This window comes from Drepanopeziza brunnea (assembly GCF_022702325.1).
Source record: "Drepanopeziza brunnea f. sp. 'multigermtubi' strain 214-2 chromosome Unknown ctg8, whole genome shotgun sequence".
NCBI lineage: Eukaryota > Fungi > Ascomycota > Leotiomycetes > Helotiales > Drepanopezizaceae > Drepanopeziza > Drepanopeziza brunnea.
The window spans coordinates 631,688-702,745 of NW_027094071.1; the positions used below are offsets into that span (position 1 = coordinate 631,688).

At 40.5% G+C, this 71,058-nt stretch overlaps 10 protein-coding genes across 10 annotated transcripts; 3 read left to right on the forward strand and 7 right to left on the reverse strand.

The window, feature by feature from the left end:
* Positions 1-12,952: 12,952 nt before the first annotated feature.
* Positions 12,953-14,764, forward strand: L3040_005155 (uncharacterized protein; the record flags this gene model as incomplete). The annotated part of the gene is made up of 4 exons (XM_007294726.1): positions 12,953-13,289; positions 13,346-13,504; positions 13,552-13,986; positions 14,037-14,764. 4 exons carry the CDS (start codon positions 12,953-12,955, stop codon positions 14,762-14,764), a joined length of 1,659 nt encoding a protein of 552 aa, XP_007294788.1.
* Positions 14,765-15,460: 696 nt separating this feature from the next.
* On the reverse strand, positions 15,461-16,942 carry L3040_005156 (uncharacterized protein; the record flags this gene model as incomplete). Its single annotated transcript, XM_007294725.1, has 6 exons — positions 15,461-15,947; positions 16,059-16,229; positions 16,281-16,457; positions 16,511-16,615; positions 16,661-16,702; positions 16,785-16,942. 6 exons carry the CDS (start codon positions 16,940-16,942, stop codon positions 15,461-15,463), a joined length of 1,140 nt encoding a protein of 379 aa, XP_007294787.1.
* A 6,701-nt stretch (positions 16,943-23,643) lies between these two features.
* On the reverse strand, positions 23,644-26,228 carry L3040_005157 (uncharacterized protein; the record flags this gene model as incomplete). Its single annotated transcript, XM_007296960.2, has 4 exons — positions 23,644-23,695; positions 23,747-25,785; positions 25,835-25,946; positions 26,026-26,228. 4 exons carry the CDS (start codon positions 26,226-26,228, stop codon positions 23,644-23,646), a joined length of 2,406 nt encoding a protein of 801 aa, XP_007297022.2.
* Positions 26,229-26,526: 298 nt separating this feature from the next.
* On the reverse strand, positions 26,527-27,338 carry L3040_005158 (uncharacterized protein; the record flags this gene model as incomplete). The annotated part of the gene is made up of 3 exons (XM_066157251.1): positions 26,527-27,014; positions 27,070-27,157; positions 27,213-27,338. 3 exons carry the CDS (start codon positions 27,336-27,338, stop codon positions 26,527-26,529), a joined length of 702 nt encoding a protein of 233 aa, XP_066011566.1.
* Positions 27,339-36,960: 9,622 nt separating this feature from the next.
* Positions 36,961-38,866, forward strand: L3040_005159 (uncharacterized protein; the record flags this gene model as incomplete). Its single annotated transcript, XM_066157252.1, has 2 exons — positions 36,961-37,077; positions 37,127-38,866. 2 exons carry the CDS (start codon positions 36,961-36,963, stop codon positions 38,864-38,866), a joined length of 1,857 nt encoding a protein of 618 aa, XP_066011567.1.
* Positions 38,867-39,114: 248 nt separating this feature from the next.
* L3040_005160 (uncharacterized protein) lies at positions 39,115-39,920 on the reverse strand (the record flags this gene model as incomplete). Its single annotated transcript, XM_007296962.1, has 3 exons — positions 39,115-39,359; positions 39,554-39,654; positions 39,754-39,920. 3 exons carry the CDS (start codon positions 39,918-39,920, stop codon positions 39,115-39,117), a joined length of 513 nt encoding a protein of 170 aa, XP_007297024.1.
* A 1,675-nt stretch (positions 39,921-41,595) lies between these two features.
* On the forward strand, positions 41,596-44,171 carry L3040_005161 (uncharacterized protein; the record flags this gene model as incomplete). The annotated part of the gene is made up of 4 exons (XM_007296964.2): positions 41,596-42,021; positions 42,147-42,610; positions 42,671-42,749; positions 42,807-44,171. 4 exons carry the CDS (start codon positions 41,596-41,598, stop codon positions 44,169-44,171), a joined length of 2,334 nt encoding a protein of 777 aa, XP_007297026.2.
* Positions 44,172-44,601: 430 nt separating this feature from the next.
* On the reverse strand, positions 44,602-46,300 carry L3040_005162 (uncharacterized protein; the record flags this gene model as incomplete). Its single annotated transcript, XM_007296965.2, has 5 exons — positions 44,602-44,841; positions 44,903-45,249; positions 45,333-45,674; positions 45,822-46,085; positions 46,264-46,300. The coding sequence occupies 5 exons, from the start codon at positions 46,298-46,300 to the stop codon at positions 44,602-44,604; spliced, it is 1,230 nt and encodes a 409-aa protein (XP_007297027.1).
* Positions 46,301-54,065: 7,765 nt separating this feature from the next.
* L3040_005163 (uncharacterized protein) lies at positions 54,066-56,198 on the reverse strand (the record flags this gene model as incomplete). The annotated part of the gene is made up of 6 exons (XM_066157253.1): positions 54,066-54,485; positions 54,685-55,391; positions 55,443-55,561; positions 55,661-55,895; positions 55,947-56,035; positions 56,092-56,198. 6 exons carry the CDS (start codon positions 56,196-56,198, stop codon positions 54,066-54,068), a joined length of 1,677 nt encoding a protein of 558 aa, XP_066011568.1.
* Positions 56,199-57,912: 1,714 nt separating this feature from the next.
* Positions 57,913-58,320, reverse strand: L3040_005164 (uncharacterized protein; the record flags this gene model as incomplete). Its single annotated transcript, XM_066157254.1, has 1 exon — positions 57,913-58,320. The coding sequence occupies one exon, from the start codon at positions 58,318-58,320 to the stop codon at positions 57,913-57,915; it is 408 nt and encodes a 135-aa protein (XP_066011569.1).
* Positions 58,321-71,058: the final 12,738 nt, after the last annotated feature.

Below are 71,058 nucleotides of genomic sequence, written 5' to 3' on the forward strand. Positions count from 1 at the left end.
ATGTAAAGCTTTCAAAGACATAATCAATAAAAGATATATTTATATTAGTAATTACAAACGCTTTTGCTTAAAACTTAAGAAGATCGGTGCTTTTATTATTTAAAAGAAGCAAAGAAAGACTTGGTTTAGATTTATCGTGCTAAACGTTCGTAAAACGAAATACAATAACATCTTAAAGAATCGATTTATTAGCGGACTTAAGACTTATAGACACTTGCTCTTTTATTAACAACTAATCTAACAGCTAGCTTAATATTAGCCCGATCAAAATGCTTAACAACTAATTAACTAGCTAAAAGAGCTTACTATTATTTTTAAAAGACTAATCGATATTAAAAATATTAATGTTATAAAATAGATTAACACGCTTAACTACTTATTTAGCATAAAAGTCGCTTCGATCGAAATTAACGCCGTCGTAAAATACAAAGTTAAAAAGCTTTTTTCGCTTTCGAAAAGATCTAAGCTTATTAAGATTAAAAAGAATGTCCGATAACAAAAAGAAAAGAACTACGGCACTTTTAAAGCCCGTGCTTTTTAAGAATCGAATACTATTATAAAGATAGACTTAAAAGATAAGTTGTTCGATAGTATAATTAAAAAAAAGTCTTTTAGACTTTTTAGACTAGCTAAAGCCGACGAAGCTATAAAATATATAAAAAGAAAGGTTAAGATCATTTAGCGAGTATTAAAAAAAAAGAAGAAAAAGACTTATAAACGAAAGAAGTTCATTAACTTTTACGTTATTATTAAAGCTTAAGAAAAAGCAATAGCGGCGATTATGAAATCGAGAATCGAGGTCTAAATTAAAGACTTGTTCGGATTCAGCTTTCGCTTCGACAAGCTATTAAACTATTATATTTTAATAGTTCTCGATACTAAAGAAAACGTAAAGGTCTTTTAAAGTAAGCTTATTTTTATAAACGCTTTAACTATTAAACGTTTAAGTCGGAATAAAGAAAGCAAGCTAGACCTTTTAGCGACGCAAATTCGTAAACAACTTATCGCTCGTAATTGCTTCGAGATAGCGATAAAGACTTTAAAAGTTTTCATTAATATCGACGGTATAATTAAGAGCAGATCCTTTTTCGATAATAGATCTAAGGTCAACGTAATAAATAAAAAGGTAGTTAAGATAGTTAAATTATTTATTATAACGGATCGAGCTTTAATTTACATTATCGTATCTAAAGATCTTTATAACTTCGATAAGTAAATAAACGACGTCGAAGTTATTATCGGCGGAATTATTAATTACGCTGATTTTTTTATTATTAATAATAGCAGTTACGAAGTCATCTTAAGCATACTTTTCTTTTTAAAATCTTAATTCTTTTTTTCTTACTTCGATAATAATATAATAAAAGCTTTTTTTTAAAATTACGATCGATTTACTTAAAGTTAGATTACTATTGCAAAAGATAAGTCGGATTTAGTCGAAGACTTAAGAAACTAATAGCTAGCATGTAAGCTAAGATAGATGCTAAGCTAAAAAGAAGCTTAAAAGGAAATTCCGCTCGTGAATTATAATTCACGAGTAGATTAGCATAAAAATAATAAAATTATAAAAAAACAATTCAACTTAATATTAAGTAAAGCTTATTAAAATCAAAAATATTAAAAATATTTGCAATCAAATTCGATAAATCGGAAAATTTTATATTTATTATCGATAACGATAAAAACCTTTTAAAAAAGAACGTAATAAAAATTAATACGATATATAAAAAGAAAGCGGAGAAAGTTAGATCGGTAGATTTAAGAGTGTCGAATAAAAAAATATTCAAAAGGATCGATAATTAATTTAAGCAAAATAAGAAAGCGAGATCTTTTAAGTTTAAAAGACTTTTTTCGAAATATTTTATTAACAAGTTTTTAAATTTAAAAGTTAGATTAAGATTAACGAAAGAACGATTCGAAGCATTTACGATTAGCTTTTAAATCATTTCGGAAAAGAAAAAGCTGCTTTACTAATGCTTTTTAAATCGAAAAAAAGCGATAGCTTAAGACTTTATTTATTTTAACTAAGTCCGAAAAGAAGTTATGCTACTTTAAAAGATTAAGACGATGCTTTACGAAGCTTAATAAAAGAAAACGTTTATAGTACCGAAAGCTTTGCAAAAAATAGTTATCTTTATATTAAAAGAACGATTAAAACAAAAGGTCTTCGAATTATACTAAAGCTTTTATTAGAATAAGTAGTTTATTATAATAAAGAAAGAAAAAAGAAAATACAAGCTGATCATTGCCGTAATTAAGATGAACCGTATAACGGTTAAAAACGCTAATGTTGCTTCGAACGTAAACTAATTTTCGAACGAATTTGCCGGTTTTACGATAGTTATACTTTTAAACTTTTTTTTTAAATACGATCAATTCTTTTTCGACGTTAAATCTAAAAATATAATAGTTATTTAAACGCTTATCGAATTGCTTCGGATGACTCGGATACTTATAAAAGCTATTAATTCGATCGCTTAATTCGTTAAGGTCATTTACAAGATCTTTATAGATTGCATTTTTAACGTCTACTTGCTTTATATAAATAACGTAAAAGTTAAAAGATCGCGATCTTTTTACAATTATAAAGAAGTTTTGCTCGGAATATAAAGATTCGTTTTAAAACACATTTAAAATATCGATAAAGTGTTAATAAGGTTTAAAAAAGCTAAGACGACCGTCAGAACGAAGTCTTAATACTGCATGCTCGGCTTTAACATCGTTAGATTCGTTACGGATAGCGAAAGACGCTACTTTTAAACCGTTAAAATTAAAAAGATATTAAAATAAATTAAATGCAAAGATATATCGGAAGCTCGAGCTTTTATTAAGATCGTAGTTTATTATAGAATTTAAATTAAAAACGTCTTTACGATTGCTGTTTTAATTTACGCGACTATAAGAAAAAAGGTCGAATTCGAATAGTTAAAGTTTTAGCAAAAAGCGATAAAGCTGTTTAAAAAAGCCTTGCTCTTTGCTTTTGCTTTTATTAAGATCGATTATAATAAAGACGGAAAGAAAATTTACTTGACGATAAACGCTAGTCTTAAAAGATAAAAAGTAGTATTGTAGTAAAAGGATTCCGATAAGAAGCGATATCTTGCTAAGTTCGAGAGTAGCTTTTAAAACTTTGCGGAAAGCAAGTACGACGCAATTAAGCGAGAATGCCGCAGTGCTTTAAAAGTTATAAAAAAAATAAAAAACGAATTATACGAAGTTTACTTTATCTTAAAAACCGACGCTAAAGTATTAGTTAATTAGCTTAACAGATCAGCGAGCGATTTGCTTAAAGCTTTCGTTACGAATTAGATTACGTAAATAAGATTAATAAACTTTAAAGTTAAGTATATTTTTAAGATTAAAAACACGGTAGCGGACGGTCTTTTTAAAAGAAAAAAAAAGTATTCTTTAAACATTAAGGAAAAAGAGGAAAAAGATATTAACGATTAAGTTATTAACGAGCTAAGCATTGTTTCGGTATTTTCGGTTAAACGACTCGTAAACTATAGTTTACGAGTTAAAAAAAGAGTTTTAAAACACGATTATTCGCTCGACTTCGAGCTTATTACTTAATTTTTTACTACTTTTAAACGCTCTCTTTCGATTAAGACTTACGACTTTTAAAAGTTTAAGAATAAAGCATTTAATTACTTAATTAAAGATAGTTACTTTTATAAGCGAGCAGACAATTCTTACTCGATCAAATTAATTATCGACGGAACTTAAAAACGCTATACTATTATTTTTAACGCTTATCGAGAATCCGGATATAAAAGAACCGAATTAACTTATTATTATATATTAAAACTCTTCTTTTAAAATAAATGCTACGAAGATTGCAAAGCTTTCGTTCAAAGCTATAAGCTTTATTAGAAACGCAAAGCTAAACGAATAAAAAACCTTTTATACTCGACTTAACTTATTTAAATATAATCAAAAGTTAGTTTAAACGTATTACGAGTACTTACTACCGATAAAAAGATGACTTGCTTCGTATTAGCTAAAAAAAATCTATTTAAATAGCTAAAAAAGCGATTACTTCGATTAGCTAACGTCGAATCTATTGTTAAGTTTTTTTAAAAGGATATCGTTTGCCGTTATAAATTATTCAAAAGACTAACTATCGATAAAAGACTCGAAAACAAAGCAGTTGCTAAAGCCTTCGTTATTAAGTATAAGATCAAAAAGGTCTAAATCTTAAGCTACAATTTAAAAGCAAATGAAATAATTAAAAAAAGATATAAAGACATTTTAAATAGCTTATCGAAAGTTATAAACAAAAGATTTAAAGATTAAGTTCGTAAATTTAATAAGATGCTCTTTACAGTTCGAACTTCGATACACGCATTTACTAAAGTTACCTTTTTCTTTTTGAATTACGAACGAAAAGCTAAGCTACTTTTAAAATCACGATAGCTAGTTTAAAAGTTATTGTTATAATAAGAAGTTCGATCTCGCGCTGACTTGTTTACTATAAAGTTTAAACAATTAAAACTTTAAGACGAAGATATCGACGAGATCATCTTAAAGAAGAAACGCTATCGACTTGCCGTTAAAGCTACTTAAGAACGAGTTAAAGTCTTAAAGTCGGAACTTATTAAAAAGAAAGACTTAGTATTGCTTTACGACGTTAAACGCAGCATCGACATGTTCGCGGATATTAAGCTAGATTACAAATAGCTAAGACTTTATATCGTCTTTAAAGCTTACGATAAAAGATACTACAAGCTTTAAAAAACCGATAAGACTAAGCTTAAAAGCACTTTTGCAGCTAACCGCTTTAAGCGATTTTACCGCCGCGATTAAACTTTCTTTCTTTTTAATAAGGACGACGAAGAAAAAGAAAAAGAAGATTCGAGCTCTTTAAACAACTTAAACCTTAGCGAATACGAGCTTTCCGACGACGGCAAAAGCGAACAACTTAATTTAAAGATGATCTTTAAACTTAAGTTTACCAACTTTTAAATCATTCTTTTAACACTTTCGAAAGAACAAAAATTAACTTATAAAACTGTTTCTTAATTTGTTTTTTTCTTTATTTTTATTTTTTCTTACTTTCTTATCTTTTTTTTATTTTACACTTATTTTATAAAAAGACGTGCTTTTAATAATCACTCTTTTTGTTTTAATAAAAAAGAGTATTTCTTACGTTTGTCTTCTCACTTTTAGACTTGCTTTTTATTATATTCTCTATTCTTTCTTTGTTCTTTTCACTTTATTAGCTATTCACTTGTCTTATATAGATTATTTTTATTATTTGATTGTTTTTTTACTTGTTTTAAGCTTACACGGCTATTTCTTATTTTTTATTTAAAACTGTTCTTTTGTTTTAAGCGTGCTTAATTACGTGTATTCGAAAGTAAATTGTTATTAGAAAGAATAGGTCTTCTTTATAAATGTACTTATATAAGAAAGCTCTTCCTTTTTTCTTTTCAACATTTTCTTTTTTTATACAACAACAATTATAATAATACTACTACTACTTTTTTTTTACAATTATATAATACTACGTTAATACTAACGACTTTAATTATTATTTAGTTAATCATTATTACTATTAACTTTTATTCCGTTATCTTATGTTTAACTTATAAACCGTGGTTTACGAGTTAAATATGCTTTTTAAGTTAGCCGCCGCTAAAAGAAAAGCTTTTATTCGAGATGCACTTTCTAGCTTATTAATAAGCGAAGAGCAAGCCGCTTTAGCTCGACAATCGAGTTTCGAGCTAAAGTTTAAAAGACGAGTTATTAAGACTTTCGATGAGTTCTTTTAAACTTATCGTTAAATAAGCAATTTTAATTAACTAGCTATGCTTAAAATAACAACTTCCGATCTTAACAACAAATTAAGTAAAAAAAACGACTTAATCTTATAATACGATTAGTTCTTGCGAGCCGAATGCGTAAAAAAGAATATAGACGCCGAAGACTTCTTTTCAGCTTACGATTAATTTATTATCAAAATCACCGTTATTTATTTTTTACGTAATAAAAACGCCGAAAGACATAAACGAATTAAAAGAGCTTTCGACGGCGCTCGAGGCTAATTGTTATATAACGACCACTTTAAAGCTATATGCACTTTAATCCGCAGCGCTCGTTAATTAAGCGTTATTCTAAAGAACTGCACTTTTAACGCTTACGCTATTTAAGTTATTAACTATTATATTATTGCTTACGTCGCTTTTTAAAAGATTATAGCTAATATAGCTCGAAGACGCAAGTTCATTAAGCTTAATATTATAATAATCAACTTTACTTGTTAGACCGTAAAAGACAAGAATAATATTAAGTAGAAAGATAAAATCGCTATTCTTAATAAAAGACTCTTAAAAAAGCTCGGACTAAAAGTCTTATTATATAGCTTATTGATTTTAGCTTTCGATAATATTAAAAGCGAATACGACGAGCTTAAAAAACGTATAAAGTTTGCCGACGAGAATTAGACTTAAAATTTCGTCTTATAAAAAGAGCTCGGATCCGAAACTTTACTCGTAAATTATAATTTACGAGTAATAAATGACTTAGCAATCGAAGCGAGATTAAGTCAACCTTTTGCTTTTAAGACCTTTTTGCTTAAATTACTTATTACGCGCTCTTCGCTATTATTAGCTTTGTTTTAAAAATCAACGTCATCTTTTGTTAATAAGCTTTCGAACGCTAAACTAATTGCTTCGATTATATCTACTTTACGCAAGTCTATCGACGCGAGCTTTCTTTTAGCTTTTGCACTCGAAGTGCAACGCGACTTTCTCGAGAACTAGCTGCTATTAGCATTACTCGTTAAAGAAAAAGACAGCTTCGAGTACGAACTAGCTAAGGTTATATCGAACCGCTGCTTTAAACTCGTCGAGATTAAAGACTTTATAAGTATAAACATAGTCTTTATTAACTTTTGCTAAGACTTTTATTAATTAGCTTTCGACCGCTTGAACTTAAACGAGAATATCGATAATGCTTTTTAAATTGCCGCGGAATCGATTAAAAAAGCTATCAGTTAAATCCGCAAGCTTTTAAAAAACGAATTTTTTAATAACGCGATCTTACGACTCTTCGATCGTCGTAATTAAGTAAAAGTAAATAAAGAAAGAAGCAAAGTAATAAATTACTTTTTATTATCCGAGATCTTTAATTTAAGCTTTAACGACGACGATTGCGATTATATAAAAGTCTTTTAAAAAGTAAAGAACGTGTTAGAATTTAAAAATAAGTTTAAAGAACTCTTTGATTTAAACGTTTAAACGAAGCTTCGCTTTAATCGCAAAGTCTTACCGTCCGCTATCGAACTATTAGATAAAGTCTTTTGCGAAGTTTATACTTTCGAATACGTTAAATACTTTAAATTAGCTACGAAAGGTTTTATAATAATAATAATCCGTTTTAACTTATATCGATTTATCGAAGCTTTTTAAATTAACGCTTTTAACAACTTTATGCTTTATTCGAGCAATTAATCGATGTTCGCTATTAAAATTAAAAGCAATACTTTAATTAAAAGAATATTTAGCTTAAGCTTTTTTAAGTTTAAAGCTAAGCCGATGTTTTTTAACAAGCTGAATTAAAACACTAGCTCGATAAGCACCGCTTAAAAGAACAGCTTTTTTAACACTTTAAATGCGAATAGCTATACGAAAGTTTAGCTTATATTAAAAGCTTCTTTCTTAAACGACAAGCACGGTAACTAGACCTTTTTTACTATTATAAATAAAAAGATCTAGATATACTTTTATTACTTTCGGACTAGTGACTTAAAAAGAGCTTCGACTAATGCATTTTTTAATATAATATACTCTTTGACTTAGCAAGTCTTTCGAAGCTATTATAAGCTATACTTTGCTGCTTTGCTTAATCGCCGAAACGAGAACTATAAGCTTATCGCTTACCCGGAACCTTCTTAGCTTTTTAAATGCAATAATAATACTCGAGTGATTACGACTAAACACGACGCTAATACTAAACGATTTATAAACCGTAGTTTACGAGTAGAAAATAAAGTTTTAGACTATTACTTAATGCTTTACGACGTAAAGAATCAGATCGAAAGCTTAGTTATTTAGCTTAAGAGCTATACTTACGATACTACTTTTAAAAAGACCGTTAAATAAAAAGCTTTTAGACTTAAGTCGAAGACCTTAAATGCTTTTAAGAATATTGCGTTACGTTAACCTTTCGTTATAATTAGTAATCTCGCTACTCTTATGTCCGTTATTACGAAACAAAGTGTTTTTTTAAATATAAACGCTTTTTAAAATTCTTTTTACGGATAAGCAATCTTCTTTAACAATTATATCGCTTTGCTAAACGATAGTACTTTAAAAAATAAAGTCAGCTTTGCAAAGCACGCTTGCACGATCGTCTTAAGACGTATGCCGCTAACTTTTCGATAAAGAGTTATTAATAAATCAAGCTAGCTTTTCGCCGTTATAATTTAGCTAGACTACGTTAGTTTCGTATTAAAAGCTTTAATTAAAAGAATAGATTAAAACGAACTTTAAGTAATAAAAGAATTAACCGTTATCTTTGCTATGTCTCGAACTTAGTTTTAAAAACACTTTATTAAGTATAAAAAAAAGTTGTTTTCGATATTTAAAAAAGGATTTGCTATTATCTTAAATACTAAAGCTAAGACTTACGGAGCTAAGTCTTTTTCTAAAAGCAAAAGCCGCCGAACTAACGACCTTATAAACGCCGACAAATTAAAGGATTTTAAAAAGAGCTTGCGACCGATTAAGTTGTTTTTTAACGACTCCGATTTAAGTATAAAGATCAATTTAGAAAGTGCGAAATCTATTCGTAAACTACGGTTCACGAGCTAAATCGACGATCCGAAAGCATTATCTTTTTAACCGGAATCTTTAAACTGCGCATTCGATAAGGTTATAAAAGCCTTAAGTGACTTGCTCGAAGACGAAGACGACTTAACTAATAGCTCCGGACTTTATTTTAGCTTCGCTAACTTTCCGTCGGCTAAGTTCACACTTATTAACGATACTATTAATAAGCGCAAGAACGATACGCGCTTTTTTACTTTTAAAAATGCTGCTGCTAATACGTTATCGTTCAATGCTAGCCTTGCTAAAAGAAAAAGACTCTTTCAGCTTAAAGAGAACGAAAGAGTTAAGGACGTAAGCACGGAAAAAGACTATAAAGAAGCTGCCGAAGCGTAATTTAGCAGTTTAAATGTTTAAAGTTTAAAGACAAGATACTTTTCCTTTTTTTTATATACTAGATTTTTTTCTTTCTTTTACACTTTTTTTTTTCTTCTTGCTTGATAGTAAGCGAAAGCGCTTACTTATTTTATAAAAGGACGGATGTAAACACTTTGCTTAATAAGGTACTTGCTATAGCCGCTAAGGCTACACTAAACGGACTTATCTTTTATAAAAGGGCATACATCTTTTAGCTAGAACAATCAACGAGCTTTCCACTCACCTTTTCTGACACTTCTTTTTAAAGACCATAAAGTCTAGCCTCAGAGCCAGGCTTTTATATAGCACATCTTTTTGAGTGCTTCTACAATAAGAAAACTGTTAAAGCTATTAAAAGTGAGAAAAGGTGTTTTGTTTGCAAGAAGCTAAAGTGCTAAAGCATTAACCATACTCTCGACGAGCGTAAAGCATCCGTCGCTAAGTTCTAAAGCTTTGAAAGGGTAAAAAAGGTGACGAAGAACAAATTCTTTTAATACGTAGCATCGATAGAAAGCTTGCTACTTGTATTTATAAAAGAATTCGATTAGTTCATCGTAAGCTTTGTTGGATTGCTTCCAAGCGATTGGGAATATATTCGTAACTTCGTAAGGTCGTCAAAGTACAGAGGCCTAGCAGCCTCAGGCCATCACAAAAGTCAACTACAACCATCAGAACTGCTTCCTCCTGTGATCTAGTATTATCAACAGATAAGTACTGGCAATAATTACTCTTATATCAAACCATACTTGTGATATATTAATCAAAACTTCTGGGGCCTTCTTGTATATAACTCCTAATCTTAGCACGTCGCCGTACCCCATGGGGGGTCCCAGGGCGGCAGGCTTCGCCTGCTACCCGTCCGACGTAGTAAATAAATACAACAACTACTAACAAAAACTGTAATAACACGCCAGGTGTCCTAAGCGATATTCCTACGAGCGCCAAGCTCCTGGACTAAGGCTTTCTTTTCCTTCTCATATTCTCTCACTTCTCCTTTTCCTTCTTAAAGCTTTCTCAAGTCCGCTATCCACTGAGGTTGATTACAATCAACCTTTTGATTACAATCAACCTTGTATACGGAGGTACAGCGGTTGAGTATCGTAACTTTCCCACGGCTACTATTTCTAATCCACTTAAGCAGTAACGTGATCGCTAGTCACGGAATTTTAAACAACCTTATTTTAACAGAACCCAATTAGATTTAGAAAAGTGGCTGTGGATCGACGAGTATTACTCTCCCCCCCCATGAATAAATGTCGAAAGTATAATTCGCAAGGGGATCTTACCAAGGCTTAAACCAATCAACTTACTACGTATAAGGATTCAGCTTTGGAAAGTATCTCTGAGCCAGTATTTAGTCTATACAGTTGAGTTGACAGGGCTTTGAGCCATTAAGAAACCACCGCTCTATGATTTATGGGCCTAAACTGGGTCCGACATTTACTCATAGGGGGGGAGAGTACGATACTTAACCGCTGTACCACTGTATAGCTCACAGTTCCCTTCAGCCTCTACTCTCGATAGTTGTTAATTCTAAGTCATTATCTTGAGATCTTCTCAAAATCTATGCGATCCCCCGCTCTCCCGTAAGTTCATCAAGTAATCGCTCAAGCTCGTTACAAAAACGTGCTCTATTAAGTACGGAGTATATTCGGAGCATAACAGACTATATGCTGATAGCTTTTTCTTTATCAAAATTAAAACTTCAGTTCCTTTTAAAACCTTTATAACTTTGATAGCTAATAGAGCTGAGCGAAAGTAGTGTTCAAGTTAATAAAGTTCATTAAGTCAATCAATTCAGTCAAGTCGGGAAAGGCTTTCACGGAAAGTTAATCTCACGCTATAGAAGTTTAGCAGCACATACTGTAGTAGGACCCGATAATAAAAAAGTATCAATGCGATTGTTAATCAAGAGAAAAAATTTAAAAGAAAAGAAAGAGCATATTGATAGCTTCCGCAGACAGCGTTGATTGAATACCTTGAGCTCCAAGCTCTCGCTAATTTTATATGCTCAAACACGTCTTCGGAGCCTGAGTAGTTCGCGAATCTCGAGTACATCGCGTATTTCGGAATATAACTTTTTGAGTTCAAACCCCTATCTCGTTTAAGCATACTAGTATTATCCCCCCCGTAAATAATATCGGACCCAGTCTAGCTTTATAAATCGTAGAGCGGTGATTTCTATTTACACTAAACTAAATAACTTGAAGCCCTGCCAACTAACTCCATTACACAAAAGGGCTACGATTCTTTACTTGTACGAGGTGCTTTTGACGAACCTTCAGCTCTTTCTTTTTTTTTTCTTTTACAATAAAAAGAAAGATAAAGAATTTAAACAGCCGAAATTGAATTATCGATATGCGACGTCTTTTCGAAGAGATTTCCTTTTACCGGCGATTCCGAACCTCTTTCCTTTTTCTTTTCGAATACTACGCCGATTACGATTTATATTTAACGAGCATACCGATTGAAAATACTAAAAGGATTTGCGATAAAAAAAGAACGTATATAAAAAATAAAATAAAAAAGGCTTAATTCGATTAATCGAAAACACGGTATTGCGATTTCGAAAGAGCGTTTTGCAAATATACCGGCTTTATTTAAAGGCTACGAACGCGAACCTTTTTAGCTTTACGACGAAAGAGAACGATGTTTGTATTATACGGATCGAGGCCGCTTATAAAGCTATACGTATTCGATAATTATCGAAAGAAAACTCGACGTATAGCATTATAAATTGCTTTTAAAAAGGTTATAAGTATTTAGCTATTTAACGAAAGGTTTTCTTTAACGTGGTTTTTACTTTCGATTAAATAATACTTTGTATATAATTCCTTTACTTAGCACGTCGCCGTACTTTATAAAAGGTCCTCAAGGTTTAAGCATTGCGTTTTAAATACCCGCCCGACGTTAATAAATATAATAACAACAATAACAACAACTCCATTACACAGATTAAATACCAGCTCAAAGTTACTACGTAGTAGTACTTTTCAAGGCTGAATGAATCTTTATACTAAGTTGATCGGTTTAAGACCTGGTAAGATCCCTTGCAAAATTATACTTTCGATATGTATTCATAAGGGGAGTACTAGCTTCATTCTTGGATTTCTGCAAACAGGCCCATAATTAAGATTAATTGACACGCTTGCCCTCGCTGCAGTAGTTTGTACAGTTAGGCCCCCTTTTCCAATGAGTATTGCTGAGCTGAGCTAGCTGTATGGTTAATATAATTGAACCTAAACAAAGCCTCATTCGGAAAGATACAAAATATAATTATACTTGGCTGAAGATTTCTGATTGCTACGTAGTAGTTATACGGCTCCGAATTTTGGATAAAAGTTAATAGCAGATTGAAAGGATAAAATGAAACTTATGAAAACCGATAGGAAAAGCAGCCCAGATAAGAGTATTATACTTATAGAGCTGCAGGATTGAAGTATTTCGCCGATTAGTATTGCCTTATCGATCGCCGCCATGACGCTAACGGAAAAGTACCCCAGCATACGTACTAGTATTTGTCCGCAAGCTTTTTATATTCCTCCAATCAGAACCGAAGCTACAGTAGATCTTTTTAATAATTGGAGACCATAGTTTTTTCAGAGCTTGTCTTTCCTGCTTGATTGATATTTGCCAAGTTAATTGCGGACTTGATCAAAAGATTTCTCGAGAATTAGATACCGAAGTTGTGTAAGGGTTTTGCCTATTAAATAGCTCCTGAACCCCCCTTATTGGACCGGTACCTCCGACTGTCTCTGCAAGCTATGGCTCTTTACTCACTACTAACTGCGGCTCTTCTCGCCCTCTCCCAGCTTTCGTGCACGGCTATGGGGGCCGTCGTGAATGCGAGTGCCCCACTTGTAACCGTCACGAATGGAACATATGCTGGTAGATATGTGCCAGAATGGCAGCAGGATCACTTTCTAGGGATTCCGTACGCAACGCCTCCAGTAGGGGCACTTCGATTCGCGCGTCCGAAATCGCTGAATACTTCCTTCACTGGTATTCGAAACGCAACAGCATACGGACCCTCCTGTTACCAATATCCCAATCCAGCATTCACGTACTTTGAGCTTTCGGAAGACTGCCTTACATTAAATGGTGCGTGCCAATTCCGAGGTGACATTTTGCGATTCGCTGACTGAGTTTTAACGCAGTTGTTCGACCTGCCAAGACATCGCAGGAGGAGAAGCTGCTGCCAGTCCTCGTTTGGGTGTATGGCGGAGGTTTATACAGTGGTAGTACTGCTGATCCACAGTACAATCTTTCTGGGATAACGCACGTTGGACAGGAGCTCGGCAAACCTATGATCACGGGTAGGTTAGAGCTATTCTCAGCCCCAAATTTTGCTGATTTGTAAAAGTTTCCATGAACTACCGCTTAGGAGTCTGGGGCTTCCTCCAAACGCCTCAGCTCCTGGCGGAAGGAAACTCTAACGCAGGACTCTTGGATCAAAGAATGGCGTTCCGCTGGATCAAAGAGAACATTGCTGCTTTTGGCGGGGACCCGAACAGAATTACGCTCTGGGGAGAGTCTGCTGGAGCTCAGAGTATAGCATATCATCTGCTTTCTTATGATGGACGTAATGATGATCTTTTCCACTCAGTCATTCTGGAGTCCGGAGGACCGACCGGAGCTCAGATTCAGCCACTAGCATATTATGCGGCACATGTAGAGAACTTGACGAGGAGTACAAACTGCTGGACGTCACTTGATCGGCTAGCATGTCTGCGAGACCTATCGGCCGATGAGCTCTGGAGGAATCGAGTCACCACTATATGGAATCCCTTGATTGACGGTGAGTGATCGTTTACTTGCTCCTCCCGAGATCATGCTAATGGTCACCAGGCGACTTCCTCACAGCATACCCAAGCACATTAATGGCGGAGGGGAAGTTCATTCGCCTGCCAATGTTGAACGGTGCCAACAGCGATGAAGGTCTCAGCTTCGTCAACTCAGGCCTAGACACTGAGACAGCCATCTTCAACAATCTCCTCGCCTATCGCAACTACCAGATCGTCCCTAACACAGCCCGCAAGCTCCTGGAGCTATACCCTAACGACCCAGCCAACGAGCCACCCTACGCCCTCAAGGACAACACCACGTTTCCCGGCCTGGGACTGCAGTTCCGGAGACATGCCGCGATCACAGGCGACATTGTCATGATCTCGGGCCGTCGCAAGTTCTGCGAGGTTTACGCTGCCGCGGGACAGGATGTCTACAGCTACCGGTTTGACACACCATTATGGAACGCATTGCCCTATCACGGAGCGAGGCATTTCGACAACGTGGTATTCAGCTTCCAGAACATCTCGGGTAGACTCGGTCCTCTGCCCCAGTATCAGAAATACACAGATCTGAGTCGCAATATTGGCAAAGCATATGTCTCTTTCGTCAATGACTATGATCCGAACACTAGTAGAGGGGATAGTACGCTGCCGCCTTGGCCAAAATACGACCTGGACAAGCCGACGAATATGGTGTTGAACTCCGACCTCTCGTTTGGGGAGGATGATACTTGGAGGAAGGAAGGGATAGACTTTATAAACTCTGTTGCTAGAGAGATCCTTGCATAATGATTTTCCCCCTCCAAAAAAAAATATTTATCTCCATCTCTTGACATTCTGAAAAGGTGACCATATTTAAAATGCCGAGACAAGAAATTCTAAGACGAGCACTAAAACTTACATATTGCAGGGCTGGCAGGAAACTGCAAGCTTTGAATACCTGATACTGAAGATCACCAAGAACGAAAGGCCAAGTCAAGTACGAAGTGAAGTTACAGTACTAGGTAACTACTGCTAATGCGTAAAATCACTTTTCGCACCAAAACTGAGGGTCAACACTTCGAAATAAAAAGTAACATTAGCCGGTGTTTATTAATTCTATCTTCGAGAAAGTGGTTGAAAACCAGCAAGCTAGAATCTGCGTGTTTAAGAGACCTAGATACAGAAGATAAAGTTGAAGTCGCTCCATTCTTTAAGACGTCTGCTGAAGTTGAGACGAAGCCGACTGTCCATATTTCTGCTTTAATAGACTTTATTAAATAATAAATATGAATTAAAATCATCTCAAAGTTATAAGCTATATCTTGTTTCAAAGAGTTTTATAATTATTGTTCAGCTTTCAAAGCTTATAGTTGTAGAAAGTTAAAGCTATCGAATGTAAAGAGTTTATGGCGCGAAACAAAAGTTTATGTATTAGCAGTTAGAGGTGACTCCAACACAGCGAGGCTCGAAACCCCCCTTTCCCCCCTTGGCCGTCGCGCCCTGTCAGATTTTCCCAATCCCAGCAGCGTTCGCGATCTTTTTCGACGCCTTCTTCGCCGAAGCAATAGTATGGCCATTGAAGTTCCCAAAAAAGGACGTATCAGAGCCAGCAATCGTCCCACTGCTGTCAATCGAATTGAGCTGGCAAGCACGCCCCAGATATGGCATGCAGGCAGTGTTGGCACTGGGTGAAGGACTCGAGAACACCTTGCCTTTATTCGAGAGGAGGGGCGTTTTGACATTCTGAAAGACATTGCCTTCGGCAGTGACCTGCCCTCCGGCCATAACGTCGTATGCGTGCCCGGATACTGCGTCCCAGTAGTTGTTGACCGCGTGGAGGAGGGTGTTGCCGCCAATTTTGGGGGCGCGGCCGCTGGTGTGGTGGATGTAGTTTCCTATCATAGTGACGAAGTCGGAGGATCCAATAAGATAGATGACCCAGTAGTGATGGTTGTCGCAAGTTGCGCTCCATGAGGTGTTACCGTCAAATCTGTACGAGGTCATTAAGTTAGCACTTGGGTTTTGGTGGGATCTTGCTCTGGAACGACGTCTTTTTGAAAGCCGGATAGGGTTTTGGGATGGAATAGGAACATATTCATACTCATTGTTTGAGATCGTGACTCTTCCCGAGGCTAGTTCACCAGCTACGAACATTTGACGGCCAATGAGCGAGACTTTACAATGATCGACCCATACCAAGTCAGCACCCGCGAGAGTGAGAGCATCTCCACCCCAGATGTATTGAGGATTAAGTTCAGTGATATGAATGTTCCTTTGATCATCAGCATAGCACTTCTCAATCTTCAGCTTGGGAATAACTTACTGGATAATGACATTCTTGGAGCCATTAGCAACCCGAAGTCCCTTTCCCCGGATAACACCTGCGGTACCAATCCCGATGAGAGACTTGTTTGAACCGATGTCAATTGCAGAGACTCCTGCTTTATCGTATGTCACGGAAATGGGGGTGACATTGGGTCCAGCATTGCCGTTAGTGCACCTATCGGGTTGTCAGCAATCGCTTTATATATAGAGACATCGGTAAAAGGTCACCATTCGACATGATTGATCGCGTCCTGCCCTGCACTTCCACAAGTGTTGGAAGTCGGACGGCATCCTGTTTCTGTAACACGGCCCTCGCTCCCAATAAAATTATACCTATAAATTCAGCACGATTCCTATGCCGGGTCTCGCGAGACTTACTCCTTATTAAGAACAATGACACGGGGTGTAGAATCAGTAAGCCTGAAAGGACACGAGGGAGTCAGTGATCACTTGTCCAGGAAAGTTTCGGGAGAAGAACGAGTTTTTGTCTCCCGATGCCTACCATTTCTTGAGCTCTGCAATGTCTGCTGGATACTGAGGGGTGGCCGACCCTCCTCCAGTAGTGCCGGCCGCAAACCCAGGCGCCTTTCCTACAACTCCGACGGCATTACTTCTAATAAAGAAGCTGAAGCAAGCGAGGATGATGGACGTATATCTCATAATGAGGACAAGTCAGAGAATGAAGATGCTGATAGAGAGATGAAGAAACCAGGTCACCTACGAGCAGACGTGTACTATATGTTCTTAATCTGAATAAGATGCTAACGGTACTTTCACGCTAGCTAATAAGCTAATTTCAATAGGAAACGAGAACGAAACGGAAGATCTTAAGAATAACAGAACCACTTAGCGAATGGAAACCAGGTTTAGCTGCTGACGCGGAGTTGATCATCCATCAATCCATCTGTCACGACTCACGAAAGCCAGACCAAGGTCTTGGAGATGAGTTTAAATTGTGTACAAGGGAAGAAGAGACTCTAAGGTACAGGAAGAGATAACTTAATGATAGGGGTTCGTGCGCACTCTCGCCTTAGCATTCTTTGGCCAAATCGATCATTCTATTCCCTTCCATACGATCCTTTTCATTCTTTTTCTCTTCCGAATGATAATAAACAATTACGCATTCTTTTTAGCATCGGTGGTCTCTACTGTAGTAGATTTTGGCTTATTAAGGAAGCGTTTTTCGGACTCTAAAGTAAAGGACCATACGTTGCTCATCGATGAAAGTGGTTCTGAAGACTTATCTTCGAGGTCGTATCTTCTTTAAAAAATGAAGTATTGAAAGCCATTTGCTTTGATTTTTTTATAATTAAAAGTATTTTTTACGGCTTATAGCTTCTCGCCATTTGCGTCTATTGCGACGAAAAAAAAGCGAGGGATCTTATTAGCTAAAATGGGGATCGGTAAGTGCTAAGCTAAAGAAGTCATTATAGAAACTATCATTAAGTTTATCGTGCTCAAAAGATAAGTCTAAGTGATAAGTATAAGAGCTTTATATTTTTTTGAATTTTGTATCGATTAAATGACTTATAATCGAATTATTTAATTAATATATCGGTTTAATATTATAAGAATTCGAAGTGAAAGAGAATTAGCGCTAGAGTAAAGTCTATTTTGAAGTATCGAAAGTTCGTTAGAGAGCGGGGGTCTAGTTTTATTCAAACTTTTTTTTTGAGATAAAATGAACGAAAATTTTAAGAATCCGAGGAATTATTTTAATAGATCGTTTATAAAGACTAGAAAAGCTGAAGTAATCTTGCACGTCGTTAAAATTGATTAAATCTTCATAAAAAGAAATATATTCTACTTTAGCTGAGTCTATTTTAATACTTCTAGTAAAAATAAGCAAGTCGAAATATATGATTTTTGAACTCCGTCTCCGAAGTCGCACTTTTTAATATTTAGCTGTAAGTCAGATTTTTAGATTGCTCAAAGTACAGCTTTAACGAAATGACGGTGCTCTTTGAAGGTATCGGAATAAATAAAAATATTATTAATATAAGCCGTATAAAATATATCGAAAAAAGGCCGTAAAATAATCTGAGCAGAAGAAGAAATTCTTTATAGTATTACCCAAGGGCAAATCACTCGACTCATAATAAATCAGCTGATAATAAAAACTATAGTTTAATAATAGACTTATTAATTATATTACTTTAAACTTATTTATCTTAATTAAAAATAATCGATATAGTCATTATAATTTATAATGAAAAATCAATGATTTAAAATATTTTATTTAATGTGATATATATTATCGGATATATTATATATTATTATTATTATCATTATTATTATTATTATTATTATTATTATTATTATTATTATTATTATTATTATTATTATTATTATTATTATTATTATTATTATTATTATTATTATTATTATTATTATTATTATTATTATTATTATTATTATTATTATTATTATTATTATTATTATTATTATTATTATTATTATTATTATTATTATTATTATTATTATTATTATTATTATTATTATTATTATATTAAGATTATTTAAAACATGGGGGGGGATTCTTTCAAACCCTCTTTTTTACTGGGGAGAACTCTTATTATAATTATTTTTTAAAAGAAAATCTTATCGATTACAGCTAAAATAAAAAGCATTTCAATTTTTCGTAAAGAAATAGTTTTACTTTTTTTTTGCTTTTTAAGCTGCTATCACTAAGCTATTAGGATATTTTATATTTCAGAATTTATTGCTGTCGGACTTATTTCGGCTTATATAGCAAACTTGATTTTTTTTAATCCAATTGAATATTTTTCTTATACTTCATCTATACCAGTAGGCCTTTGAAGTTGGATGCAGCCAGCTGACTCTCTAGCATGCAACTCCTCGCAATAGCCACCTTGAGTCCGACTTGGCCTGCCGGCTTTCTAATATTCAATTCCTTATAGTAGCCTGTTTCAATCTGAGGTAGCCGGCTGACTCTTCAACTCTCAATTCCTCGCAGTGGTCCTCTTTGTTCCGATGTAGCCGGCTGACTCTTTAACTTTCAATTCCTCGCAGTGGCCCTCTTTATTCCGATGTAGCCGGCTGACTCTTTATCATTCAATTCCTTGTAGTAGCTCCCTTGAGTCTGATGCAGCCAGCTGACTCTCTAGCATGCAATTCCTCGTAGTAGCCACCTTTAATCCGACTTGGCCTGCCGGCTTTCTAATATTCAATTCCTTATAGTAGCCTGTTTCAATCTGAGGTAGCCGGCTGACTCTTCAACTCTCAATTCCTCGCAGTGGTCCTCTTTGTTCCGATGTAGCCGGCTGACTCTTTAACTTTCAATTCCTCGCAGTGGCCCTCTTTATTCCGATGTAGCCGGCTGACTCTTTATCATTCAATTCCTTGTAGTAGCTCCCTTGAGTCTGATGCAGCCAGCTGACTCTCTAGCATGCAATTCCTCGTAGTAGCCACCTTTAATCCGACTTGGCCTGCCGGCTTACTAATACTCAATTCCTCACAGTAGCCTGTTTCAATCCGATGTGTCCAGCTGACTCTTTAACTTTCAATTACTCGTAGTGGCCCCCTTTAATCCGATGTAGCCAGATACTTCTACACTCCTATCATTCTATCTTTGCCTGTCTTCAAAGCTACCTTCTGACAAAATACGATTATATAGCTAGTGCACGTAATTCTCTCTAATCGTTTAGAAGAAGTCCACTCATCTGAACCTTACGGAGCAGATATGCCAGATAGAATTCAGATACTATTTTAGCGCCAGTTTTGCAATTGCAAGAAACCACGTGCGCTGCATGTTAGTAATGAACGCTCTCTATCGGCGATCCAATAATAATATAAAGCTCTTTTTAAAGCTTAATAAAAAGCCTTAGATTTTAAAAAGATCGTATTAAATTTGCAAGCTAAAATCTTGACTAGCGCGAAGCCAAAAAAGAAAATAGCTATCGCCTTTTTTTAAAAAAAAGGTTTTGCTAAAGACGGTTTTGCTAAAGACGGTTTTGCTAAAGACGGTTTTGCTAAAGACGGTTTTGCTTATTACGAAAGGTAGCTTCGAGCTTTTTATTAGTTTTCGAACTTCGCACCGTCTAAAGTCTCTTTCGAATCGACGCTAATATTTAATTCTCGATAAGCGTGCTAAAGCAAAAAATTAAACTGATATTCGGCCCTTTTAGCTATTTCTTTGACCTTTAAAATAACTAATCTACGATTCTACGGCACTTACTCGATAACGATAAGCCTTTTTCATTTTCGTATACTTATTAACAATTCTTAGCCCTTTTTAAATTAATCTTTATATACATTCATGAAATTTAATACTTATAAAGCCGTCTTTTTAGCTTTTTTAAAATGCGAATAGCTTAAGAAAGGCGGCTTGATAAGTACTGGCTCGAATAAATCTTTTATTTAAGGCTTTTCTTAAAATAATCGGCGAACAGTCTAAAATTTATCTAGTGATATATTATATAAAAAAAGTCTATAAAAAGGAATAGCGCTTTATTTCAGTCTGATAGGGTGATCGCAATCTTTCTAAAAGGCTAATTTATCTGCTTCGTTTCAACTAAAAGCATTCAAGTGATCGTAGTATTAAAAAAGAATAATAATAGAAAGAACGATATAAATTTTAGAAGCTAGAGCTTTTCGAATATCTTTAAGAGATACGCTGCAACAGTACATATCGGCTGCTTTTTAGCGTTATTAGATTTCGAATGCAGGACTAAACCGTAGTTTAATGCCAAAAAAAAATTTGCTTGTAATCTATAATCAACTTGCAAGTCTAGAAGTAAAATAAATAGCTCGCCTTTTATTTGTTAGACGCTTAAGCGGGCCGAATCGTATCGAACGAGGCGAGTTAAATAAGATATAATATTAAAAGCGGCAAGGTTTACTTTAAACTTCTATTGAAACTATTTATTAATCTTATATAAAAAAGGCAGAAAAAATCTTAGTTTTAATATAAAAGGCCGTAGTATAAACAGAAGCGGCGCTCAATCTTCGAAGGAAAGGTCTTTTGATAAAGGTCTTCGGGGTGCTAAAAAAAGGCATTAAATCGGGCATAAGTAATTGACGATAAATAGATAATAAGTAATAGTTTTTGCAGGCTCCGCCATCGAATATGAAGGAGTCGAAGTTCTCATTAATTAAAGGGCTACAGAGAGCGAGCTAAGGCATGCGCAAGATAATATTGTATTTATCGAAGTTAGATTAAGAAGAACTCTTTTGTACTACGTCCCAGGCGTAAGTATCACCCCTTGAGGGTAGGGCAACCAAGAAGTTTATAGTGGCAACTAAACTTTTGAGGCACCCTCGAGGGGTAATACTTAGGCCTGTACCGTGGTATGTGAAACAGTGATTTAGCTTCGAATTTTCAGTAATTGGTTTTGCGATATACCACGGTACAGGCCTAAGTATTACCCCTCGAGGGTGCCTTAAAAGTTTAGTTTCCACTTTAAACCCCCTGTTTTCCATACCCTCGAGGGGTAATACTTACGCCTGCGACGTAGTACCACGGTACAAGCGTAAGTATTACCCCTCGAAGGTACCTCAAAAGTTTAGTTGCCATTATAAACCTCCTGGTTGCCCTACCCTTAAGGGGTGATACTTACGCCTGGGACGTAGTGACTATTGGTAAAGAGGTCCGAGAGCTTGGACTCAATGCCTTCAAAGTACCACGGTACAGGCTTAATTGTTACGCCTTGAGGGTGCCTCAAAAGTTGAGTTTCTACTGTAAGCCCCCTGGTTACCCGACCCTCAGGGGGTAATACTTACGCCTGGGACGTAGTCAGTACTGGAGTTTTCGGCGTGGCCTTAAAAGTGTACGATTTCGTTAGCAACCTTTTAGATGTGTGATCAAACGGTTACGATAACGCCTGAAACTTCGAAGCGAGTTAAGAAAGACAACGAAACTGATGATCGCGAGGCTCAGAAGAAGATTATCATATACGAAAGGGTTAGAATTGAATATATTAGCGTTAGCAGCAGCGACGGATCTCGTTTGAGGTCGTTAAGGCTACAATTAAAGTAAAAGCTTTTGCTTTAGCTCAAGACTAATCGTCTAAGAACGGGTATGCGCCACCATAGGAGCATGCAGGATGTACCGTACTATACGATGTAGGGATGTTCCGAGGTCCTCGGGATCGTGAAATTTAAACGTGTTCGATAACGGTGCCACGTTCTACTGCGTACTAGTACTGTAGTATGAGGATTGGAAAAGGTTATCATGCAGTAGCGAGAGCGAGTATCTTGGAGATAAGGTTAAATTGTATACAAGAAGATAAGAGATGCCAAGGTTCAGGAGGCGATACCGGTATCTACCTAACTCTATCGTAGAGAGGGGTCCGTCCGCATTCCTAGCCTTGACAGTCCTTGGCCGATTTGGTGATCCTATCCCCTTACTCCGTATATCCGTATATCCGTATATCCGTATATCCGTATATCCGTATATCCGTATATCCGTATACCATCCTCTGAAAATTTCCAACTTCTTAATCTATCGATCGTTGCACAATTGCTCGATCGCGCTCCGGCGGAGTAGCGAAGAAGCGAGTCATCGTCGTTGGTAGCAATATTTTCTTTTGTGCCGCATCACTTGGTGAGATCCGATCTTATGGGACACTAGGATATATGGGCTATCATCAAATCCAGAGGGGCACGGTAATCCAATCCAAGGATTTCTAACGTGGAGTACCTATTAGGAGGCGACAACTCGAATATCGTTGTTTTCTAGCCTTGATCGGTATCCTGATAACAAACATCAAGCAACCAAGATCATCGCCCTCGTGGCCCAAGGCGACATTTTGGCAGTAGCAACATTTGACTGGCGTTTTCGATTAAGGCGTTCGGTGTGTAGGAAACTGAATCAGACAGACACAGGCCAGTTCCGAACGGGCGACAATCGCGGGGAAAGGGTTAAGCAGTCTGATGTCAAGCTTGCAAGAAGGGAGGCTCAAACTCCACCTCCACCTCCTCGCGCCGACCCTTTCACAATCAATTCGAGGAAATGAGAAAAAAACACAAGAAAAAGCGGAGTTTCCAGATGCCGATACCACGAATCAGCTCTAGCTGTCTGCCGGCAATATGGAGAAACTCACCAACTCGGCTGTCCATCCGACACGGAGACCATGTCCCTTGAAGAAGATCATGCACAGCTATACGAGTAACGCCCGACGCGAAAGCAAAAACAGAAAGCATCCCATCCCTTATACTTTGAGTTGAGATCCTTCTCTTGTATTATACATTCATAAATATGCTACACAAGACTCCTATTGTCCTCCCTACCTCCTGTCCTATGCAATACCCAAGTGTATAGCCTATGCGTTCGCAGCATTTGTAGCAAAAACATTGCAACATAGAAAATATCAATACAAAAACAAAGGCGACGGCCTAGTTTACTTATGCCTGTCCGCTTGTGCCTTCTCGTGCGCAGCCACCAATTCTTTTCTGCGATTCTGTTAGTGTGGGCGCTTTTGAAAGAGCTGAAAGGCGCCTTACTGTAATTGTCCAGGAGCCGGAGCGTAATGGCTAAATTCCATACCAAACTCTCCCTTACCCTGAGTAGCAGCTCTCAGCTGAGAACTGAAGCCGAACATGGCGTTCAGACTGCAATCCGCCGTCAAAGTGAAGTCCTCCGGCCCAATCTCGGTGTCACTGATAATAGCATTTCGCTTGTTCAACAGGCCCACAACGTTTCCCTGGAACTCGTTGGGTGCTGTGATAGTAGTCTTCATGAGAGGTTCTAGAACCTGGGGTCTGGCCTCCTTGAATGCCTTGCGGAATGCTTGCTGCGTGGAATTTTTGAACGCCATTTCGGACGAATCAGTCATGTGGGTAGCTCCATCATTGATGACCATGGAAGTTCCAAGGACAGGGTGTCCGATAAGGGGGCCCTTCTCGCAAGATGCGAGGAAACCTTTTTCGCAAGCGTACAAGAACTTCTCGGAAATCGAACCACCAGTGACCTCTTGTCTGAACGTGGATGGGCTGTAGCCGTTCTCGCCCGGGGCAATGGGCTGCATGTATCCAACGACACGAGCGAAATCTCCTGCGCCACCAGTCTGCTTCTTCAGGGTGTGGTCGAATTTGACTTCTTCAGTGATGGTCTCTCGGTAAGCGACCTGTGGCTTTCCGGTTTCGACCTCGACCTTGTATTCTCGTCGCATACGCTCAACGTAGATATCAAGATGCAATTCTCCCATTCCTGAGATGATGGTCTCCTGACTCTCCGCATCGACGTGCACTCTGAAGGTGGGGTCTTCGCGCTGGAAGCGGTTCATGGCTTTGCTGAAGTTACTCGTATCTTTGGTGGTTTTTGGCTTGATGGAGAGCGAAATGACAGGATCCGGAACAAACATTGATGACATGGAGTACGGCAACGAACCATCGGTGAAGGTGTCACCAGAAGCACAGTCGACGCCGAACACAGCGCAGATTTCTCCAGCACTGATCTCGGGAACTTCCTCCATGTCATTGGAGTGCATTCGCACGATGCGAGGGATCTTCACTCGCTTGTCCGTTCTCGCGTTGAAGATGTTCATTCCCTTCTTCATGATTCCTTGGTAGACTCGAATATAAGTCAGTTGCCCATAGTTGCTCTCCTCGAGCTTAAAGGCCAAGCCGACAAAAGGTAAAGAGTTGTAAGAGACAAGCTTCACGGGTGCCTCGTCTCTTCGCCTGTCCAACGCCAAGTTTTCAACTTCGGAGGGGTTTGGTAGGTAATCGCAAACTGCATCCAACATCGGCTGGACTGATTTATCCGCCAATGCACTTCCCATCAGCACTGGAGTGAACTTCAAAGCGATGGTCGCTCTTCGAATGGCAGCCTTCATTTGTTCTGGCGTCGGGGTCTTCTCGTCCAGGAAGATCTCGGCAATCTCATCATCCACGTCGGCCAAAGTCTCTATTAGTACCAGTCGTTTCTCTTCCGCCAGAGCCTTGACACTTTCCGGAATCTCATCGGTTTCTCTGATGATTTCTCCTTTTGATCCTTCGTTGTAAATGGCCTTCATTCTGATTAAGTCCACGACCCCCTGGAAGGTATCCTCCCCTCCAATAGGGACCTGTAATGCCGCAGCTGGTATCCGAAGTTTTTGGTTGATCTGCTCCACCGCCTTGAACGGGTTTGCGCCCATCCTATCCATCTTGTTGATAAAACTGACTCGAGGAACGTTGTATCGTCGCATTTGCCTGTCGACCGTGATCGTTTGACTCTGGACTCCGCTCACCGCACAGAGAATCATGACTGCTCCATCCAGAACTCGCAATGCTCTCTCGACTTCGATTGTGAAATCTATATGTCCAGGGGTATCGATCAAGTTGATGTGATATGTCTCCTCCTTTCCGTTCTCTACCTTTCGCCAGTCGCAGAAAGTCGCAGCAGATTGGATGGTGATTCCCTTTTCTCTCTCCAACTCCATGGAATCCATCTTTGCCCCGACAGCATCTTTGCCTCGAACTTCGTGGATAGAGTTGATCCGACCAGTGTAAAAGAGAACTCTTTCTGTAGCTGTGGTTTTGCCACTGTCGATATGCGCCTACAGACATCAGTCGGACGTCTTCGTTCTTTTATTTTGAAGAACCTACCGCAATTCCAATATTCCTAAGCTTGGATAGCCGTCCTCTTTCCACGCCGTCCAAGTTGTCTATGATTTTCTTTTGCGTGAGGGCGGACGGGTCTGCAGCGGCCTGTTCTAATCTGTCTCGATATTAGCACATCCCTATAATCTCCAAGACCACACTGTTCCAAGAGCCCAACTCCAGATTCCCAGACTCACACTGCCTCTGCCACCCCGGCCCGAACATATCTTGTCTGAGAGAAAGCTCTCGCACCCAATCCCTTCCCCACGGTCGTCCGGATGCTCAAGCCGCGACTCGATGCATTTAAGCAGAGAAATCTCGGCCTCGACGGACAATATCTCAGGGAAGAAATTGAAGATTCTGCTACAGCTGCAGCCCGGACAGCTCTATGCGCCCTCATATTGCTGGATTGATTGAAGTTCTTGAACAACCTGGTCATCGTTCATCAACTCCCGATTGACTCCCCTAAATTTTTTTGAGTCCCGGAATATCGTTTTCCCGCATAGCATTCAATTGGCGGGGGCTAAATATCGTTCTAGGAATCTTCCTCCTCATCCTTCCTCTCATTTACTCTCTGTTGACCTGTGATTTTATGCGAGATTAAAAGGAAATATTGGCACGCAGTTGTTCCCAAAGCTGCGATGGAAGAAGCAGCCGAGTCGGCGAAATAGGTAGAATGGCAGCAGATCATATGAGTTCTAATATACAACTGATGAGCCACTCCCTTCTGATTGTAGGTCGTCGTCGGCTTGTCTAGGTCTTTCTGGAAGAATGGAGGTCGGCCATCCAGGATCTCCTGCAATGGTCCAAGCCTCAAAATCAATAACTTTGTTCGAAAAAGCGTACAGCTCAGCTTCTGTTCTAAAGCATTGGGCCCATAAGTCCAATTTATCCTCATCTACCACTTTCTTTGGAATAGCCATTTGCAGCTGCCACTTTATACCCAAAACCCAGGAAAGTCGTAGCGCGTTCGCCGGGTGTGACATCCCTAGCTTGTTCCGAATGTATTCCACGATGACTTCTTCGTCTGCACCCCATAATTGGGTTTGCTCAATACCATTGACGGTAGTTCCCATAAAAGTTTTAGGGACGAAAGCTTTGCCGATCATTTTCATCTTCCAATTTCTCGCTTTAATAGCACAATACCAACTCCCTTCATCACCCTTCCAGCTACCAACTCTGTTTACTATTTAGATTGTTAGCTCCGCGTAATAGATAACGATCTCTATAAATGATCCCACCCATGTACAAGCCAGGTCCTAATTGGGTACGGTATTCGGATTCTTGTACAACTGGCTTGTTATGTTCATTGATGCGCAGAGCTTGGGACTTTAGTTCGCGTAATTAGTATAAGCTTATGCTATATAAATCAGGTGAAACTTACTTCGGGAACTGTTGTATAGCCGATGACTATATGTTGGAGCCACTCTTCCCACCAAAATGCTTGGGCTCTACCCAAGAGGGAGCTTAAGGCTAGCAAGATCGCGAACATAGACTTCAATCGTAGCATCGTGTCTGTAGCTGACCAAAGGAAACAAGCTTATGAAGGGAGAGGATGATGAATGAAAACTGCAGCAGGTGTAGGAAGAAATATATATCTCTTTCTTGAACGTCCGTACTCGAAATTTCTACGTCGACTATAAATGTTCGTGCGGTTAATAATAGGCAGCGCACTCGAAGATCATCCTACTTCGTAGATATGAACTATTTAAAATATTGCAATCTTCCTTTCCAATTTGTAATGACCAACTTACGTAGTAATTACTTTTCTTCGAGTGGGTATGGCTCGCGATTGCACGTCCGTGCAACTAGGCAGTTGAGTTGGTTAATCCTGAAGAGGATCAACTCAATTTGATAATAAAAGTTGCACGTTCCAAGGCCTATATACTAGCTCGCAACTAGCAAATTACCACGGTACAGGCCTAAGTATTACTCCTCGAGGGTGCCTTAAAAGTTTAGTTTCCACTTTAAACCCCCTGTTTTCCCTACCCTCGAGGGGTAATACTTACGCCTGCGACGTAGTAAATTGGAATTTGCATCTTAAGACTTACGTAAGATATGGATTCAACTTATTATTACAGCTGCTAATTATTTTTCCATAATAAACTCAAGCTCAATAACGCTACCTTACCATATCGGTCCTTCTAAACTCGAGGTTTCTCAGCACGGAGGCTCTACTTGCGAGCCTCCTTCCTAAGTCCAAGCCTAAAAAAAACATTATCAAGGAACCTACGGTATTGCACGGAAGAAGAGAGCGCGCGCTATTGATGGTACCCTTATCCCTTCGGCTTTTACGACCCCCTCAGCTTTTAACGTCGAAGACAGGAAAAAGAAAAAGTGTATGTAGAGTAATAAAAATATCGACATAATCGTCGGTTTCCTTAAATTTTAATTCGAAAGAATTGGCCGACTTGCTATAGCAAGTCGGCACCACCAAGGCGGGACACCCACCAAGGTGGGACAGTAAAACTCGCTCCTTTATAATAAATAAAAAATTAACCAACAATTATATCGTAATTATTTCTGTATAAAAAAATGAACCGTATTAATTTTAAAACTAATCAATTGACAAAATTCTAATAACAAGTTGTTACTCCTTTATTGTGTTGAGTTAAAGTAGTAAAAATAGTACTTTTGGTGTATACTTTTCGATTTTAATTGCGTAAGGTATATATTAGAATTGCCGCGTATATACTAGAATAAGCGAGGAACACGAAATCGGACTTTTATTCAAACCTATCAAAAGAATACGTGCATCACTACCAACTTTTATTTAATAGTTGATACCTTTAGTAGTATAATAGATTGAATCCTCCGTTTTCGATCTATGTGACGTTTTTTTTTAATTAAAGTAGTAGTTGTTAAGATATTCGCAATAAACAAGTAAATTCGAATTATTCGGGACAGTTTTTAGCTATATTTTCATTACATTTTAATGTATTATATCATCAAAAATAAATGCATTCTGATATTTCTAATATATATTTATAAAGCAAAGTTTTTTAAGCATACAGATATTTTTTTTATATTTTTTATATTAATAGTTGTGGTTCAATAAATGGTATACCGTTACTGTCCCGCCTTGGTGGTGCCGACCTGGCGGGATTTTGTACAAATTAAATTCAAGGTAACCGACGATTATTGCAAAAAAAAAAGTAGCGTTGTAAAAGAATAAAAAGGTGGTTAAGATAAGCGGAAGGTAAAGGTGAGGAGAAAAAGCTTGCAACTCTAGCTTGCAACGTAGAAGTTAGAGATTTTCATTGCAACCTCGATTTGTAACGTGCAACTACAAGTTGCAAGGTCAGAGGCACACTTTACAAGATTTACGTGCATGAGTCATACAGATTGCTCAATTCTTGCATCTTGACGCGCAACTTGAAGAAGCAAGAATATTTTGGTGGTGCAAGTTGGCTTGCATCTGCGAGCCATATAGGGTCTTACGTAAGTAGAAGATGATATAAGTCTATTCTTATTTAGGACTTTGGTACAGGTGGAACTTCAGTGGTGGGGGGGGGGCCGTGTTGTGTGGAGAGGATGATATTTCTAAGTTCTCTTTGGTGGGAGAAGTCTATGTACTTCCTTTAGCGTGCACGTGCTCTTAACAGGCCTGACAGCTTTAGGCTATCACATGACCTTATCTTACGAGGTTCTCGACTCGAGGACCTTCTTTCTTAATTAAGTGCTTAATGCTCATTACTCTTTTTAAAGAAATTCCAAACTCCTTTAAAGTATCGTTGCTTAACTCTTATAGTTCCTTTCTTTACTCGCTTCTTAGTTTCCTTTGCGTTAATGTCGATATTCCTTGATAACTCTTATTAAAATCTTTAAACTCAATCTTTTTTTCATCTCTTTACCTTTTTTAATATCTTGCTATCGTTTTAATCAACTTTTCCTTTTCCTTCCTTTTCCTTTTAAGCTCCGATAGCAGCGAGTGTTCCGAAGTGCTCGCTTTTAAGTTCTAGTATGTTAGCAGTCTCTTTTCTTTTTTTGTTATCAAGTAAGAAGTCCGCAAGTAAAACGGCTTTAGTTGGTTTATATAGAAATGTCGTAGTATCGCTTTCTTATTGATCTGTTCTAAGGTATATGATCTCTTATGCTCACCTTTTAAGCTTGATACCTTGAATAAGCTTTTCTAAGATGGTCTAAGTTTCTGCCTAGCTGTTCTTTAGTCGTACAGCATTATAAGAGATCCTGGTAGTAAGCTCTTGACCTTCTAAGAGAATGGTTCTTTCTTTTTAAAGCTCTTTCGAACGTTTTGCTTGATGATCTCGTGTTCCGCGATGTGTTTTAAGACGGCGTTCCTTTAATCTTTTGTTTTTGCAAAGTCTGCTTTTTATAATTCGTTTAAGAACCCTTTGTCTAAGAGTGTCTCGTGGATGATCTTCGCATAATACGCTAGAAAGGCTAAGTCTATTGCTGCTTTAAGAGTGTGTCTTCGGTAGATCTTGAATAGTGAGTACTTTAAATGAAAGATCTCTTTCGCGTTCGTCTCGAACATCACTTCTTTGAACTTATCTTCGAATGCTCTTTTAATCTTCGCTATCGCTTTTTGCATTATATCGACCGCTTTCTTCGCTATGCTTGTTGACTTTTTCGATGCTGATAAGGAATTAGTCTACAAGATTCTTTTTTTGCTTATAAAATTCCGAATTGTGTCGCTAAAGTAGCTACCGGAGTCGATATAGAATCCGATTAGCGTTTTATCTTGGTCGAACAGCTTTGTAAGATAGCGTATAACGTTTTCTGAATCGGGTGCGATACAAAAGAACGCTTAAATGAATCTCGAGAAGTAGTTTATAATAATCAAAAGGAACCGAAATGTTTCTGGTACTCTTAAGAAGGGTCCGCAGAAGTCTGCTTTAAAAAGTTCTATTGGTCTCGAGACCACTATACTAGATAGTGGTTAAGATCTTATAGCGGTACCGTGCTTCGCGCAGTCCAAGCATCTTAAGATATACAAGTATACGTCTTTAATTATGGTAAGTTATTATACGTTTCTCAACTTCTTTATAGTGATAGTGATAGCGAAGTGACTTCTTTAGTTATAAGCCGTCCGAAGCGCTTTCTTAATGTCTTTAAGCGTTAGACATGTTCTTTACATTTCTTTTTAATAGTATTATAATGTTTCTTCTTTTTACTTGTAAAAGCTCGCTTTCGTTTGCAATCTCTTTTGCTTGACTTTGTCCGAGTCTATAAGAAAGATGCTGTAAGCAATTAAGTTGAAGATATCTATATATTAAAAGCATTGTCGGTAAGCTTTTTCTCGAGAAAGAATTATGTTTAGTGTCTTTAAAAGATAAGTAAGCATAGTGTTGGTTTGAGTAAGCATCGATTGCAAGTGGTTTGACATCGTGATCTCTTTTCTTAATATCGGTTCTAACTTAGCAACGTATCTCGGTCCTTTTGCTCGATAAAGAGCTAATACAAACTTGACGTCTCTTTAAGCTCTTCCGGATAATTGTAAAGTAGACTTAGGTTTTAGCATATGTCTTATTGCGTTGACCTTCTCTAGTTTTAAGTCTTTTAATAAGTTTTCTACTTCTTTTAGCAGCTGCTTATACTCTTTTTTCCCGTCTTTCCAGATCTAAACTCTATCTTTGTTTATCTTCGAGATCGTCTCGAACCTTTCGAATTTTAAACCTTGATAATCATTTCTTAAGAAGATCGTTTTAAATAAAGCGTCGGCAACTTGGTTTCTATAGCCTTCGATGTATTGTATCGTTATGTTAAGGTTCTTCAGCTCGCAAGCCTATCTTGCGTAGATCCTTTTTTATGCTGACTTAAAGTTTAAGAAGTGTGTCAGTAGTTTGTAATCGGTAAACACTGTGCTTGCCTTATCGCATTTTAACATATAGCTGTATTTATAGCAGAATTCGACCATCACTAGCAGCTCTCTTTTATATGTCTTATATTAACGTTGTGTTTTCGTCAAAGTGAAGCTGTCAAATAGCAAAGGTGCTTCGTCTCCGTTGTCTTGTGTTTAAGTGATGCAGCATCTTTTAGCATAAGCACTCGCATCTATGTATATTAGCACCGGTTTGTTAAGTATATAACCGAATCGTTTTAAAGCTCTGCTGCAAAGGTCTTTTAAGATGTTGAAAGACATGCATTCTGCTTCTTCTTACGTCTAGTCTACTCCGCTTGTAAGCCGATTAAAAAAGCGGGCAATCTTTACGAAATTTTTGACTTAATTTCTAGTGATCTAGATCGATCTTAGAAAGCGTTTTGTTTTTTAAGTATTGCGAAAGGTAAGCTAATCCTTAATGCTTTATGCTCTCTCTTTTTTTATCATTGCTCTTTTACTTAATTTGTATGTTACTCTTAATACTATAACCTTAGTCATAAATAAGAAACATTTCTTAAAGGTAAGCTTTAATTGCGACTATAGTAAGCGCGGTAGCCAGTGTTGTTTCAGAAAGGTGAATGCTTTTTTAAAGTTCTTTGCTCTTAAGAAAACGTCGTCCATATAGTACTTCAGCTTTAGTAAAGATGCTTCGTTATCGTCGAGTATAAAAAAGAAAAGTGAGGGTTCCGAGTCGTCAAATCCTTCGTTTATTACTCTTTAAGACTTTAGTATCTTTCCGAGTATAGTTTTCATTAATTCGTTAAATATAAAGGCCGAGCTTCTTTCTCTTTGTGTTATCCGAGTTGGTTGCAATTAAAGGTGACTTGATATAGAAAAAGCGTAGATATAGCGGTCGTCGAAATAGATAGACACCGACTAGTACTCGTGTTTAAGATCTATTTAAGAAAACACTTTGTATTAAAAATAGTTTAAGTACTCGTAGCATTCTCTTAGCTTAACTAATGTGCATCTTAAGATCTTTTCCTTCACCTTTAAGTAGTCGAACGTGACTCGGAACTTACTTTTCTCGGGTTTTGATTCTTCCGACTTTTAGATCAGGTTCGAGTAGCTGTTTTAGTCACTCAGCTTCTTATTTACAAGCATTGTGCTCTTAAATATACTATTCTTTACTCCTTTCTTAATCGTCTTATGTAGCTATGCTAGTTTTATAGGTAAGTATCGTTTCGGAACGTTGTCTGCTACTAGAGTAGCTCTTTCAAGAACCTTATGTCGGTAAGTGATAAGGTCTATGTAAAGGAAATCATCGAGTCTTGCGCTATTCACTCTTCGGTATATGTATATCAAAACTTAGATATTTCTCAACCTGTCTAATAGGATTCTATCTTTAAAGGTAAGTCCGCATTTTGTTGCTTACTCTTCTAGTACGAAGGATCTTAAGTCTTTACGTAGTAGTCTGGTGACTCTCCTCTCTGTCGAAAAGCTCTTTGTTGCTAGGTGGACTTTATATAGTTTCGACTAGATCTTTAGTGTGTTCTTCTTCGTAGTCTTAATAAGTCTTAGGGCTTTGGTTTTTAAGAGTGGTGTTTACAAGTCTCTTTTATCGATCTGTGTAAGGGTGAATTCCTTAAGTAGTGTCTGGTAGCACTGTGTTGAGACTAGGATTAAGGTTCCTTGTGTTATGGGATTGTCGTTGTATTGTTCAAGCTGAGAAGGTTGCTTGGAAAGGGTTTTCTTGGTTCGAAGGTGAACTCCTTTTCGTTAAATGAGTTTTACGCTATCGCTAAAGCGGCTTAAGTAATTTAGTTTTCCGAGTCTTTCGAATCGTTTAAGTTGTCTGAGTCTAACTTATGTTCCGTGTCTATCGTAAAGAGATCTGACTCTAATAGTTCGAACTTTACTATTAAGTTGTCGAAAGACTTCTTGGATTCCTTTTTAAGCTGTAAAACTAGGTTAATCCTTTTTAATAGTCCGAAAAAGGAGCATTAGATCACCACTTGCTTCTCTCTTAGCACGTTGCTACCGATTGTGAGCTTCTTAGCTCGAATCTCTAACTTAGCGTTTATTATATGCATTTACGTCAAACTTAATAGCAAGCTCAATTCTGTGTCCTTCACTCTTGCGTCCTCTTTGACGAAAACATCGACTTGTTTTTATATTCCTTTTATTCTTATCTCGATCGTAACGAATTTTGTTAAATCGTGGACCTTTCCGTCTACTGTGCCGAAGCTAACTCCTTCGTAGTTTGCTGATGCTAATGATTTGGACTTCAGATTCAGCTTTTTCGCAAGGCTGAAGGACATTAATACGATATTAGAACCTTGATCTACCGCAGTTATCTTTATAAGCAACTCTATCTTAATTGTCTTCTTTTTTATCTTTGTGCGTATGCATAATACCACTCTCTAAGCCTTTTCGTCGGAGTGTATATACGAGCAGATCTAAGATAGTATCGATTTGAGGTTTGCTTGGCTCTCGGCCGCTAATATCGTTTGCGATTTCCTTTTCTTCACATTCTTTTTTGTAAACAACTTCCGGAATTGTTTAAATACCTTTAATGATAACTAAAAGAGCTTTAAAAGGTTGATAGTCATCTCGAATTTCGCCGCCAGATCGCCGTAGTCTATCGGTCTTTTCTTTTCGCGGCTTACGATCTCTTTTAACTGTCTTAATTTCTTGTTTCTTATCTTTACTTTATCTTTCGTAAGAGCTTTTTTCGGTGCTGGCTTCTTGGCGTTCTGCTTGACGACCTCGATAGTGTTTGTGTCGTTTGATGCTCTTATTACTCTTTGTCTCTTCTTCGATCTATTATTTGCTATCTTCACATTGACATTCGTAGCGTCCTTTTTATTTGAAATAGCTATTTTGTATTTAAGATCTCCGACGCTTTTTATCTTGCACTCGGTGTTAGTCTTAATAGTCTCGTCGAGTATCTCTTTTACTGAAGCTGTCTTGTAGCTGTCCGTGTACTATTAGAAAGACATGCTTATAATGCTTGTTAGTGTATTTATTCTTGAAGTAGAGGCATTAAAGCTTGAGCTGGACAAAGATAGCTTTTCGCTGATGATCTTAAGATGGTGTGCTGTGACCGTCTTTTTTAGGTAGCAGATTCTTTTAAGATAAGCCTTTTCTTAGTCTTAGAGTTGAGCATTAAAGTAAGCTGTCTTTAAGTAGCTAGTCTGTCTATAGCTTATGCATAAGGGTCTATCTTTCGATCTGTTATAGATCTTCGATTTATTAATGAACTGGTTTTTGGATTTAGATGCTGGTCGAAGTAGTACAAAAGGCGGGTCGTTTAGAAGTGGTAAGCGTAAAGGCAGTTGCTGTCCAATTTGTCTGTTAATAGTTGGGTTGCTTTGAGTCTAGGAGTTTATATACTCGCTTTAGTAGTTCGGTCTTTAATTGTTTCTTTAATATCTACTTTGTCTTTGTGCTTAAAGAGAAAGGGCATTCTGCTATGGAATTGTTAAGTTCTTATTTTGTTTTGGTTCTAAGATGCGTTAAGTTAGCTTTACAAGTTGAGCGGGCAGTCTTGGGTTGGAGCCTGATAAGGCGGCGACGTATAAGGTGTCTTGAAAGGATGTTAAAGCTACTTATGCTAGGACTCCGGCATAGTGCTCGACATACTTTTGCATTCTTTCGTACATTTTAATCTTTTTTATATCCGACTCAATCTTCTTTTATGCTTTAAGTGCACTCTAAGAGAGAACGAGAGTTTCGTATGCCTTTTATAAGCAAAGCAAGAGCAAGGCATTGTTAGTTAAAGCTAATGTCCGAAGCTTGTCGTTTGTAACTCTTTTAATAAAGGCCGACGTAATAAACTTAAGTATATACTTGTCCGAATCAGACTGATTCGTCATTATTGATAATGCTTCGTTCTTTTCTAGATCTCTTCCTTTAGTCTTTTTTAACAGCGCGACCGTTCGTGAATAATAAGATGCGAGACTTTCTTATGGTCTTTGTTATAGATTAAAGACTTCGGCGATCACGTCTTGCTCTTTTATCAGTTCTTTATTATTAAGAAATTGCGTCTTCAGCTATTCTATTACTTTAGCTTTCTCTTTTTCTGTTGCTATGGTGCGGTTGGTCATGATGTATCTTATTCTTATATTAGATCTGAACTTCTTGCTAGCTTCTTTTGTTAGCAAGATTGAGATTGCTTTAAAGTACGTTAAAGAAGAAGGGTTGTCGGAGCCATCGACTTCGAAATCGTAGTCCAATCGGTCTAGCTACAGCTCAGCCGGCATCTCTTTATCGTAGTCCTTATAACGGTCGAACCTCGGCATCCTTGAGTTTGATATCCTGTCCGTTGCCTTAGGTCTGGGTATAGTGGTAATAAAAGGGGGGGTAAGACAATGGTTCTGCAATTGATTAGTTGCTTGAATATCTTGTTGTTGCTCGGTCCTTACAAGGGCATCTGTGTCGTAAATCTTTATGTCGATCTTGGGCACGAACTTAACACTTGGTCGGTCTTGAAGGTTAAAAGGCGGTGATTAAGTCTTAGTGTCTAATAGTTGTGGTAGTGAGGTTATTAATCTTGCTAACTATGGATATGTTCGTAAGAGAAGGTCAGTGATCAGCTTGTGCTATGCTTATTGTTCGGAAGTGGAAAGTATCGAAGCTGTTGAAAGTGAACTCCTCTCTTCTAATAAAGGTATTAGTGGTGAGTGCTAAAAGTGATGGACTTTCTTTTCGTATTTCCTTTCCGAGTCTGTTAAAAAAGGTAAGCCGAAGTGGAGTTCTTTTGTTCTTTCCTCATTCATTTATCTAGTTGTAAGTCGTGGTTTCTTTTGTAGGTCCGTAGGTTTTAGTTGAGGTGGTTTTGGTTAAGGTGCTAGTAAAGCGGTGATTTGTCGATGAACTCTTCGGAGGGGGAGGGTGGAGCTGAAGTTGTTTCTTTAATAGTTGTGTTCTTAGTGTATTGTTTTAGGCTCTTTGTCTGCGAATCAAAGGATTGTCAGGTCGGTCGCTGCGTAGGTCACTACTTCAGTGGTAGGGGGGGGGCCGTGTTGTGTGGAGAGGATGATATTTCTAAGTTCTCTTTGGTGGGAGAAGTCTATGTACCTCCCTTAGCGTGCACGTGCTCCCAACAGGCCTGACAGCCTCAGGCCATCACAGTGGAAGCCTAACGTGACTCGCTTGGGATTCATTCAGTGCTTGGACTTCGATCGCAACGAGGATAGCCGTCATCATGTGAGGACGTGATAACGTCGCGTCAAGATCCAGATCTACATCCGACCACAACAGAGCCACAACTCCAGATGACGGATAAACTTACCGGCAAGAAGTTCCCGCAAGACATGCCGGGGCCTATCTCAATGACTGCAAGATGACGGCAGAGCCGCCTCTGGAGCCGAAACTTGTGAAAGAGCATGACACCTTGAAATACTCCCTCTTGGGCCCCTCGCTCACCAAGTCAGGTCAGGACAACGTAGACCAGCAGAAGGCAAGTCTACCCCGAAAGCGTAAATATGCAAGTGCTTATCGCTCTTCAGGTCTCCGAGATAATCTACAACGCGTCCAAAGGATCCAAATACTTCAACAACGAAGAGGCCCGAGACAAGAACCTCACCCAGAAAATCGAGCGGATCCTCGCGAAGAAGAAACAACTCGAGAGGCTAGACCTGGCCTCCGATCGACGGAAAGCAGACGACTACATTGCAGAACTAGAACTGTCGCGGGACTTGTCACAGGTTGTGGTGCATATCGACTGCGATGCTTTCTACGCAGCTGTGGAGCAGCTCGATCGGCCAGAACTCAAAGATCTGCCCTTTTCGGTAGGGAAAGGCGTCCTCACGACATGTAACTACCACGCCCGGAAGTTCGGGTGCCGGAGTGGGATGGCTGGCTTCGTGGCGAAGAAGCTGTGCCCGCAGCTTATCCAGATCCCTCTGAACTTCGACAAGTACACGGCGAAAGCACAGGAGGTTCGCGAGATCATTGTTGATTATGACCCGCGATTCGAGAGTGCGAGTATCGACGAAGCATATCTCAACATCACGGAATATTGTCAGAAGAACGACATGAGCCCAGAGGATGCCGTTCAGCAGCTGAGACGGGAAGTCCACGAAAAGACCAAGATTACGATATCGGCGGGCATCGCTGCAAATGCGAAGTTGGCGAAAATTTGCTCGAACCTGAACAAGCCCAATGGACAATTCCAGCTACCTATTGAGCGGAGTGCTATCATGGCATTCATGCGAGATCTGCCTACCCGAAAGGTCAATGGTATTGGTCGCGTGTTCGAAAGAGAGTTGGATGCTGTTGGGATCAAGACGTGTGGCGACATCTATACATATCGGCAATACCTGTCGAAGCTGTTTGGAGAGAAGGCTTTTGGATTTTTGATGCAATGCTATCTGGGATTGGGAAGGACACGAATCCAACCTGCAGAAGATTATGAGAGGAAAAGCGTGGGGACCGAGAGCACATTCGGAGAGATGTCCAAGCCAACCGAGCTTCGGGAGAAACTTCGAGCAACGGCCGAGGAGCTGGAGAAGGATATGATCCGCACACAGTTCAAGGGACGCACGCTGTGCCTCAAAGTCAAGCTACACACGTACGAAGTATTTACGCGTCAAGTAGTCCCGCCGAAAGCTGTCTACTTGGCAGAAGATCTGTACAATTACGGCGTTCCCATGTTGACCAAGCTAGAGCAGGAATTTCCAGGCCTGCGGTTGCGCCTCATGGGCCTCCGCTGCACGCATCTGGTCAGCATGAAGAAACCCGACACCAGGGCCTTCTTTGGCTTCAAAACGCGACCCGGTGAGCCAGCCGACAGCCCATCAAACACCACCAAAAGAAGAGCAGAGGAGACCCTTCCAGGTGATAGCGAGCAGTGGGAGGCTTGGCCCGACGAGCTACTCTTTGAAGACGCCGAGCGCCAGGAACGCGAAGACGAGATCCAAGAATTGGAAAGCCTGAGCCAGGAACTGGATAAGAGAAGGCACCACGGGAAAGAGATCGTCCCGAATCCGAAGAAGGAAGATGAGCCCGGCGAGGAGTGGTGGGACTGTCCGATTTGCATGCGGCCGCAGGCTGCTCGCGAGAAGGAGTTCAACGAGCATATTGATCTCTGTCTTTCGAGGCAGACAATCAGGGACGCGGTGCATGAGACTTCGGAGACTCAGCCGAAGGAGCACACGCCAGCCGCGAAGAAGGCTAGAATTGGGAATGATAAGTGGAGGGCTGGCGTGCCCGGAGATCCTAAGCAAAGGCGTCTGAATTTTGGATGATATCACGGCAGATGGGAGCTCATGATAGTGCATAGGTATGTTGCATAGCGTACGTGTAATGAAAAGAAAGCGTGTCCACAAAGACGAAAAAATCAAATCGGATTTGTCCTTACAATGCACACGCAACAGGTATGTATCGTCTTATCGTATCATCATTCGCCCGCAAAAGAATCCCTTCTCGAAAATGTTCCTCCCAGAGTCTCTGAATTGGTTTGTACGCCAGCCATTGTTTCCCAGGCACGATCAAATCAAGCACCGCCCTCCCGCTTCGCATACTCGTCCTCCATGCGCTCCTCGTACAACTTATCCCTCGCCGCCTGGTCCAGCTCCATCGTCGTCGGGTCCTCGATCAAGATGCCCTCCTTGATGAGGTCGGCTGGCTTGGGACGGTGCAGGATCTTCTCGTTCAGGCTATCGGCCAGCATGTTCTTCTCGAGTTCGCGCTGCTGGCCCACGATGGCTGGGGCGGCGGTCGAGTCGGGGAGGATGTTACCTGTGGCAAGTCAAGCCCAGTCAGCCAACGCCTCCCAGATAAAGAAGAAGAAGAAGAAGAAGAAGAAGAAGAAGAAGGAGAAGGAAACCCCCATGCCGCGCGCGCGCGCATCGCGCCGACGTCAGGAGGGCTATCGTATCAAGTAGCGGGCGGGGATCCGATCAGATGCGACCAGAGGAGAGAAGAAGACGTACGCTCCACGAGATCCTCACGCTGCGGGCGCTTCTCGAGACCTTTCTTCAGGCTATCCGTTGCGCGCTGGCGCTCGAGGTCGTGGGCTGCGGATTGCAGTGCTCTGTTTTGTACGCCCGCTGGTCAGCCTTCCATCCAGCCCATCTGCCAGGCTCCCGCGAGAGAGGGAGAGAGAGAGAGAGAGAGGGAGGGAGGTACTTACGGAGCGGCACTCGTATCCAGCAGGATGTGGCGATCCTTCAGCTCCTGCGGATCCGGGCGCTGCTGCAGGTGCTTCTCCAGCGAGTTCTGGCGCACCAGGTTGTTGGGGCGGACGGGGGAGATGGACGTCTCGTCGATGACGGCGCTGCGGGGGCTTTCGTCGGCCATGGTGTTCGGGAGGGACTTCTATCTTTTTTTTTTTTTTTACCTGCTGTGTATAAAGGCTGGACGGGCTTTTTGCTTGTGTGGTATGCGTGTTCGGCGTGTCTGATGAAAGAGGATTGATAGGGGACGTGAGAGTTGGGTGTTGGGTGCTGGGTGTATTCATTTATCTGCTTTTGGAGAGTCGACGGTTCGAGGGAGAGAGAGAGAGCTCTCGGACTCCCCATAGCAACGCCGGCGATCACCGTCATAGGCGGGCCGGGCTGGGCTGGGCTGGGCTGGGCTGGGCTCGCTTAGAGGGGATCCCCCGCCCCCTTTTTTTATATTTTCTCTTGTCTTTGTTGATTTCCGTGGTCTCGTTGAGCTTGAGCATGATCACCTCGTCTCAGGGTAAGTGCACGAATGAAACCTGCGACAAGCCACGGGAGATAAGCCGGTTTCAACCTCTCGAAATAGAAGTTAAAAAAAAGAGGTTGTTTTTTTTTTTGTCTCTCATTTTCAAACGCCTGCATTCATCATATAAATATCAATTGTCCGATAATAGAAAACGTGGTTGCTTTTTTTTCTCTCCTTGGATGTCTTCTGCACTCAGTCATTCAAAACTCTCCTATCGTATAGAGAGATAGGTCCACGCGAACTTGTACTCGTTTCAATAAATATATATATATATATATATGTAGGTAGGTATGTATGTATACACTATCTTTTGCCTCCCTATCCCCTGGTTCGCGCGCACTTACGACTAGACGATCGGAGGGAAATAGCCCACATGCACCTCCTCCTCCTCATCTGGGCCACCGAAAGGCGGACATCCCTCTCTCTCTATATCATCGAGCCACCGCTCCACAGCGGTCCGGCCTCTGCTGCTCGCCTGTGCTGCTCGCTCGCTAGGACCTGAGTTCGAGATGTCTACATCGGAGAGCACTCGACGAAAGTTGAACCTCGGCGGCTGCGGGGCCGAGGTCGGTTGTTGTTGCTGTTGTTGGCCAGGAGGTCTTATGTGGAGGGAACTTGGGAGTGAGGAAGGGGAAGGCTTCATTGTGCCAATATATTATATATCTGTATGGATGGATTTATATATGAACCTATGAACCTGTTGCTTGGGTGAGAGAATCGGGCTACAGTAAGTATGGACGCGACTCGAAGTTTGAAGGCTCTTTGGGGGAGGGGAGGGGGGGGGGGCATTTGTTGTTGCTGCAGTGCTACTACTGGTGAATCACGATAGCGGGTACGAGAAGGAGGGGAGGGTGGGTGTGGGATTGCAGCTTAGATTCACAGTCACTTTTCTGGTGAGTCAGGCTTCGAGAACCCCCCTAGGTGTTAGTTGGAGATGGGCACGCTTCCCTCGCTAGAGATTTTCAAAGTCAACAAACATCTGTCCGGTGGATTGGCTTGCAGTGAGAAGTCTTCACCCCCCGAAAAGACTTGACGCAACAAAGGAAAAAAAAAAAAAAAGGAAATCCAAGTCGCGCCAAATGCAATCTTATATGGATATTGCAGCGGAGCCACAAAAGCGCAAGTTCTTTGTTGTGGAAGCCGAATCCAACGCCCCTTTGTTACGATCCGTGCAACCAACAAGGACGGGTGTACTTCGTATAACACAACAATCACTTGCTGAAATACTTCTTTCTTTTTTCTTTTTTGGGTTGTTACAGCCCATCAATTCTGGGATATATCCATCATGACCACGCCGCTAACACAATATGCCGGGAAGTACGGCATCAACCACGACTTCACCACACTGCTAGCACTAAAGAGCGGCCTCACGCCCGTGTTCCGAGGTTTCAATACCCAGCTCCCCGGCGCGCTCCGGGACGCGGAGCAGTTCCAGAAGAGCATCCTGTTCGACTATACCACGCAGCAGCTGAAGGACCTGGACGCGATCAGTGAACGGAGACTGAGAAGGCCCGATATCAAAGGCTCTGCGGTCCCGTTCTGGAGTCGCGGGAATTGGTACGATGGCGGCGGGGAGGTCAAGACCTACCGCCGAGCTGGCACCCGGTCTGGACGGTGGGTGGGTAGCGACGAGGACGTGTGGGCAGCTGTCCAGGAGTGCATCACCATGGCCTCGAAACTGCTCGACGAGAATGTCTACGTGGTTGAATTTGTGAGTAGTGGATAGGATAGATATTGTGCATCGTAACTCTCTCCTTCTGGAGACATCGTGGAACAATACAAATCCGATACAGATACGATACGGTACGATACGATACTGACCTGCATGCGCGCCAGATAAACCATCTCATCATAGGAGATCAGAAACCCATCGCGAGGAAGCGGGTACCGAGGTGGACTACCAACCGGCCGGATCGTCAGCGTCCGCTCGAGCTGACGTCTCTTGGTATGGGGGGCTTCATCAGCCCAGAGAGGCAGGACCAGCTGAGGGGCGAACGCATAGCGCTGTACAAACACCTGCAGCAGCTACTCACCATAGCGTTCAAAACGTCCAGCGATGATCCGTTCAAGGACAGCGAGGAAGCAGCGCCGGGAACGCCTTACCGAGACGGCACCGATGCCTGGACCGAAGGTAACGTGAGTGATATCGAAGGTGACGAGTCGAACATGGACAAGGTATCGAATGGGATCTACACGTTCATCGACTTTGAGATTGTGGCTCCTTTACTTGGGGACAGGCTGAATGACGCCGAGAGGCTTGGGTTGCAGTATTGGATTGCAACCACGCTGGTTCATGAGAGGTACGTGCGCCTTTCATCTTTCCATGGGGGCATAGTGATGATGGCTGACTTGGTATGCAGTATCCACGCCCTCTGGATTGTGCTTCACGCCAGGAAAACACGACGGGAGACTGGCATCGCACTGCACGCACGCATCGAAGTAAGGTGTCCCGTCCACAGAGAGCAGACAGAAAAACCACACAGCTGACCTCCCAAGCCGTATGTCATGACCGACCAGATAATGGAACTCGGCTTCGCGATGGAAGGCCGCGCTCTCGGTGGGCACCTCAAACCGATGTGGAAGAAGCCACATATCAACTTCGGCTACTGGGTCGAGCCCGGCTTCCCGACGACCAACGATATAGCGAGGAAGAACAGTGGCTCGGCGGTCCTGCAATCGGCTGCCTTGGACACCGCGGTTTGTGCCTATCCAGTCTCCGTGAGCTTCTTCGAAGCTATACACAACGAGGACTTCTGGCAGCTACTGCCGAATCTAGGGACGCCTCTGCTGCAAATCGGAGCTCTCAGAGAGGGGGTGATGCACGTTGTGGTCCTTGATCGCCACGCTCAAAATGGAATCAGGACGGTCAGAGAGAGCTCGGCGGCGAGGAACCGTCGGACGCAATTCGATGCCCAGATAAACGTGATGATGGGCAACCTTATGGGGATGACACCCGACGAGAAGAGGATTTTCCAGACGGGCTACAATATCCATAAGAGCCTGGGGGCGGTAGAGCAATACTACTCCAGCTCCCTTCAGCTGGCCCCTCTGACGGACCAATTCGTCGAGAACGGGCGCCGAATCGCCGTGTTGCGGGATGACGCGGCTGCGCTCTTGGAAGAGGTTGCAGAGAAGCCTCAGGACGCGGCAGGTATCGAGCAGAAATACGGAGCCGTCAAAGACTCGTACCTACAGACGCTCCGAGAGCAATTCGCCGTCGTGAAAGACGTCTTCGCGGCACACCAAGCTCGCATTGCCGCTCTCGAAGCTCTAGAGGCGGTCCAGGGGCAGGACCAGGAGCGGCGTGCTACCCTCTCCGGCTGGAACTACGACACGAGGGTCTTCGTGCGGTCGCTCGTGGCGCCGCTTGAGCCCGACCAGCGCGTCGTGAACGAGCTCCACGACATGGATTTCCAGCTGGAGATCACCCGTCTCCGGGTTTGGGACGTCGACACGGCCGATGGTGGGTGTCGAGACAGCGAGGAGTACCGCAAGCTGATGCAGCTCTGGCAAGCGTGTCAGAGTAACCGAGGTCAAGGCTCTGCGATCGTACGGCAGAACTGCCAGCGCCTGTTCCACCGGTCGGAACAAGGCCAGTCGCTGTTGGTGCAGGGTGCTATCAAGATGATTACGGCATATGCTGTGGCATACTCGGATGAGGTGGGTTTCTTCGCGCAGGCGAAGTTGGAGCTACAGGCTGTGGGTGCGCAATGGGCTAGACTCTATGCAGGCGGCATACCGCAACATGGGCGAGCATTCTTGGATGGCTGGACTGAGGTTGGGAGGCTGGCCATGGACAGGATTAATGGTGGCCTTGCTCGGATGGGCGTTGGATGGAATAACCCCGTGCGAACACTTTGATGCATGTTCTTAAAGCCCCAAGTTGGAGTCCTGCTACACTTGCTCCGGATATATACCCCCAGAAAGCTTTGCGGAAGGTTTGAATTCGAACAAAAGAGACATATCACCAGTAGTCTGCCCAAAGGTCACTCGAGGAAGCGCGTCTCATTGACAGCAAACTCCTGGTCATTGTCAGACACTCGGTTAGAGTAGCTGCTCTCGCTTGCCAAACAAAATGATGGACATGTTCACTTGATAGCTCCGGAGTCGCCGGCTGCCAATCTTCTGTGTCTTTGGTGACTGGAAGTGTTTCGGACAGGTTTTAAAGATTTCATTATGGGGACTTTGCCGTCTTCATCTCTTGAGAATACAAATCTCACAATCCAGCATGGCAAGCTGGAGGAAATATTCAGGCTGCTGATGCCCCATCCTGGCCCCATCCGCCCTTGATTCAATCCCACATCAGGACCGCCTTGACGACTTTCCCGCTCAGGACGTCCTTCGCAGCCAGGTCCATGTCTCGGGCTGGGTACTTGACCGCAAGGTCTGTGAAGGGGAAGATTCCGTTCTGCCATGCTTTTATCAATTTGGGGACGAAATCCTGCGGGAAGCAGTTGCCGTTGGCGCACCCAATGTACTGCCGGCCGCTCGTGACGGTTCCCAAGATGTTCGCGGACACTTCGGCATCGAGCTAGTATAAATCTTGTCAAAAGACCTCGCTCTGGCGACTGGAGGAGCTCATTCGGACCTACCTGACCCACGCCGACTTGTATGACCCTCCCCTTCTTTGCAGTTGCCTTCAACAACTCAACCACGATCGCAGCCCTCCCCGTGGTGTCGATCGCGCCATCGACCCCTTCACCATCCGTGGCATCCCGCAACGCGGTTTGGAGGTCTTTCACCTCCCGAGAATTGATCAGCACCGTGGCGCCGTACTTCTTGGCAAGCTGCAGGCGCTCCGGGACGATGTCCACGGCAATGACCTTGCGAGGCGGAGTCGGACACATCTTCAAGGCCATCAGCGCGGCTAAGCCGACAGCGCCAGCTCCGACGATGCATACAACGTCATCGACCGTTGGCGCCACAACATTCAACATGGCTTTTGTTTTGTTTAGCATCTCCATCTCGCTTGCGAGCCGCGCGGAAGAATAAACAAGGGGGGGGAAGGGGGAGAAAGCTCACCTCCAGCCCCAGTCAGAAACCCGCACGACAGCGGTGCCAGGTCTTCCAACGGCAAGCTTGGATCGACCTTGACCACACACGTCGCCATCACGATGGCGAACTTCGCGAACGAGCTCTGTCCGAAGAAGTGCGAGTTGATGCGACGTCCGTCGGCGCCGGCGTAGGCCTTGGAGCCATCGGCTCTGCCCACCCCCAAGTTGGCCCTCTCAAAGTCGTAGCAGTAGGAGCTCGCGTGGCTACTGCAGTACTTGCAGTCGCCGCAGCAGGCGTAGGCCAGGATCACGTGGTCCCCAGGCGACGTCGACGTGACCTTTCGGCCGGTCTTGACAACGATCCCTCCTCCTGCGTCTCAAGTCAGCATCATTTCGATGATCAACGATCGATTATTTCTCCGACATATCCAAGTGCCCTCAAGGAACAAGGAAGTCGTCTTGCGAACACTGGTCGCGCAGGGCATGGCTCCCCCTTTCTCTCTTTCGGTCTTTTTACCTTCGTGGCCAAACACTCCCGGAAAGAGGCCCGGCATCGTCTTCTCGGCCGCGAAGTTGAGATCCGTATGGCAAACGCCCGTCGCTTTGATTTCCACAAGCACCTCATCGTCTCGGAGACTGTCTTCAATGGTGATTTGCTGGTGGATCCACGCCGCTCCCGGCTCCTGTACTACCAGAGCATCCGTAATCATCTTCGGCAGAGGTACAAATATAAAGGGTTGAGATTTCGTGGTCAAAGAGGCTGTTGCAAACAAGGCTTGTGCTACTTCGGAAGCCGTGAAATATTATTCGAATCGATTGAAGAAGAAGAAAATAGGGAAGAGAAGGCTTGACGGCCTGATGATATATATATATATATATATATATATACCTATATACATATATATAGCTGGGGAATACATCCGATCGGGATGATGGGATGGGGCTTTCGGGGTACATACCCGCTCCTGGTTCCGCGATGCGATTTGCGATTTGCATATTGCCAGGGCAGGGCAGGGCAACTTGAAAGAATCGATGTCGGCCCGGAGGAAATCAACATCGACACCTGGCCTTCACTGGACGGCATCTCTTGGGACCGGTCAGCAGACGCCGAAGCGGCGGTGAACTCTCGATTAGGTAGACTTCGGGGGAAGGAGAGTTTAGCCGCACGCGCGCGGGGGTGGAACGGGGGGGTGGAACGGGGGTGGAACTGGGGTGGAATAGATGGGGTACGTGAAGTGTGGGGGTACGTGCAGTACGTGCAGTACGTGCAGTACGTGCAGTACCTACCAGTATCCCATACCCGACCCCAACCGTCAACGACCCGTACCTACACTAGGGGGGGGCCGACTTCCGGCCGACTCTTCAGCTGGGTCGGTACCGGGATCTCAACTGCAGGAGGCCATCACTTCCTACTCCATACTTGTACTAGTACTACGTACTACTACGTCTATGCTTTCCCTCTTCAGCGTCGCAGGGTCCTCTCAACGCTTATCTCTCTCCACAATTGGTCTGCTCTACTAGTATGTGTCCATCGCCCTGGCCCTTGATTTCTCAACCGAATCCAAAGGCCGGCGTCGGTCCCGGTCAGCAGCCGAGATCGGTAATCAGCTCCCACTTCTACTACTATTTGCATCGGCTCTGATTCTTAACTAACTCAAACCCACGCAGCTCCTTTCCGACTGCGGAGAGAAGCCACCCCCTCCAATATGTCTTCTCCAATATGTCTCCTCCAATATGTCTCCTCTTATAACTAATCAACTGCTTAAGCCGGCATATCTACACATATACATATACTACGTATAAAGTCATAACTCCAAACGAAAACCAGATCCCAAAAAACACAGTCGTATGTATCGGCACGCTGTATGAACCGTTGTCATGCAAAAGCAGATAGACCTGCAATGACACATGGCAGTTCTAGTCAGTGCTACGTCTAACCCTATTCTCTTGACCGACCGCAGGCTGGCCGGCTGCACTTCACCGTCGGGCTCTGACCTCCTCCTATCGACGCGGTTCCCCTCGGCTTTACCAAAGTTCCCTCCTCCCTGGCCTTCGTACCTTCTCCTTCGAGCGAAAGGCTCCCCCCCTCTTGGCTTTCAAGCATCCACTAGTAGTAGTATTTCCCCTTTAGCTCTCCCGTCGACGGAACGGCCGCACCGATTGCACACACACAGACACACACGCAGTTCCTTCCATATCGCTCAAGCCAAGTGATGTCTCAAGCAAGAGCTGTCAGGGGCGAATGCAGGGCCTCGCTCTTAGTAGTACGTGGCTGGTACTTGTGCTTCTACAAAATGGAGACCCGCGGTGATGCATATTGCATGGCATGGTTTCCGGGATTGGTGGTTTATTCACGTGTTTCCTTTCTGTTACGTGGCGGACGGAGGAGAGAGGGAGAGAGGGAGCGTGAAATAGTTCAGATTAATTTCTCACTCTGCATAGCTACGAGTTTGTGTGTGTATGTATGTGTATGTGCGTAAAAGAAGGTAAGTATAGCGCTGACACTCATAAGCTAGAACCCGGAGCAGCGCAACTCTCTACTATTCGTATGGAGGAGTATGGACTCTACAAAACAGAGTGGAAGTAAGCGAGGATTGGGTGGTATCTAGGGAGCTAACTGCCCGGCACGAGATCGAAAGCACGGCTATAAGGATCTCGAGCGATAAGTAGGATGCGAAGACGAGGATGGAGGAGGGGATAGAAGGAGCTCGCTTCTGCGTTTCTATACCCATCGCACTTGCACCTGGCGCTCTTCAGGCGCACCAGAGCGTGGTCCGGTGAAGCGTATGTAGTAAGTAGTATGTGTTGGTCGGGGTCGCTCGTGCTCGGAACTCGCGTGCGCAGACCTGGAGGCGGGAAGCTGGATGGAGCGAGCGTGTGAGTGAGTGAGTGAGTGAGTGAGGCGCGAGGGAAGTGCGGGACTGGATAGAATGTTATTCACGGAGTAGATGAGCCTGATACCGCAGAGGACAAATCATGTGTTCAAACCGCCCTTGGCTTAACATTTCCTTCTTGTGATTATATTACTCGTGTAGGAAAAGCGATTAGATATTTTGTTGTTGTTGTTGTTGTCATTCTATTTGTTTACGTCGGGTGGATGGCTAGCGAAGCTTGCTGCTTTAAGATCTCTTATAGGGTACGGCGACGTGCTGAGCTAATGAGTTAGTACGTATATACGTAGTAAATGCTTTTCGGCTAACCTCGGTCCGGCCTCGATATTGGCCGTTATGCGACTCGCACAACTATGCTATAAGCTCGCTATAGCAGTTTGTATTTGCTTGATCTTCTTTTACAGTTTTTCTTTTAACAAGAAATTCTTCTTCATGATAAATCATCTTACTCGTACTCTCCCCCCCCCCCCCCCCCCCCTCCTCAGGAATACTATTGTACATATCGAAAGTATGATTTCGCAAGGGATCTTACCAGGGCTTACACCATTCAACTTACTGCTACGTACTACGTAGTAGTACGTATAAAATTCAGCCTTATAAAGTATATTTAGGTCAGTCTCTACGTAGTATAAGAATTCAACCTTACAAAGTATATTTAGGTCAGTCTTTACGTAGCGTGTGCAATAGAATTGATAAGGCTTTGAGCCATTCAGAAACCACCGCTCTAAGATTTGTGGGCTTAAACTGGGTCCGATATGTATTCATAAGGGAGGTGGGGGGGGGGGTAAAAAAAAAGCGTAAACGATAATAGCTTTCGCTATAACACTTTCCATTGGCTTTCTAAGGCCTTTTTGTACTACTACGTACGTAGTACTAATGCGAAAGAAAACCTAAGATCAAATGCTTAAACTTGAAAGGAAAACTTCATATTAGATAATAGTATTAAAAGAAGTTCTTTCGAAAGCCTATTACGTTGCTTCGGAGTCTTTATCTCGTCGTACGTAATACTACGTACATTTAACAGGCCTGTATAGCTTTTACAAAGCGGAGCGTAGGGAAAGGCGCAGATGATAGCAGCTCTCGCTGCAACACCTTGAATTGCTCCTTAGGGCCTTCTTGTGTGTAGCTCCTTAGCTTAGCATGTCGCCGTACCTTATAAGAGGTCCTAAGGCGGCAAGCTTCGCTTGCTACCCGCTCGACGTAAATAAATACTACGTATAATAATAATAATAATACTTTCCCTTTTTATAAATACATATCGGACCTAGTTTAAGCCCAGGAATTATAAAGCGGTGGTTTCTGAATAGCTTAAAGCCTTGTTAATTCTATTGCACATAGTAGTACTAAAGACTGACTTAAATATACTTTATAAAGTTGAACTTTAATAAGTTGATTAGTTTAAGCCTTAGTAAGATCCTTTGCGAAATTATACTTTCGATATGTATTTATAAAGGAAAGAGGAGAATACGAATACTACGTAAGATGATTCATTATAAAAAATAATTTCTTATTAAAAGAAAAACTAAAAAAGAAAATAAAGCAAATACTACGTACAAACTGCTATAGCTAGTAGCTTATACGTAGCATGCTTGTGCGAGTCGCATAACGACCAGTATCAAGGCCGGACCGAGATCAGCCGAAAAGCATTTCTTAATGCGAAAGAAAACTTAAGATAAAATGCTTAAACTTGAAAGGAAAACTTCATATTATATAATAGTATCAAAAGAAGTTCTTTCGAAAGCGTATTACGTAGTACGTTGCTTCGGAGCCCTTATCTCGTCGTGCATTTACCACGGTACAAGCTTAAGTACGTACTCTCCCCCCTTATGAATAAATATCGGTCCTAGTTTAGGCCCATAAATCATAGAGCGGTGGCTTCTTAATGGCTCAAAGCCCTGTAAACTCCATTATATAGACTAAATACTGGCTCAAAGATACTTTTCAAAGCTGAATCCTTATAAGTTGATTGGTTTAAGCCTTAGTAAGATCTCTTGCGAAGTTATACTTTCGACATTTATTCATGGGGGGGGAGAGTAGTAGTAGTAGTAGTAGTAGTATTACCCCTCGAGAGTCCCTTAAAAGTTTAGTTTTCATTTTAAACCCTTTAGTTACTTACCCTCGAGGTGTAATTCTTACGCCTAAGACGTAGTAATAAGCGTTCATAGCTTTTATAAGGCGGAGCGTGGGGAAGGGCGCAGAAGATAGCAGCTCTCGCTGCAACACCTTGAATTGCTTTCTGGGGCCTTTCTGTATATATTACGTAACTCCTTAGCTTAGCACGTCGCCGTACCTTATTCGAGGTCCTAGGGCGGCAAGCTTCGCTTGCTACCCGCTCGACGTAAATAAATACTACGCATAATTATAATAATTATATTCTTTCTTTTTATAAATATATTTCGGACCCGGTTTAAACCCAGGAATTATAAAGCGGTGGTTTCCGAATGGCTTAAAGCTTTATCAATTCTATTGCACGTACTACGTACTAAAGACTGACCTAAATATACTTCATAAGGCTGCATTCTCATAAGTTGATTGGTTTAAGCCTTAGTAAGATCCCTTGCGAAATTATACTTTCGATATGTATTCATAAGAGGGGGGGAGAGTAAGGCGGAGCGTACCCCGTTCCTTTCATCGAAGCAGTATTAATTAGCTAAAGTAGCACCCTTATCGAATGCAATGCTTAGAGCAAAACGCCGTCGTAATCAAGAAGGCTTCAAAGTCGGCCGGATTGCTAAAGAAAGCTTTTCAAAAAAATCGTAAGCTTTCGAGATCGTACTTGATAAAGTCCGTGGTCGAGTTTCTTTTAGCTAAGAAAGAAAAGAAGCGCCGTCGTATCAGACGACAAGAAGCGAAATGCAAAAAAGGACTTGCGTTTGCCGCAAGCATACAGTATCCTTAATTGGGGTCGTAATGCTAAAACTTAATATAATACTAAATAATGTCTCCGTGCGTAATAGTTAGTGCGCTGAATTTTTACCTGCGGGCTCTTAGTAACAGTCAAGATAAGCAAGTTTTTTCGGTCAAGCAAGTATCCTATTTAAAAAAGTGTGTAAAATCGAGTTGAAAATCATTAAATACCACGGTACAGGCCTAACTAAGTCTTACCCTTTAAGGGTGCCTCCAAAGTTAAGTTTCCTAAACCCCCTGGTTACCTTACCTCAAGGGGTAAATACTTACGCCTGGGACGTACATAGAAGTATCACGGTTTGTATCGTGAATAACTTTACAACGCAATAAGCTAGAATAATAAAGCTACATCTACGTATCGGCGGCACGATCTTCTATTAGACTATTAATTATTATAATATATATTGCGTAAGAGATTGGTTTTTTTAAAAAAAAAAAATGAAAACTCGTAGCAAGCTTGCAGCTTTATCGATTATTAGCTGCGGAATATTAAAATATCAGCTAGAATTGATGCGATTCGCAATTTCGAATAAATCAATAACGCAATCATAAATAAAATGGGAGCAATCATAGTAGTAAGTGAAATGGGACACTTGCTTGACCTGGGATACTTGCTTATCTTGACTGTTACCGAGAGCCCGCAAGTAAAAAGTCAGGGCACTGACTATTAATATCCCAGGTCAAGCAAGCGTCCCATTTCAATTATTTCAACTTGTATTAGAGATAACTTAGCAACGAATAATGCTATAATATTTAAAACTAAATGCATAGATCGGCGTAATCGAGATCTTTAAAAGCCTAACCAAGTATAAAATCGTTTTATCAACAATTTAATAATTAATAAAGTAAATAATATTTGATTACCGGTTGAATTTGATTGAAAATCAAATATTTTATATTGAAAATTTTATATCTTTCAATATTAATCGTATCTTATACTGAATTCTAATATAAAAATTTGATATTTAGAAAACTCTGATCAAGCGGACTCGTGCAATTTTCTTTTATTATTATAGCTTTTATAATTATTATTTTATTTAAGTTATAAATATAATCGAAATGTTGATGTTCTTGAATTTTCGCTTAATCGTCCCAGCTTTTTTCGCTTTTACAATTGTAATTTTTGAGCAATAAGTATTATTTTACTTATTTGAATAATAGAAATATTTAACATTTCTTACAATTAGAATATAATTCACTTACCTCGATTCGAATATCTAATTTTTATTGTTATAGCTTTTTTCTTTATTGACTTATTCTTAATACAAATCGCGATTTTCGATTCTTTTCGACAAAAAATCAAGAAACCCTTTTTTTTTATGATTTGCAACTTAAATAACTTAATAATAAAAAGAGCTATAGTGATAAAAATTGAATGCATTAATCGGCGGAATCGAGCTCTTTGAAAGTAGTAAATTTTTAATATCATAGCTTTGTTCGTTGCTAAGTTATTTCTAATACAAGTTGAAATAATTAAAATGGGACACTTGCTTGACCTGGGACACTTGCTTGCCTTGACCATGACCGAGAGCCCGCAGGTTACAAAGTCAGTGCACTGACTATTAGTCCGTATCGCGAGCATCTTACTACGTACTGTACTACTACTTGGTACAAGCCCGAAATAATGTACAAATGCTATCTGAGCGCAATTCTAAAGGTTTCCGTTGACAAGGCTCTTATGCAAAGGGTACTACTAACAATATAACGATAACAATCTAAGCAGCATTACCAAGTATCTAGTGTGCACAAACTAAAATTTTACATTATTTACCTATAGTACGAAGTATATAAGATATATCGTAAAAGCGTTAGCTCCGAAAGGGGTTTGATCAAGTACGGAAAACCTTATTTCCGATATGAGCGAAAGAGCTTCGTAGAGCTTGCGCTCTATCAGTTTTCTCGCGCCTTATTTCGTCTATCGCGAAAGAGTATGCGAATATCATTTATAATAAGTTGCGCAATAAAACCAATGTCCTAGTCCAGCTTCCTTGCTCTGAAGTCTGCCAGCTTGTCCGCTCGCTCGTTCCCTTTAATACATATATGCCCCGAGGACTACCGTATGCGCACATCTCGAGTTTCCATCACCCTTTGGATGTTTAAGCACGCCCACTGCGATGAAGGGGAGGCAGCGATTAGACATAAGAGGCTTGCAGGAACGCTTTTAGCACGCTTGTTACAGGTGGTTCGGTTGAAAGCCAAAGGCTTGAAGGGATGCTCTTAGCCACGCTTACGAAACGTCTTTTCAAAAAGGAATATGCAAAAAGGTCCCTCAGTCTTTACAACGGTTTGCTCGCCTCTTTTCCAAAGGGGGTCGGTCGGATTAAGTAAAGGCTGTTTTTAGGCTCGACTACGGAGACTCTTCACTCGATTGGGCCCTCTTTTTGCTTTGCATATAGTCCTTCCCCTCTCCATGTGAATAATAATACGTAGTAAATGGACGTTAAGCTGGAAAAGCTAGCCGTTGAAGTGAAAAGGTCTATAAAGCGCGTAAAGCTTACGAATAAGGCTTTAACTATACTATACTACAGATCTTATCCTATGCTGTCCCATTCTATCCAGTCCTATTCGGTTCTACTTAACACAAGATCTCCCTTCCTTTTATAAACTCTCTCCGTAATCAAATCAGATTCCCTATCTAAGCAGAAAATTCTTCTTACAGGAGGTCGAAAAACACGTAGGGAAGGGAGAGAGATTAGCGACAGAGCGGGCTAGCTAGCTGGCGTCTTGGAGAATTAAATTAACCGTGCAGGTTCTCTTCTTAAGAAGATGATATTTATTTTGAAAACGAAAAGAGGAAGGAAGGATACTCATGATTTGATTCAATACAATGACTTCCGTATAGTATAATACAAATTATGAAAGCTAGCACTGTATATGACCAGTCTCCTCCATGCACCGTTCCGCATGCATACGTCAAGTTCAACGCCTCCACCACGTCCCCCCTTAAGACTAAACATTACATCCTATCTCGCCCGCTCGCTGGTAGCAGGGGAGACATCCGCGCGGACCTCGTGGTGCTCCGCCGTGACGGCCGGGGCCTTAGAGAATTCTCCATCGCCCCCTCCTCCGAGAGGACGATTCCGGGCCATCATCGTCTTCGACGACGACTGCTGCTGATCGGCGAGCAGCACGCGAGCCTTCTCGGTCGCCACACCGCCGCCGCCGCCTAGCAGGGCTGCGTCGCCGTCAAAGTACTTGACGATCTCCTCGAGCACGGTGTTCTGCGTCTCGATGTAGAAGAGGTAGACGACGGCCAGCTCGAAGGCGAGCCAGCAGTCGTAGACGATGTAGTACTTCCAGCCGAGGGCGTCGAGCGCGACCGGGTTGACGTAGGAGTTGAAGAATAGGGCGAGGTCCACGGCGAGGAACATGATGGTGAGACCCTTTAGGGGGAAAAGAAATATGTTAGCGGTTTTGGTCTTGCTCTACTTTGCTTTGCTTTGCTTTGCTTTGCTTTGCTTTGCTTTGCTTTGCTTTGCTTTGCTTTGCTTTGCTTTGCTACTGCTGCGATTCTGGGGATAATGAATGAATGGGTCGGGGAAGAACTAGCTAGCTGGCTGGCTGGCTAGCTGGCTGGCTTACCTTTGCGCGGAGCTTGTAGGGGAGGATCTCGACGGCGTAGCCCACGAGGAGACCGGACCAGGCGCAGTTGTAGAAGACGTAGTAGATGAAGATGAAGGCGATCTCGGCGTTGGCGGCCATCTTGACCTTCGTCTTGACGAACTGAGCGGCGCAGATGGTCCAGAAGACGAAGGAGCCCAGCATGCCGCCGGTGGCGAGGAGGAACAAGGGCCGGCGGCCAAACTTGTCAATCACGAAACACATGCCCAGCGCCACGATGAAGTTGATGATGTTGAGGATGCCGTTGATCAGGAGGCGCATGTCGCTCGATGCGACGCCTGCCGCCGTGAGAACATCGTTCATGTAGTACGAGACCAGTCCGTTGCCCGACCACTGCGAGAAGAAACCGAGGGAGACGAGGATGATGAGCCGGCGACGGTTGCCGATCGTCTTGAACAGTTCCATCCAGCCGTTGCCCTCGAATTCTTTCTCGAGCGCAATGGTCTCGCGGATCTCGTGATACTCTACCTGGACCAGCTCATCTTCGGCGTTCCCACGCGCGTGGACTGTGGCGAGGATTTGAAGCGCCTTCTCGTTGTCTCCTCGGGAGATCAGGTAGCGCGGTGACTCTGGGACCATCCAAATTGCAATGAGCTGGATGACTGAAGGGAGTGCCTGAGCCATGGAAGGTACTCGCCAGGACCATGCGGAGTCTATGTTCTTGGTTCCTGGGAAGTAATCAGCATCTGGCCATTTCTTGCGAGGCGTGGGTCACACACCATAGGTCAGCCAGGCCGCAATAATGGACCCTAAGTACCAGGTACTGTTGTAGATCGTCGTGAAGATCGCGCGATGTTGTGGATGTACCAACTCGGCAATCAGAAGAGGTGCCGCACCACTGTAGGAGACGAGGGAGTCAGTCCGTGGCTCATGGCTAAGCTTCCGGGAGAAGGACAAAGGCTTCATACGAAAAGAGCCGGGCCCTCCCACAACTTACTGAGCAATTGCGACTCCAAAACCTATAAGGAAGCGTGAGGCAATGAACATCCCGATGTTCACACCAATGGACTGCAAGACGACACCAATGATCATGATAACGCAGCCGGTCATGATACCAGCGCGTCTACCTCCGATGTCTGCAATATATGGTGTGATGGGAAGCGCCACGATGGAACCGACAGACATGATGGCGTTTAACAGCCCTCGGGTCGCAGGACTCGGATCGTCGAAAGCTAGCATCTATAAGTAGATATACACGCTATGCTGGTGGGAAGAAACTGTACATGAAATCCAATAAGGAAGCGATTGAAGGCCGTTCATCATGGAACCATCGTAGCCATTGGTGGCCGAAGTGAGGACAGCGAACATTAGGCTACCAGTTCGTCAGTCGGTGTCATTCGCGATTGAAATGGCCGCGCCTCAACGTACAGGATGTATAGGCCTCGCATACCAGGCTCCTTATACCAAGTGATGCGAGGGAACTCATGGCCGCCCACTTCAAACGTGGCCTTGGATGCAGTATAGAACTTGGGCATCTTGACGGTGTGTGGTGGTGGTGAGATTGATCAGATACTGGCTGTTCCACGTAACAGGAGGATGCTCCGAGAACAAAGAGTGAAAGTTCGCTTCGTTGGGGGATCCGTCTGCTTTATAGTCTCGTCTGCATCGGAGAAGAAGGGGGGGGTTCTTTCTTTCCTTCTTTTCATCTTTCTTCACCAATTAGGCCCCCTTGTCATCGTGGTAGTCGTTCAGTATATATTCTGGATGATTTTGATATTATCCGGATGCAGCCAGGATCTGTCAGTTAGCGACCAGCCATGAGGTCTTTCCCATGCGTCTCATTTTATATCGTGTCGCACAGAACCGAGGCTGGTGCCACCATATTCCGCATGATATCGAGTAGACATATATATGTATGTATGTGTGTATATATATATATATATATATATATATATATATATATATATACATATTTCATTGAAGGCCCAGCCCGGCCGAGACTCGCTAAGCGGGCAAGCGAGAAGGCTTGTTTGTATCGAAGCTGAGGGAATTTGACTTTGGGGGAGTAAAGCTTCGTGCAATTAAGCGTTATAGCCTTGGTATTACTATCCGCAGATGAATCCCCATATTGTTCCACACGCGGGTTGGTTCGTGCCAGCCACACATATCCTGCGCTGATATTAGCCGGAGGAACATATCTATATGGCGTCGTGGGTAAATGGATCGTCTTTCCACGAAATGCTCTCTTTGTCATTGGTGGAGATGAGACAATATAGAGATGCATTTGGGTTTATATACCTGTATATATATATATATAAATCTATCTCTCTCTTTCTCCCTCTCCCCGCTTCTCCACGACAGCGGGTTCCCCAGCATAACCCCAGGCCGCTAATTGGTAGACCTCCGCTATTCCATGGATCAGAGCCGAGAAATGTGACCCAAACCCAAAACAAACAGACGACGGCGTGGCCTCCAATCAGACAGATCCATCCAGTCATCGAGAGTGAAAGTAAAGAAAAAGGAAAAAAGAAAGGAAAAAAGAAAGGAAAAATAACAAGCCACCCTCACCTATTGGCGGTACATATCATCTCCGATGCCTACTAGAAAACTTTTTGTCTGCAGTCCCCCCGGGAGGGAATAAAAACACACACACACGGCCCGGACGAACGAACGAGACGCAACCATTTTATCCGGTTGGGACTGACTCTAGATGCATGCGCAGACGACGGAAAAAACGTAGAGACGGGACGAGATTCCTGGTATGAACGGCCGTAAGCAAGCAGATGGGCGCCGGAATGGAAAAGCCACGCGCTCCGGTCGACGGCTGAGCGGATAAGCGAACGAGGGATCTTTTGCTACCACCGAGATGATGGTGAAAACGCAGGCCCGCCTGGTGTTGTACGGAAAAGTCGCCAGTCTCGCCACCAGATTGGTCACTGATTATAATCAGATGCGCACGCTTGCTATCGAAATCGAAAATCTGTCACTCCACTGCCGGGGAATGAATGATTATGAAATAAACTTTTTGTTACTTTACAGTACATTACACCCGTAGAGGTGCCCAACTTTCCAGAACACACAACCATCAACGCCAAAGATACCACCGAATACCCAGCAACTATCAACTCACCCTTACTAGTGCCATGCCATTCAAATCCCGTCGCAGACGCATGCCTCCCGACCTTGACTCCTAGATGCCGCCGTGTAAAATTTGGTTTTACTTCGACTAGCAGCATGGCGAAGGGCGGGTCAAACGATGGGCGAGAACTCGATACGCGCTGCACTGGTTTTGGGGCAAAAGCTTATGATACTCTGGTCATCGTATAGTGAAGCGTAAGCATCAGGGCAAAGTTGCTTCAGGTATCTGCTCGACAGCGGGCAAGGCCTCTCGTCGCGGGAAGAGTGCTCGACGGTGCAGCAGTATCGAGCCTCTCCCGTGGCATTACAATCGAAGGCACACCCGTGATCACCGTCGACTTCCCAAAATCTGTCTTTAGAGCGAGTCTGCTTTATAGCGCCCAAAGTGACGTTGCAAATCTGAGACCTGCACGGCTGGCTCTCCAGGTCATAGACGGTGTAGTTGATATTGGATGTCAGACCGTCGACTACACTTTTGAGCACCATTCTTCTAATGCGGGCGAGGGAATGACATGTCATTGGAGAGATTTTTCCAGAAAGACTCCCGATTGTATGGGTCGGTGGTTTCGTTGCCATACTTCTACTCGAACAGCGTATGCCTTACCTTCTTCTCCCCGGGGCATTGGGTGCAATTGCTACTACAGCCTAAGTATACGATCCGCTGGAACAGAGTTAAGTTGTAAAAGAAGATATAAATCTCCTGCTCTTCCGATGTTAGTAAAAGATTAGCATAGCTGGCCTGCAAGCATATCGACTAGTTGAACGGGTTGACGAAGATAATAAGCAAACAAGCTTTAATCGTTTTAGCAAATTTATCGGCAGCCTTTAAAGGCACGGTGCCGTTCAAGACCTTGATATAAAGGCCTTCTTTAACGATTCTGTAAAAGTTTTCTTAGAAATGATGGTCCTAGCTGGAACTAATATTAATAAGGCTAAAGGACTTCACAGCAATAGCGCATATAGGCATTGCGAGCGCAGCGAGTAATACAGCGCTGAAAGTGTTGACGCATGTTTACTGCAGAGGAAGTGTGCTCGGAGATGCAACGAGTGACTGGCTAGAGAGTATGTGCTTGAAGATAGAGCAGGTGATTAGGTAACGAGTGACTGGCCGAGGGAGCTAGAGATACACAAGTGTCTGATGCAGAAGTAAGAACGGATGCTGGGTGAAAAGGGCTGGGTTCTTATACTCCCCCACGCCTGCTCAGCGGCAGAATCATCATAGCCCTTGATGCAAACCATTGAAGTGACGAGGTCAATATCTTCGTCATCACTGGCTGAAATGAAGAAACTTGGGGTGGCTTCTACGAATAGAAGGCCGATATTTGTCCCATAGTGAGATCTCAGTGTGGGTCTCGTCGCGTTGGTGTTGCCCGTGGTCGTTACCTTGGTCTCCGGAGTGCCAATGAGTAACGAGAGATGGAGTCCGTCAGGAGAAGTTGGATTGAAGAATGAAGTGTGGATTGAAGAACGAGGCTTCTGCTCAGACTAAAAACACCTTCGCCAGTCCTAATCTTACTTTCCCACCCGAAAAGAACATGGATTCTCTAGCATCGTGGGGTCGGATTTTCTATCATCATTAGGTGATTCTCTACCACTACGAGAAGGGATCATCCTCGTCATTTCAGGTACACGCATAGTCATACACATGGGTTATTCCTAATCGTACCTTCCGATTACGAGCACACGAAAAACTGTTAAGCATTAAGGCGACTAGCAACGGCGTCGGCACTTGGTCTCGAACTCACTATCACAAACATGGACCGAGTGGATTACTAGGTAGGAGCGGTTGTTGTTGATTACCTCAGAACAGTAAGCGAATATCTACAACCCTCAAACCTGGCGCTAATCCTAATCGAACTTTCCCTTAAGAAAATATCTTCCTTCTTTTCGTATTGACATTTGACAGAAAATTAAGCGAGCGACGTTTTCAACACAAGCTTGAAAATGGACCCGGTTATTCTATCTACTTCCTAAGAGTGTATTTACCAAGGTAGGTATCCGCAGGCAGACACCATGATCACCCCTTTTATCCACAATAGTAGATATTATGCGCTTTAGAGCCCAGAATATCTCACCGGGGAGCTAAATCTTCCTAACCTAGACCACTTGAACGGTTCTGCCAGAGCCGCTTGGGTAGCAGGGGCGCAGCTTCACTACACCTACCCTTTGCACGCCCCTTAACAACCTCGCGATCGTTAAGATATCGCGCAGGAACAGGGAAACCCAATGGAAGGCAACTCATTCATGTCTCCTTTCTCAAACTTATCATATGTACAAGCTATCTGAGGCCCTAAAACGTCTTTTAGTACCTAGGTATTTGGTGGAGCAAGGACATGATCTCCACATGAAAAAAGGTCGTCTAGTCTTCAGTAGAGCGAGGAGATAATTTAGGGAGTACGTAGTGGTGTGTGCCGGGCGAAAGTGAACAGACGCAGCCTAGATGTACGTAGTCCCGCAGAGGATGGAGTTGTTATTATGTGTAGCTTCGAATGTATAATGCTTGCGTATCCTAGCTTACTATGATCATGGCCTAAATAAAACAGTACTACGCTTCGCTTTCAGGCTATTACACATAATACTATAGAAAGAACGGTACCGATAAAAGAATTCCATAACGTCTAACGTTGTCGAAGTCACAGGCAAGCACGAAACGCTACCGCCTAAATGCCTTAATTCCAGACCGCGTCCCATCACTCTAGGCTACCTAGGCTCGTCATCTGATCCCCGACTAAACCTCAATATATGGAAATGTTCAGTATTAGAAATAAAAAAAGCATTCGCACTCGATCATTATAGTGGGTCAGAATATACTAATGATCTGGATCGCATTTCTCCACGTACCCTACTCGTGCGGCCAGCATGTCTGTCCCCATGTCTAAAATCATCTCAAATGTAGAGCTACATGTACTAATTTTAGGCGTAGCCAACCATACAGAGCGTTGCAACCCCTTTCCCCCAGTTCAAAAAGATCAACGCATGGGGACAGATATGCTGGCCGCACGAGTACCGAATAAACAGAGCTAAAGCAACTACTACCGCCCATAACATGACAAATATCCCAGATTCACTGTTTACAATACAAACCATGGTAACAAAAAATCAATGATCCTCATCTCTAGAAAGATTTCACAAGCAGAGAGGGAAAGAAAGGGGTCGACGATAAGTAAGTAAGCAAGTGGTGCGCGCTATTTAGATATAGTAGGCAAAACGTTAACGAAAAATAATGTGGAAAAGAAGCCTATATCTTAACTTTGTAAAGACTTTTAGCGGTGACAGTAGATGGAGAGAAAAGTTGATTAATCCGTAATGTATAATATAACACAGGTCGAAACACCCATCTGGTCGAGCCATGTCATGACTACGATAGGTATCTGCGCGTCAACGAGAAAGCTATTTACGCAAGCGGAAGCAAAAGCGTCGAGGGGGGATGCAAGACCAGCCAAAGCCTGCCGCCTGAGACCCAGAAGCGTTCTCCACAAGCAAGGAGTGCTTTTGGGAATTGTAATATAATAATTGTGGGAATGTATGCATGCATCGGGTTTCTAGGTCACTTGGCTACACTCTGTACGCCAGCCTTGCCTGTGCAACTGATAATAATACAACATGTTCAGGAATCAGTAATTAAGCTTAATCAATTTTGAGATTCGAAATTTCTAAGAGTGCTAGTATTGGATTTAGGTGATCTTTAGTTCCGTAAAATAAATATGTATGTGTATATATATACATATATATATATATAACAATTCGCTGCGAATCCTTCTTTCTTGATCCTTAATAAATAAGCAAGAAAAGTTAGATGATGATTAATGCATTCAAACCTAGCAAGCATCGAAGAGGATCACGATTCTCCGTATTTTATCCAAGGCCCAAAAGAAATAAATTTCTAAATCTAATAGTCAGCCAGGAAAAGATGCTGGCAAAAAGCACTGAAAAGATAATGAACGCACTTTCTTTATTACACGGACTATCTCTAATGCATATGATCTTGGTGACCTATGATCTTTCTAAGCTTCACTTGTCTCAAGGCCTGTTGGATAACTTTCAAATATAGGGTTTAGACCTTTGAATCGCAATCGAAACGTGGATCTTAGTATTCGATAACTGATACATGTAACTATTACCAGGCAGAGGACCAAGTTCTCTGTTGTTATTGTTATTGTTGTTATTGTTGTTATTGTATTTATTAACGTCGGGCGGGTATTCAAAACGCAATGCTTAGACCTTAAAGACCTTTTATAAAATACAGCGACGTGCTAAATAAAGGAATTATATATAAAGTACTATCTAATCGAAAGTAAAAACCACGTTAAAGAAAACTTCTTATTAAATAGCTAAATACTTATAAACTTTTTAAAAGCAATTTATAATGCTATGCGTCGAGTTTTCTTTCGACAACTGTCGAATACGTATAGCTTTACGGGCGGCCTCGATCCGTATACAAACATCGTTCTTTTTCGTCGTAAAGCTAAGAAGGCTTGCGTTCGTAGCTTATAGATAAAGCCGGTGTATTTGCAGAACGCTTTTTCGAAAGCGCAATACCGTGTTTTTGATCAATCGAACTAAGCCTTTCTCATCTTATCTTTTATATACGTTCTTTTTTTATCGCAAATCCTTTTAATCTTTTCAATCGGTATGCCCGTCAAGTATAAATCGTAATCGGCGTAGTATTCGAGAAGAAAGAAGAAGGAGGTTCGAAATCGCCGGTAAAAGAAATCTCTTCGAAAAGACGTCGTATATCGATAATTTAATTTCAGCTTTTTAGATTTTTTATCTTTCTTTTTACCGCAAGAAAAAGAAAAAGAAAGAGCTGAAGGTTCGTAAGGGGCACTTCGTACAGGTAAAGAAGAATCGTAGCCCTTCACCAAGTTCTTTGTAATATTACTAACGGGCTAATTACTTAAATTATAATACGAGGTCTGATCCCTGGCGGCCCTCCGCAAGCTCCGGGGCCAGGGGACCTCGGTTCGCCCCGGTCGTAGTGCAAGGCTGCCTTCCGCATTAACCCTACATTAATTTTCCAAAAGAAATACGCCTTTAAAAGATGTAAAGAAAATGTAACGCATTAGCCCGGCCGCAAGCTAAAACTCACCCCGAAGCTTGCGGAGACTTCGCGTTGTAATATTCGTAGCTATATAAGCTATAATAATAGCTTCTTTTAAAGCGATGCAGCCAGCTACTTGGGGGGCTACGATTCTCTACTTGTACGAGGTGCCCTTTACGAACTTTCAACTTTCTATTCTGCGGCAAAAAAAGTTTAGAAAGCCGAAATTAAATCAAGATAGCGTTTCGAAAAGATTTCCTGTTCCTAGCGATCCGAACGAGCCTCTTTTTACCTCGACCGTTAATTGCGCCGATTACGATTTATATTTAACGGGCATACCGATTGAAAATACTAAGATGTGCAATCGAAAAAGAGTGAAGTTTAAAAAATAAAAGAAGGTTTAAGACGATCTACGATATTGCGCTTTCGAAAAGGCTATTAGGCGACTCCGATCCGGCTTCGAATGATCTCGACAATTACCACGGTACAGGCCTTAAGTATTACCCCTCGAGGGTGCCTCAAAAGTTTAGCTTCCACTTCAAGCCCCCCGGTTTACCTTATCCTCGAGGGGTAATACTTACGCCTGCGACGTACTAGGAAAACAGGGGTTTTAAAGTGGAAACTAAACTTTTAAGGCACCCTCGAGGGGTAATACTTAGGCCTGTACCGTGGTAGTAATATCGATACACTACGGTACAAGCGTAATTGTTACCCTTTAATATTGTTGTTGTTATTGTATTTATTTACGTCGAGCGGGTAGCAGGCGAAGCCTGCCGCCCTGGGACCTCCTATAAGGTACGGCGACGTATTAAGCTAAAGAGTTACATACAAGAAAGCTTTAAAAAGCAATTCAAGGTGCTATAGCGAAGGCTATTATCGCATACGCTTTTCTTTTACAAATAAGATAAATCATATAAAAAAGAAACCTTTTATTAAAGGAAAATTATAAAAAAGAGAGTCAAGTAAATACAAACTGCTATAGCTAGCTAATAGCGAGCTGTTCACGTCGCGTAGCGATAAGAATTAAGGCCGGACCGGGATCAGTCGAATACAAAAGAAAAGGTAAAAGTAAATACAAAAGCTTAAACTTTAAAAGAAAACTTAATATAATATACTCGTGTTAAAAAGTATTCTTTCGAAAGCGCATTACGCTATTTTAAAGTCTTAGTTTTATAACGCGGTTGATTTAACAAGCTTTTATAGCTTAAGTAAAGCGGAGCGTACTTCGTTCTTTTTACCGAAATAGTATTAGTTAATTAAAGTAGCACTTTTATTAAATGCAATGCTTAAAGTAAAACTTTATAATAGTTAAGAAAGCTTGAAAATCGACCGGATTATTAAAAAGACTTTTAAAAAAGTCGTAAGCTTTTAAGATCGTACTCGAAAAGGTCCGCGGTCGAATCTTATAAAGCTAAAAGAAAAAGCGTCGTTGCGTAAATTAATAAAAAGCTAAATGTAAAAAAAACTTACGTTTGCCGTAAGTATACTTTAAGTTAGCGTCGTAATGCTAAAACTTAATATAATATTAAGTAAAGTTTCCGTACGTAGTTCGGATCGCAAGTAGTTTATATAAGATATATCGTAAGAGTTTTAACTTTAAAAAAAGCTTGATTAAGTATAAAAGGCTTTATTTCCGATACGAGCGTAAAAGCTTAAAAGAGCTTGCGCTTTATTAAGCTTTTCGTGCTTTATCTCGTATATCGTAAAAGAGTATGCGGATGCTGCTAATCGTAAGTTACGATACCGGATTAATATTTTAATTCGATTTCTTTGCTTTTAAGTTTGCAAGCTTATCCGCTCGTTTGTTTTTTTTAATGCTTATATGCTTCGAAGATTATCGTATTCGTACGTCTCGAGTCTTTATTACTTTTTAAACGTTTAAAAACGCTTATTACGATAATAAAAAAGCATTTTCGCGAAAACATTAAATAACTAATATACTATCGATGCAAAGCTAGATTCGTTTCGCTATCGGATAAGCGTGCATTATTCGTTCGAAGCTTTTTTATACTTTTATCGCTTTTGCGTTAAAGATATAAAAGTAATCGTTAATAAAGCCGTATTCGTAGCTTATTTTTTATCGTTTTTAATAGATTACGTACTCGTAGCTTATTAATCGGTTGCTTTAATCGTACTGCTTTAACTCGTTCGAAAAAATCGTAATGTTTTTTAACGAAAGCTATTGCTATTATGCTACGAATGCAATAGCAGCTTTTTTTTTCGTTTTGCCGTTCGCTAAGTCTCGTTTGCTTTTCGATATAAAGTGCAAAAAGATAAAGCGAAAGCGAAGAACGTTTAAAAAAAGAGTTTTTAATTTTTAAATCTTAATTTCGAAAATCTTAATAATCTTCGCGCCGCGATCGCGTTATTAAATCCGTAAAAGTATTCGTTTGATTAATAAGTGCTTATCGTTTATCGTCTTTAGTTTTATTATAAACTTAGCTTTAATTTCTTTTAAAGCCGTAACGCTAAAAAGAAGCTCGGCATTTCGAAAGAGCGTTGCTGTTAATATCGTTTTTTAAATTAAAAGTATTTCGCGCGCTACGAAAGTTATCGTTTTATTAATAAAGTCAATTATCTTTTCGACTCGAGCGCTAATAACTTTTAATCTTTCGGACTTATAGATTAAGCGATAACGCTTTGCGTATTACGCTTTCGTGCCGTAAAGCATCGAAAGTAATACGCAAGTAATAATTACTTTGCGTAATAAAGCCGCAAATAAACCGTAAATTATTTTAATAAGATTATAAATATATTAAACGACTTTCTTAGCTTTAATTGCCCGTTTTTAAACGTATTAACGGAATTTTAGCTTGCGATTAAATTAAACTTTAAGCTATCGTATCGCAAGTATATCTTCGTCTTTCGGATTTATAATAATATATAAAATAATTATAATATCGATTACGAAGAAAAAAGCATACGTATTTTTTTTACGAAAAAAGTATATTATTTCGATCTTTTTTAAAGCGAAAGCGATCTTATAAGTGTTACTTTACTTAATAATAAAATTAATATCGTTTTAAAGCATAACGATGTTCCGGTCGAAAGTACGATTAACGCGATATAAGCAAATATCGTTAGCGTACTCGAAGCGTAATATCCGGTCTTAATTAAATAGCTCGGCTAAGTAAAGTATATAAAGTATTAGTAATAGCAAAGATCTTTACGAAGTGCCGCACTTTACGTCGTAAGTATTCGTGATTTTTTTTTAATTAAACTTTAATTTTACGATTTAAAAAAAAAGATTCTATTAGCTTAAGCAATAAATACGACTAACTTTATTTTATTATACGTTTAAAAAAGCGACGAGTCAAGACCGCATCGAAAGCTTTTTAAACGTTTATAATAATTATAATAATTTAATATTTAATTGCAAGTACGGCCTCGATATCGTATATTAAGCACGAAGCGAAGTTTAATGTAAAGCGCTATAAAAAAGCTTTCGCGTGCTATAAGCTAAAGACGTTGTTAATAAAAGCAGTTTACGTAATTCTCTTCGTAACGATACGCTTTAATCTTTTAAAAATACACGAAAGCAAAGCAATCGATCGTTAAAAGCGGATAAAAGTCTTATTTTTTTTCTTTATTTTAAAAATCATTAAGACTTTAACGAGCTTTTACGTATCTAAAAAATAATAAAAAGCTAAGCACTTATTAAAAAAGCTATAAAAAAAGTAATAAACGTAATACTAATATACTTTAAGTAATCGTACGATAATTTTGTCCGTCTTAAGTAAAGTGTTTATTATTTCGATTACGTAAAACTCTATTTCTTTTAATAATACCGTAATATCTTAAAAAAGCCGATTAATGATTTTTTAGCTAGCGAGTAGATCGTAATTAAAATCGTCGGCGGCGCTAAACCGTTTAAAAATGCTTTTTCGCAACGCGTCCGCTTTCTTTTTAATATTTTCGATAGCTTCGTCGTTGATTATTAAAAAAAGCGATTTTAAGTTCGAAGTAAGCTTATATTAGCTTATGACTTTATACAAGTCTTAGTCCGATTTCACTCCGTCGATTACGTAAATCTAATAAGCTTTTTTAACTTTCTTAATTATAACGAGCTAATCTCGCGTTTTTTAAATCGGTTTTCCGTTGTATATTATAAAGCGCGCTGCTAAGTGTTTTTTATACGCTATTTAATAATCTGCCGTTTATTATAATGCAACCGTTAGCTTTTTTCGAGCAAGCTATTTCGCAACTTTTAAAACAAAATTAAAAGCAATAATTAAGTCGATCGCAAGTTAATCGAGTTCTTCGATAAAATGTATCGTTTACGAATCGAAAAGTTAGTTTACGCTTAATATTATAAACGAAGCGAATTTCTCGAAATCTTAATCTGATATTCGATATTAAAAGCGCTTTAAAAAAACGACTTTTCGATTAAAAATAATCGTAACTTAAGTCTCGTAATTTAAGCTCGAATAAAGATCGAAGCGAATTATCGTTTAAACAAACGAGATATTTAAAAAAGTCAAGTTTAAAACGTAATTAGCTTTATAAGTAAAGTCGCTCGAAAGTTTAATATAATTTATTTTATTGTAAACACCTTGCTTGATGGGGTACCTGCTATAGCCATTAGGGCCATACTAGACGGACCCATCTTTTATAAGAGGGCATACATCTTTTAGCTAGAACAATCAACGAGCTTTTTACTTATCTTTTTTAGCACTTCTTTATAAGACTATAAGGTCTAGCCTTAAAGCTAAGCTTTTATACGGCATATCTTTTTAAGTGCTTTTACATTGGTGACTTACGCAAGGATTCAAACCTTTAGTCTTTGTTTTTATATAGCTTATTACAATCGCTTGATTCGCAGTCAAGTTGATCTTCGTTTATCATTTAGTACTTTATACTCAATTACAACTTTAAAATAATCAAAACCTTATTCCCGATAAGTTCGGACATCGAAACGCCGCAATGGCCGAAGTGTAATATTTCGGTTCTTCGGCAAAAACTCTTTTTTATTATTAATAAGAAAGAATTTTCACTTATTAATAAAAATACCTTTTTATACTTTAGCTCTTATCTTAAATTAAAGCAATTGATATAGTCCGGAGTTATTAGCGAAGCTAATCAATTGATTCTTAAGTTTTTTATAGTTTTGATTTTGATTATTAGTTTACTTTTGCAAAAGGTTTACTTTTTTTAATCTCGGATCGAAAATACTTTACGAAAGTCACTTATTTAGCTCGTAAACCCGGTTCACGAATTAAAATCAAACAATTTAAAATTTTTTTATTAACTCGATTATTCTTAGCACATATATATATTTGATTTTTAAAATACCGAAAACTTTTTTAAGATTTCTAATATCGAAGTCGGCGCCGAGTCATTTCTTTTTTCGTTAAAATCCTTTGAATTTATTAAATCTTTTAGTCGTATTTTTATAAGCTTCGGATTATTGTAAACACCTTGCTTGATGGGGTACCTGCTACGGCCACTAAGGCCACACTAAACGGACCCATCTTCTATAAGAGGGCACACATCTCTTAGCTAAAACAATCAACGAGCTTTCCACTTATCTTTTTTAGCACTTCTTTTATAAAACTATAAAGTCTAGCCTTAAAGCTAGGCTTTTATACAACACATTTTTTTAAGTGCTTTTACATTAGTGACTTACGCAAAGATTCAAACTTTTAGTCTTTATCTTTATACAGCTTATTACAATCGCTTGATTCGCAATTAAATTGACCTTCGTTCATTATTCAGCTTTCTTTATACTTTATAACTACAACTTCAAAACAATCAAAACTTTATTCTCGATAAGTTCGGACACCGAAACGCCGTAATAGCTAAAGTGTAATATTTCGGCTCTTTAGCAAAAACTTTCTTTTATCGTTAATAAAAAAGAATTTTCACTTATTAATAAAAATACCTTTTTATATTTTAGCTCTTATCTTAAATTAAAGCAGTTAATATAATCCGGAATTATTAGCGACGCTAATCAATTGATTCTTAAGTTTTTTATAATTTTAATTTTAATTATTAATTTACTTTTGCAAAAAGTTTATTCTTTTTAATCTCGGATCGAAAATACTTTGCGAAAGTCATTTATTTAGCTTGTGAACTCGGTTTACGAATTAAAATCAAATAATTTAAAAACTTTTTATTAATCCGATCATTTTTAATACATATATATATTTGATTTTTAAAATACCGAAAACCTTTTTAAAAATTTTAATATCGAAGTCAACGCAAAATCACTTTTCTTTTCGTTAGAATCTTTTAAATTTATTGAATTTTTTAATCGTATTTTTATAAGCTTCGGACTATCTTCATCTTACTTCGATTTTTAATTAAAACCTTTACTTTTATCGGAAACACTTGCTTCGGAAATGCTTTTTAAAATTAATATCGGTCTTAAGATCTATATTATTCTTTTTCCTTTTGCTTTTCTATTAAGCTTTGCGTTAATTATAATCGACTTTATTATCCTTTACGCTTTTATGATTACTCGTATACTATTATTAAGTGCTTTAAAAGCTTTTTGCTTTAATAATGCTAATATCACCGACTTTATCGAAAAGTATAAAAAGATTTGTAATAACTTTAATATCTTTAAAAACGATCGATTCGTTAAGCTCTTTTGTTATTGCGATAACTTTCGTAAAAAAGTTATTAAAAGCTTACTCGAATAAAAAGCTAAAAAAGATTAAGCTGCTTTCGTTAAAGCTTTAAAAGCCGAATTTCGTAAAAACGATATTTAGCAGATTAAAGACTCGATCGCTTTCTTACGAGAATTTGCTATACAAAAACGAGATATTAATAACTTAAAAAACTATTATTGTACTTTCTTTCGAGTTTTCGAAAAGCTTACTTTAATATATCTCTTAAGCAAAACTAAACAAAGCCGCTTGTTTCTTTTCGGATTGCTCGTCGGAATTTAAAATAAAACGATTAAATATTATAAAGTCGACGAACCCGACTTAGATTTTTATGCCGCTTTCGACGACTTTGCCGCATTCGCTTTTAAGACCGACTAAAGTGCTAAAACTATCGAAGCTATAAATCGAAAAAAGTCTTTTTCGATTAACTTTATTAAAAATATTCGAATTTTAATTAAAGAGCATATCGAGCTAGCTAGCGTTTTTAAGTCTATTAAAAAAGCTTTAATAATAATACCGTTCACTCGTAAACTACGATTTACGAGTAAAAAAAAAGAAATTGATAAAGTAAGTTTTATAATTAAAAAGTTTTTTAACTTATAAATTAATGCGATTTATAATCGAATTGATTACTTCGAAAACTAAATCGCTAATTCAATTTCTCGACGCTTTGTTTAATCTTAATTTTAAATTCGATTCGAAAACTACGACGAAGCCTTTTTTAAGTATACTGCTTAAGATACTCGAAGTAAAATCAGCTTCGAAAGTAAAGTTTATATTGCTATTATCGGCTATAAATTATAAAAACGAAGAAGAAAAAAAAGTAAAAGATACGAAAACTAAATGCAAGATTATAGCTTTTGCAAGAACTTTAAAAACATAATATAAGCTTTTTATTAATATCGAGATAAATATAAAGCTTTTAAAGATATAATTAATAAAAGATGTATTTATATTAATGATTACGGACGCTTTTGCTTAAGATTTAAAAGGATCGGTGTTCTTATTATTTAAAAAAAGCAAAGAAAGATTTAATTTAAATCTATCGTATTAAACGTTCGTAAGACGAAATACGATAACATGTTAAAGAATCGACTTATTAGCGGACTTAAGACTTATAAACACTTGCTCTTTTATCAACAACCAATTTAATAGCTAGCTTAGTATTAGCTCGATTAAAATGCTTAATAACTAATTAATTAGCTAAAAAAGCTTACTATTATCTTTAAAAGATTAATCGATATTAAAAATATTAATATTATAAAATAAATTAATACGTTTAGCTACTTATCTAGCATAAAAGTCGCTTCGGTCGAAATTAACGCCGCTGTAAAAGATAAAGCCAAAAAGTCTTTCTCGCTTTCGAAAGGATTTAAGCTTATTAAGATCAAAAAGAATATCCGATAATAAAAAGAAAAGAATTACGGTATTTTTAAAGCTCGTGCTTTTCAAGAATCGAGTACTATTATAAAAGTAGACTTAAAAGATAGGTTATTCGATAATATAATTAAAAAAGAGTCTTTTAAACTTTTTAAACTAGTTAAAGCCGACGAAGTTATAAAAGATATAGAAAAAGAAGTTGAAATCATTTAACGAGTGCTAAAA